The sequence below is a fragment of the Tachypleus tridentatus genome, chromosome 7, assembly GCF_004210375.1.
Source record: "Tachypleus tridentatus isolate NWPU-2018 chromosome 7, ASM421037v1, whole genome shotgun sequence".
NCBI lineage: Eukaryota > Metazoa > Arthropoda > Merostomata > Xiphosura > Limulidae > Tachypleus > Tachypleus tridentatus.
In genome coordinates, this window is record NC_134831.1 from 42314928 (window position 1) to 42369007 (window position 54080).

At 33.6% G+C, this 54080-nt stretch overlaps 1 protein-coding gene across 3 annotated transcripts; it reads left to right on the forward strand.

Moving 5' to 3' along the window:
• Positions 1-14909: 14909 nt before the first annotated feature.
• On the forward strand, positions 14910-52732 carry Nos (Nitric oxide synthase). 3 transcript variants are annotated; one of them, XM_076511325.1, is made up of 25 exons: positions 14910-14975; positions 19860-19986; positions 20786-20928; positions 21130-21292; positions 23568-23659; positions 24902-25043; positions 27393-27532; positions 30816-30990; positions 33317-33412; positions 34037-34231; positions 34715-34815; positions 37272-37416; positions 39040-39144; positions 40879-40946; positions 43591-43707; positions 44659-44978; positions 45359-45437; positions 45767-45963; positions 46727-46896; positions 47552-47762; positions 48577-48664; positions 48948-49078; positions 49740-49888; positions 50908-51099; positions 52317-52732. In XM_076511325.1, the coding sequence occupies exons 2-25, from the start codon at positions 19897-19899 to the stop codon at positions 52416-52418; spliced, it is 3411 nt and encodes a 1136-aa protein (XP_076367440.1). In that variant the 5' UTR covers positions 14910-14975; positions 19860-19896; the 3' UTR covers positions 52419-52732. The 3 variants fall into 3 exon arrangements, 2 of the variants coding, with proteins under 2 accessions (XP_076367440.1, XP_076367441.1); XM_076511326.1 differs by having other exon boundaries at positions 14916-14971; XR_013030687.1 differs by lacking the exon at positions 52317-52732 and having other exon boundaries at positions 48577-48636; positions 50908-51100.
• Positions 52733-54080: the final 1348 nt, after the last annotated feature.

Consider the following 54080-nt stretch of genomic DNA (forward strand, 5'->3'; position numbering starts at 1 on the left):
CTCTTTTACCAACGAATAGTGGGATTCACCGTCACATTATAACGCCGCCACGGCTGGGAGGGCGAGCATGTTTGGCGCGACCGGGATGTGAATCCGCGACCCTCAGATAGTCGCACGCCTTAACACGCTCGGCCATGCCGGGCCCGTTCTATAAGTTTTGGTATAGTTTTGTTGTGAAAGATGAAAGGATAAATTACACATCTTTCTGTGGGTGTTTCATAAAACTGTTTGCTGTTCTAATAAATCTTTCATTAATTCCACAGAACCTGTGCCATTATACAAATTACTTATGTAGATATTTAATATAACATGCATTTCCCAGTTCGACGGCACTGAGTGTATTTTATCTTAATAATAACGATCTTACTTATTACAAAATAAGCAAACATTTTGACCAAGACTTTATTAATATTTTATTTTCCAACAAAGATGACATCTTCAGTCCTAAAATTTATTTTATAGTTAAAACACACTAACAAGTATTTTAATTAGTATCTTTTAAGACTAATCTGATTCATATATGAAATTTTGGGATTTCTAACCCTTGTTTTGGTTCTGTTGTTTTCTCGAAGAACTCTAGAACACCTATCACGTTTTGTTAACAGCATCTTTGACTGTAAAATAAATTGACTTTGAAGCAACTTCCTTTAAAATGATTCCTCTTCATTTATTAGAACAAGAAAAATGCTTAGGAACTTTGAGAAACAGTCAAACTATTTTTCTTCTCATCTATATCTACAAAAGACTAAGAAAAGGATGATTAATATTAAAGCTAAAGTGAACAGAAGTCTCTGCATTATCTGTAAGACTCCTTTAGTGCATGTTTGGCAGTGTACATCAAACAGGCTGAATGAACGTGGTCTGTAAGACCCTTTGGAGCAACTGTCGAGCTTTAAAGGACATCATCTGCTAATATATTTATAAATTAAGGAAGCTGTATCCTTCCTATAAACTAGCTTTCTGTCATTTAGACTCTGATAAGTAGCGTGCTTACACTAAGACATTCCAAATTTTGTACTGATATAAAGTTATTTATGCTCTTCTGGGAAATCTCCATTTCGTTAAACTAGAATACTTTCAGTTTATCATTTTATGACTGCATTGGATTCACTTTTTCATGGACATGTTTAACTTGCATTATAATACAATTATTGTTTTAAATTATCTTTAATAAAGAATGCTGCCATTTTCTTTTATTGAAGATTAACAGTACATGCACCTAATGTTTGAAAAAAGATTTGTTTATATTTTAATACTGATTGGTTGAATTTTAATTAGTTAACCAATAAAAGGCAAGGTATATAACTTATTGGGTAAAACAACCAATAAAAAAACAAGGTAAAGTAACATATTGGGAAAACCAACCCAATAACAGGTGAGATAATGTAAAGTATTGGGAAATCCAAATCAATAACAGGCAAGGTAATATAACATATTGAACATGGTGCTTCTCAAGTAAAAACTTGCCAGAGTTTTACACAATGCTCTGATGCTTGAAAAAAATCTTATATAAAAAAAAAAACAAATGTTGGAACCACTTTTCTTCAGTCTTTGGGTGCCTTATAAACATCAATAAATAACATCGTTTGAAATCAATTATCTGGAATGTTAGCATACGTTAAAATACGGAACCATGTTATTTGATTTATGCAATATTTGATGATTATATCACAGTGTAGGACCATTTATAAGTCATCGTGGTAAAACAATTAAATTAAACCAGGTTATTTTAATTTTTGCGTGTATGTACGAAAACTTGACGAATCCTGATCTAAAACAGACAACCACTTTTCTTCAAAATCCAGATGTTTGATGAGATCTGATGCAGAAGTAGTCAAACATTTTCCCTCATAATCCAAATGTTTGATTCCTGATGTGGAAGTGGCCAAATGACTTTTCTTCATAATCCATATACTTGATGAGTCCTGACACGAAAGTAGTCAGTCATTTTTCTTCATAATCCAGATATTTCACAGAAAATAAATCTAAAAAAACGACCTTACACAGGAAGATATTAATTCTATAAACAACCTAAAACAGGACAATAACATCAAATTTTTAAAAGCAAATAAAGGCAATGCAGTAGACATAATGAATACAGATGAGTACATTAGAAAAATAACATTTTGTCAAATACAAACAAATTTAAGGCAATACACACAAATCTAGCAAAAACACATGGAAACAAACTAAACAAAATGCTGCTACAAATGAAAAAATCAACACAATCCTAGAAAAACCTTTATTCCAACTTTCGTAAGACTGGCGCATACAACAACTAAACGACACCCCCAAACCTTACAAAGCAGATTGCTCACAACGACCCATAATGTCAACCTATGAATCATTCAACTACCAACTTGGTAAGTACATAGCGTGGGCATTTTCTATATATGTGACATGAACAGCCTCCTTTTTCAAATACTCTTTTAACTTTACATCTATTCTTGATCAACCAAGCCATGAAGCTTTACTGGCCAATTTTGATGTAATCTCCCTCTTCATAGAAGTCCCAACTATTGAAGCTGCTAAGATACTTTAGAACTTTAAATTCAAGGCTTCAACCCATTGATATACATCTCCAGCAACCCTTATAGAATTCACTAGCACCAAAACTAACTTTATGTTCAATGACCAAACTACTTACAAGTAAATGGTTTAAGTATAGGCAATCCCGTATCAACGGTTCCATTCAACATTTTCATGATACAGATTAAATCTCAAGCGATCAAATCAGCCTTACACATACCACTATATCGGTGCAGATATGTTGACAATACAGTTGCTAGATTCACATCTACAGAACACACGCTTAATATTTTTCAGCCACGTTAACTCCACACATATCAATATTAAGTTCACTTGTGAACACGAGAAAACTAACCATATAACATTTCTCAACCTCAAGATCACAATTAAAGACAGAAATTCACAGAAGTATCACCCATATTGGATTATACGTTCCCTAGGACTCAGCACATGAAGCAAAACAAAAACTCAACATATTAAGAAACCAAATAAACACAGCCACAAAACTATGTTCAACCGATAAAATTAACGATGAAATCAACAAAATAAAACAACACTTCATCAACATCAACAAATTTTCTCCAAAAACCGTTAAAAATTATACACACACCTAGACCAACAACACAGTCAACAACAAACTACAAAACTTTACACTGCTGCATTCTATATATTCCCGACATCAGCAAAAAAATAACAAACATTTGGAAAAAAACTTATAATAAAACATAACATTTCGGTAAACATCAAATTTATTCAAAAACCTGGTACAAAACTAAAGTTCATGCCATGTAAAAATTACACTGACAAACACAACACCAACATTATTTATAAATTACAATGTCACGACTTTATATTGGAGAAGCAAGCAGAAATATTAAAAACAGATTGAAAGAACACAAAAAAACACTTTCACACCTGTTTGAAAATTGAAAGCCAAATAATCACAACATAACCGTAGAAATCACCCAGATACTAAGGAGGGAAATAAATATTAACAAACGCAAAATCAAAGAATCCCTTGAAGAACTCAAACAAAAATTAAATCAGTATAAAGGAACACATTCATACCTGTATTACATAACCTCACATTTAACTGCAACGCCCCTACAATCTTGCACCCGTTTATACTCTCGTCCCTAAGCCCAGCAACGATCAGTTGCAAACTCTCTTTGTTAACTTGAAGATGATCTAAGAAGGTCAAAACGTTATCCTGTATTTTATTTTAATTAAAGTTTTAATATCCATACCAGCCGTCTTTACTTCAAGGGAGTTTATCGTCATCATGATCCAGATATTTGGTGTTGATGTGGAAGTAGCTAAATGGCAGCTACTTTTTCTCATAATTCAGATGGCTGACGAGTCTTGATACAAAAGTAACTAACCACTTTCCTTATAACCAAGATATTGATTGGGTTCTGAAGAGAAATAAGCTAACCACTTTTCTTCATAATCTAGACGCTTGACAAGTTCTGGTTCAGAAGTAACCAAGTACTCTCCTACATAGTTCAGGTGCTTGATGAATCTTGGTTTGAAAGTGGCCAACCACTTTTCTTCAAGAAGTAGATGCCCTATTCGTCGAAACAAATGTAAAATAATTAAACATCTGAAGCCGGTATATAAATGATAAAGAGAAACTTGTACCAACTGGTGTCCCCCGCCAGTACGGCGAAAAGTCTACGGATTTACAACGCAAAAACAGGGGTTCGATTCTCCTCGGTGGGCTCAGCAGATAGCCCGATGTGGCTTTGATATAAGAAAAAGAAACACACACACACACACACACACACAAAATGGAAAATCCATCGCATTTATATCATTAAAAACCTTCACAAAAAGGCACTTAGAAATGATATTATCTACGCAGGTTGTAAATAAAACAACTCTATTCCAGACTCACAGCTTTGTTAGACACTTTTTTATTACAAAACTTACGAATGTTTAGGAGTGTTCTTTTAGTTTTGTTCGACCGAGGACGAGTATTAATCAGCGTTCAATGTTTTGACGAACTTAGAAACCGAATAGCAAGAGATATTATTTCCTGTTCCTTGCAACTCTTCTGTTGACTTGTTTTGCACTTGGTTACGATAAAAATATCTGTGAATTATTAATCTATCGAATATCGATTGTTGTATTTTTATAACAAAGCCACATTGGTCTATCTGCTGTGTCAGTCACGGGTAATCGAACCTAGAACTTTACTATTATACGGAGGGACTATCGAAAGTAGAACGATATCTTTCAAACCTTTATTCAACTTTAGCCTGGCCTAACGGTTACCGTTTTGTATGGTTCAAGGTTCAAAACTTTATGCCGAAGGAAACACTTCATACTTTCAGCTGTAAGTACTTTACAAAAGTGAACTAACAATTTTATTATTTGGTTCAAAGACCTGAACAAAACACTTTTGACTGTTCTCTTTCTGTTCTTTAAATTAAAGGTCTTTAACTTAGCCATTCAGCCCGAGAGAGCTAAAGTGCTATTAGGGTTGAAATAAGTTATTTCTATTATTCATTTCTCTTATAGAATTATTTTATTACAAGTTACAACTTTTGCAGTAAGTAAGCTTATTTTTTAGATGAACTACGGAGTTTCGTTCACTGGTGAGCATTATCAAGTACAAAAGTTTTATCCATAAAGAACATTGTAGTATTAAATCAACGTTCAATAATCTAGTAATGTATTTAAATTCCAGAATAGATAGGGGTTACTTATACATGTGCATATAAATCGTGTGGATTGACAGAATATTTATGTTTGAACAGCAAATACGAACAAAAAGTTAATAAATATAAAAACTATGAAACATGTAACACATTTGCGTAATATGAGGAGTGTAGGGAAAATTAAGATCGAAGACATATAGAGATGTGCCAGGTATTTGTTAGTTGTGGGATTGTTTGATTTTATTAATAAAACTTCTTTGATTTTACTTCTGTTAGTGTCAGACTTGTGTTTTAGTTCTGTGATATTATTTTCAGGAAAACTGTTTGTTTTTACTCATATGCTCATGGACTTGGAAAAGGAGGGTTTTGGATGTTCTTTTAATTTGATCTTCATTCACGTCCTGTATTACCTGTGCAAAAGGCTGGACAACTGTTGCATTGTATTTTGTAAATTTTTCCTGGTGGGGTTGGCCCATTATGTGAATTTCTTAAATAAGTTTATTTTTATTCCAGAGGTAAAAACTAATGCATTTGTTTTGTTAAGGTTCTATTTACGCGCTAGTTTTTTTATAAAATTTATGATTGAGGTATGCTAAAATTTCTATGTATGAGATAGTGCAAGTGATTAGGTATCCTTTATTTTAAGAATAAGATAGTCCAAGTGATCGGGTTTCCTTTATTTTAAGAATGAGATAGTCCAAGTGATCGAGTTTCCTTTGTTTTAAGGATGAGATAGTGCAAGTAACTGTTTTTTTTTTGTCTTAAGGATGAGATAGTGGAAGTGATTGGGTTTCCTTTGCTTTAAGGATGAGATAGTGCAAGTGATTGGGTTTCCTTTGTTTTAAGGATGAGGTAGTGCAATTGATTGGGTTTTCTTTGTTTTAAGGATGAGATAATGCAAGTGATCAGGTTTCCTTTGTTTTAAGGATGAGATAGTGCAAGTGATTGGGTTTCCTTTGTTTTAAGGATAAGATAATGGAAGTGATTGGGTTTTCTCTATTTTAAGGATGAGGTAGTGCAAGTGATCGGGCTTCCTTTGTTTTAAGGATGAGATGGTGGAAGTGACTGGGTTTCCTTTGTTTTAAGTATAAGATAGTGCAAGTGATTGGGTTTTCTTTATTTTAAGGATGAGGTAGTGCAAGTGATCGGGCTTTCTTTGTTTTAAGGATGAGATGGTGGAAGTGACTGGGTTTTCTTTATTTTAAGGATGCCACAGTGCAAGTGATCAGGTTTCCTTTGTTTTAAGGATGAGATATTGCAAGTGAACAGGTTTCCTTTGTTTTAAGGATGAGGTAGTGCAAGTGATTGGGTTTTCTCTGTTTTAAGGATGAGGTAGTGCAAGTGATCAGGTTTCCTTTGTTTTAAGGATGAGATGGTGCAAGTGACTCGATTTCCCTTGTTTCAAGGATGAGGTAGTTCAAGTGGCTGGGTTTTCTTTGTTTTAAGAACGATATGGTGGAAGTGACTGGGTTTTCATTGTTTTAAGGATGAGGTAGTGCAAGTGATTGGGTTTCCTTTGTTTTAAGGATGAAGTAGTGCAAGTGATTAAGTTTCCTTTGTTTTAAGAATGAGATAATGCAAGTGACTGGGTTGACTTTGTTTATAGGATGAGATAGTGCAAGTGATCAGTTTTCCTTTGCTTTAAATATGAGATAGTGCAAGTGACCAGTTTTCCTTTGTTTTAAGGAGAGTTTTTTGAATTTGTTTTATTGTTAGGTGCTCCTTGTCTGTTTTTTTTTTAATTCGTTAATAATCGGTGCTACTATTGTAGTATGAAACAGTTTTGTGTTAGTAAAGCATTGAACTAAGCTGGTTTCTGTGATGCATATAGTGTATGCTAAATCTGGGAGACTTTTTTTTATGGTGCCTAGCTTCTGGTGGATTACAAGATTACGAAACCACTTTACGTAGTTTCCGCTGTATGTGTTTTTTTCTATGGACTTTAGTAGTGCTTGGGAGGTTCGTGTTTTGTTAACGTTTGAAAAAACGTATCGTTTAGTTGTTTAAATTTGCGTATGTGTTTGTTACTGGAGATTCACACATGTAATTCAGAATACCTTTTTAAATAAAATTCACTCTTTCCGTTCGCAGGCCATATAGAAAATCGTATTACCGGAGTTATGTGCCCATTCGATTTTGTACTTTCATTAGTTTTTCTCTTTTTTATGCGACATTAAATAAAACAATTGTAAGTGAATCTTGTAATTGTAACATAACTATTAAACATAATACACAAAATTACCACACACGTGTTTTATTTTGAGGATTGACTTTACATGTACTAATACTGAAAAAGAAAGAAACAAACGGAAATAGACACCGTTCTGGAGCAGAAACTTCGTAAATATTCCCTGAAAATGTTATCCGTAGACCTTAACATGTGTAGTCATCGTTTATTGATTAGGTTACTGAACTCTTTCTTCTTATCTCTATGTCTCGGAGCAACGTTATTATATTTCGAGTTCTCGAATGATTTTCGTTACTGAAATACCTGAGTTGCAATATAATACAAGAAACATATGTTAAGATATGTCAAATTTCACTATTTAATTAAATTTTGAAGGAATGTTTACTATCTTCCAAGCTAGAACAATGTTGAGCTAGAAACAGATTCCAAGATTTTTGGAATCTCTACTGATCGAATAGTAATAATAAGATATATGTGAAAAAAAAGTTAAAGATTTTCAAAATTTGTATAATGCAGTCTGCACTCTTAGTACTTATTTTCAGACACCCCGAGTGTACTTTTGTATGCGATGTTTTAAAATTATATTTCAAAGAACTAAAGTGTTAGGTGCGCTATGTGGAAGGTTTGAATATGCTCATTTTTAACCTCCAGAGTTTGTTTTTGAGAAGCTATTGAGGGTAAATATATTTTGTTTGATTTTTTGCATAAAACTAGGCATTTATGCTATATGTTTTCTGCCACTGTGGGTATCAAAAACCGATTTTTTAGCGTTATAAGCCTTCAAACTCAGCACTGAAACACTGGGGCGTATCTGTTTGTTTGTTTGGAATTAAGCACAAAGCTAAACAGTAGGCTATCTATGTTCTGCCTACCACGGGTATCAAAACCTAGTGGTGTGAGTCCGCAAACATAGCGCTGTGCCACTGGGGGCGTAAAACATATTCCTGTTTTGAAGTCCACTTTAGAGTGCAATACAACAAAGTAGAGAGACATAAGTTCAAGTTAAGCTTTATATCAACAGATGAAGCTTTCACAATTTCAAATTTGCCCTTCAGCCAACCATGATCTGACTCTTTTCAGCTCTTGAATTACCCCAACTCAGTGGTGGCGCCAGTATAGATGGTAAATTATAATAATGTAAATACCAAGGTACATTTCAGAAAGGTGTGCTATTGTGAACTGCGTTTTCAATGCAGTTTTCATTGGAAACTCATACTCTGATTAATAATTAATTATTACAAATTAGAAATAATCTGTTTATGAAAGTATGCGTATATGTAAAAGAGGAAGCTCACCTAAATTCCACCCAAGGTAATACATAATAATAAAGAAAATCAAGATTAGCTTAGATTGAACATTTAGTACACATTAAGAGTAAAGCTACAAATCAAAAGAAATGTAACATAAAGACATAGTTTACATAGCAGAAACGAATTATCCCACGTGAAGTTAATACACTCTGAGGAAAAGTAAGGTCACCATCAGGCTAACTATCTTTCATCATGTTGTGTTTATAGTCAATATTACTTCAAAACAATGCGCCTGTTCTGGTGATTGGCAGCAAATGTGTCTATAACAGTATCAATATCGAGTTGTTTTGCCCTCCTGGAATTTACTGATATGACAGCAAGGTTGCTGGTGCAGGTGTTACAACTGCTGTTGTGCAAATATACTTGAGAAGCTTCAGACATGAGAAACTTCTCTTACAGGCAGCTGAAGTGAGAGGCAGGGTCACAGCGATGCATACAAGTTTGTGGAGATCCATGAAGACATCCTTATATGGCTCCAGCATGGTTACAAGCTCCAATGGTGAGGATACTTCCTGCCCCTTGACTTTCTTCCTGGCAATTAGCCAGTTCAACTGGTGGACCTCCATGCGAGGTCATCCTCTGCCACACCATAGTTTGCTGCCATTCCTAAGAGTGCTTGCTTGTCCAGAAATGTAAAGTGTTTGGGGTTCAATGCAGTTGCACCCATCAGAACACTGCAGGCATCAGAGGAGAATCTTCTATTCAGCTTGTTGAGCATCCTGTCTATGATGGCATAGAAGGTGTGTCTCCTGGCATCTGGTGTTGGTTCATCTCTTGGGCCAGTACCAGATGTGATTATGAATTCATTCAGGTGTCTGGGGCAGATCGCTGTCAACCTTGATGCACAGTCTCAGTGCGTATTTCAACTTTCTTACACATATCCTCAGCAGACTCTTCCAAGTCTTTCCATGCTGCTTCAGTTCTCATTTCTGAGAGACCAGAGATGACAGATTGTACTAGGTCCTCTGCAGAGGCATGCTGCAGTAGCTTTTCTATGGCCACTAAACTGGTTACAAACTGCATGCTATGTTTTACTTTTCAATAAAAGATAAATGAAATTAATGGGTAAATACCTGTGAAACCTTTGGTTTATCAAGTAAAATCCTTGATGATCTTTTGTAACTTGAAATCAACGTGGTTGTCTAATCTTCGTCAAAGCTCAAGATAGAATGGCATTACACAGGGAGCGGCAATACAGCGCATGAGTTTCAGTGCATTCAGTACGTTGCTATGGGACGCATGGCACATACTTCCGTCTTAATGAAGACGTTGAGTTCTACAGATCCATGTCTCTTTGATGTTAATTGTTAAGCAACAACGACAATTGTGTTTTCCATATTTTATAAATATATGTAGGTAACAATATTGGGGGGCTGAGGAGGGCTTGGCTCATTTTGGGGGGCTCGTCGATTTTTAAAGAGTACGCAACACTTTTCTTAAATTCTACCAACTGTTGCGTACTCTTTGAAATGACAATATTATATTGTCAAGGCTTATATTTAATGAAATATTCCTATTTAATTTTCAATAGCAGGATTTAAGTACTATTTGGTCAACGCTATTTCAGGAACATGCTGTCGTCAACTGATCGATTTTACTTTGTTCATGCTGTCTGTACTTTTCATAGCTTTGAACTTTATTGTTGTTTAAATTGACTGATAAGGTCAATTTAAACAATAAGGTCAATAAGGACTTCAGTGCCTTGAAATTTGATTTTAATTTGAGAAAACGTCATAAAAATTTAATTTTACATGTTTGGTGTTTCTTTCGACAGAATAAATTTAAAGTTTAAATGAATTACTTTTCAATATTTGTTAAAAATTATTATTAGTATCCCACTTTTGTCTGTGTGCATATGATAATTCGTTCAATATGATTAGATCAATATAGAGGGTGCTTACGGTTAGCTCTAGGTAGCTCTATCCAGGGTGTGGTCGTTTAATCGGTTAAAAAGTTATATACCTGAAGGTTAAAATATTAAAAAAATTGTAATCAACGTTAGTCTTTAGTTTTAAACCTAGGCTTGAAATACCACAGTTATACATTTTATCGAATTTCGACACATTGTACAAGCAGAATGATATAACGTTTTAAAATGGATGTCTGTTCATCCATTGCGTAATAAAGTAAAAAAGTTAAACTGAAATGCAGATACAAAATTATATGTTTAGGTTTGAGGCCAACTAAAAACGACTGTTATTGGTACATGAACGTTTATGTGTATGTGTGTGTTGTTAAAATTTAACACAAAGCCTTTCCCTACTGCAAAATTCTCAATTTATATTTTATGTAACGCTGTACTATCAAAACAGTTGTTAAAAGCCGATTTCCAGAGCACTGTTTATGTCGTTTCTATGCTAAAAACATGTTACATTTTTATATTTGGAATAAAATACATAAACATGTTTTGTTTTTATTTGAATTTTGAATAGTTTGATAGATAATTTTATAAAATTGTATGTACATTCAGTATTTTGTTAAGTTCTCAGAATTTTACCGAAAAGTGTAAAAACGTGGATGACTCATTGAAACTATTGAAAGAGAGTGTGTTATAATGTCATTCTACTGTTAACAAGTGCATAAACAGGAATGAATAATTGAAAATATTGAAAGTACTCACAATACAAACATTACTGGAGATGGTTTTTAGTTTTAAAATAACTTTTAGAAAGAGCGTATCATAACGGCTAAATATTTAATTTTGTGTGATTAGATAAAAGTGTGAAGTGAGTGAACTATTGCAACTTTATAAATTTTGTCGAATTTCGATACATTCTGCTAACATATATAGATTTCGAAGCAAACGAACTGGAAGCCGTTAATAAGTTATTACATTTTAATATTTCGAAATACGATGCTTACATGACTTTATTTACAAAGGATTTAAAGCAGTGAGATGAACTCGCCACCATGGGATCAAACTTACAGTATTTGTTTGACTTTTCAGCGAAACACTACACAAGGACCACATGTGTAACTTTCACACAGCGGTGACGTAAACAAGAAGAGGTACTGTAAGACTGTAATGACTTTCTGACGTTGGTCGAAACGAGGACATAAGTTTGACTTCAGTGCTGAAGTAAAAAGCAGAGGTATTTTATTACTCTCTGACAATCTATCAGCGTTGTTAAGTAAAATAAAAAAAAAAACAGTGCTAGCTAGCCTAAAAACCAAAACAGAACAGATATAGATGGTCGAATGTTGTTCATAGAACTCGTAACATTAGGGAAGGTGGAACACCAGGTACGTCGTAAGTAGAAACGGGATATCGGAGACCACACAGCTTCTGAGTGAAGTTAACTGAGTTAGTGATAATGTCATTGGTGGAGCACTTACTAAGCTCACTATACATGGATGTAAATGGTAATGTCATTGGCTGAGCAGCTCTTACTAGAATCACTAGATATGGATGAAAAAGCTGAGCGTAACAAAGAAAGGCAGAGTAAAGTGACCTAAGTGCCTGAATTTGTGAACGTTAGAACTTCCTCCTAAGATATATAATAATAATAAGATAAGAACTGCATTAGCTGCTTGCCCATAAGAAAAGGAGTACGCAAGTGACAGCAGAATGCAATATGTAAAATATTTTAGAGAGTTGTTATTCTTCTTTTTAACTTTAGAATGTGTTCTTAGAGCATTACGTGCCCCCAAATTACTGTTTCGTTAGTAGGAGTAAATTGATTCAGAATTAAACACATGGAGATAGGAGTGACTCATGACTTAGTGGTTTGGTTTGTTTTGAATTTCGCGCAAAGCTACACGAAGGCTATCTGCGCTAGTCGTCTTTAATTAAACAGTGTAAGACTAGAGGGAAGGCAGTTAGTCATCACTACTCACCGCCAACTCTTGGGCTACTCTTTTACCAACGTATAGTGGGGTTGATCGTAACATAATAACGCCCCCATGACTGAAAGGGCGAGCATATTTGGTGTGACGGGGAGATTTAGTGGTTAACTGTTCGAGCCGTGACGCCGGTAACACACTCCGCACTACTAGATATAGGCGTGTTATAAAAGTGACAGTCAATTACGTTATTCAAATAAACGAACCCAACAAAGCTTTTGTGCCGGCTAGCTTCCTTCATTTTGGTCAGTAGGTCAAAATTAGAGATTACTATATTTGATCTGGCAGTTAAGCCGACAGCACATAAGATGATGTTTAAGACGAAAACTCCAGTTCCATAAAGTTTGTGAAGTATTCTATACCAGTAATAGAGATAAAATAGTTTTCTACATCACAGAATACTTTAGATAGATCAAACTGATAATAGATAGAAACGTCGTCCTTCTTGTAGATTAAACGCTATCTCTTCTCTGGAGTTTACTTTCACATACGACATTAAAGACGTAAATTAAATTAACCACTGGAAACCAACATTTTACCACCTTGTAAGCGCTTGGAGAAATAAATTTATGCAACAATAAATAAATTATAAAGGTAATGAAAAAATATACGGCATTAACTTTTTGTATCAACTGGATATATATATATGTATCAAGAGTTAACTATATCATATTAAAACGATTTTAAATATGCAAACTAGCGGCCGATATAAAGTCAAAGTGGAATTGGTTATATCAAACTATCATTTGATATTGTGTGGCGTAAATAGATAGTGTGATGCTACGTAAAATTGATCGCTCTTAGGAAATGTATACAACAAAGTATTCATATACTCAAATAAAAAAGATGTTGCTTCAGATGATGTATATTTATAATTTTCTGGTAGGGATATTTTAAACATTTAATGACATTCAAAATCAAAATAATTATATGGATTTACTTTGGGTTGTAGGACCACCAATTAATAGACTTGCAATTACTTCACATAACTTTCCATTGGCATCACACATATAATATAATATAATATAATATAATATAATATAATATAATATAATATAATATAATATAATATAATATAATATAATATAATATAATATAATATAATATAATATAATATAATATAATATAATATAATATAATATAATAACTGTACAAAACTCTTCATCTTCCACCACACTTGGCACACTTTTAATAATAATATTATATAAATTTACATATTCTATCACACAGAGAACACCTTTAACAATAAATCTATTTAACTCTATATCTTCAATAATGCATGGTGCACTTTCAGTAATAACTATACATAACATTCCGTTTACTATCTCACGTGATGCACTTCAAATAATCACTAAAGTGTAAACAGTTCTCCATTATAAGTGTTTATATGTACATTGAATGTTTGTCTCCTGTAACTCTTTAATTTTATGTTTATACAACATATTTGGCTGTCTTACTACCAGCACAGTTATGTGTTTTTCTATTTATCTTTTATGTCTCTTTCTCCATCATTCCATTTCTCTATTTATACAACATTTGTAGCCGTCTTACAGTACATTGTCTGTCTGTATATCTTGTACATCTGTCTCTCTGTAACTCTGTCATTCTGTGTTTATACAACACATATGGCTATTTATCTATCAGCACAGTTATCTGTCTTCCTATCTATCTTGTATATACGTTTCTCCACCTGGTTCATCATTCTTTCTTCCATGTAGCAGAACTGCATGAGTTGAGTATTTATTTATTTTTAAATTCAGTGACATAGAAAAACTATAGTTCAAGTATAGTGAACATTAAATTTATTTAGAAAGTATATGACTATTCAGTTTGAACTATTTATTTTCAGTACTAAGTATAATATAAATACATAAAGGCAACAAATTATCCTTATCCAGTTTCTAGTGGTGGAAATCTAAACATACCATTGTTCCAAAGTCCAATCGAATACAAAAAATGTATAAATGCATCAACAAACACTTTTAGTGTTTCATAAAGTGAAAATTAAATTTATATAGAGTTTCAACAGTTTATTTTAAATATTAAAATAATGTAAGTATATAGATTTCTACAATGTATTATAATTGTTTTTTATTTTAATAAACGTTTTTAGTCTCTTTATCGTGAGTCAGATATTATTTTGCTTTCAGAAACGTTTTCTGATCTTGACGCATATAACCCAAAAAACAAAGTTTATTGAACTAGTCAATGACGTTGAATAACAAACACTTCCGACTGTGCTAAACTTGATTCATACAAACACTGGACCTTTCTCTCCTTTATATATCTTCCTTTTCTTTATCTACACTTCCAATGTAGCCACGTGACAAACCTTATCTTTTCTAACACTCAGAGCTTAGCTCGCTTGACATCAGTATTCAAACTGTTTGTTTTATAACACAGTCTCAATATTTCAGTAGAAATTGGAACAATAAACAGTAAGTAAGTCAATCATTTATTATCTTTAGTTGTAGCCAACGAATTAATAGATATATTAAATTATGATTGACCTAATAAGTTTTAAATTATTGCATGATATTTAAATAAGCGTCTTTTTTAGGATAACAAATTATTTACTCAACCTCATTTAATTAATATGTATACTGCAACGACTGTCTTGTTGAAATTAATGTTTTTAGATCACTTTTAAGGCAATAAATGCTAAAACTATATTTAAATATAGCAACTATAATCAGCAAATGTTGATTGTGTACTGAATCATACAAACGTGATTTCTTGTCTTATTCAATAATTATTGAAACATTAAGTATGGTAAAAAGAATTCAAAACTAACTTTAATGTATTAATAACATTATCATTCTATGGAAACACGGGTAAAAGAAAAATATGATTACACATGCGGAAACCTGTATGTTGTCCTATGAAAATATATAGAAATTGTCTGTACAACTTATCATTAAATGCACATTAAAATTTCTATACAGCTTTTAGTAACATTATGCATCTTCGTATAATACGTGTAACACAAATAAATATACACTGCTGGCCAAAATCTTAAGGCCAATGAACATAAAGAAAAAATATGCATTTTGCGTCGTTAGACTCAACCACTTATTTGAGTAGAACTTCGAAAGATGAAAATAAGAAAAGGGAAAATAAAAATAAAAACCTTTTTAGCATTTAATAGGGAAAATGTAAACACTATGAAATTAGCCTAAATACCAACTGGTCAAAAGTTTAAGACCATACTGAAACGAAGCGTTAATCGGTAAAGACGTAACCAAATTTAGTCATTTGTGTTCAAGCATTAGCGTTGTCAGCATCTCCGACTGACATCTCCTGTGTTACATTGGGAAAAACATGACAAAGGTTAAAAAGTTGACAGAGTTTGAACGTGGCAGAATTGTCGAGCTGCAAAAGCAAAGTCTCTCTCAACGTGCCGTCGCTGGTGAGATTTGGCGTAGTAAAACTGCTGTTGCAAATTTCTTAAAAGACCCTGATGGATACGGAACGAGAAGTTCAAGTGATCAGTCCAAGAAATTTCGCCGGCGTTGAGCAGGAGAATTCGACGGGTTATACGGCAATACACCAGCCGATCGTCGAACCAGATTAAGACCCGTACAGACGAGAATACAGCTCAAGAACAATAAGACAGCATCTACTAGAGAAAGGCTTTAAAAACCGTAAACGTTTTCAAAGGCCACGCCTACTTCCACATCACGAAACAGCTTGGTTGAACTTTGCTAAGAAGTACCAAACATGGGACGTAGGAAAGTGGACAAAGGTTTTGTTCTCTGATGGTCCAGATGGCTTCCAACATTACAGCCACGATAAGGATATCCCACCGGAGTCATTGTTTGTTTTTGAATTTCACACAAAGTTACACGACGACTATCTGTGCTAACCAGCCCTAAGTGTAAGATTAAAGGAAAGGCAGTTAGTAGTCATCATTACCCACTGCCAACTCTTAGGCTACTCTTTTACCAACGAATAGTGTGGTTGACAGTAACGTTATAACGCCCCTACGACTGAAAGGGCGAACACGTTTGGTGTGACGGGCATTCGAACCCGCGACTCTAAGATTATGAGTCGAGTACCTTAACTACCTGGTCATGCTGGGTCCATGTGTATATGAATTATTTTGTCAAATTATATGGATATCATAAAGAAAAACTAAAACAGTAAGTTTTGAGTCATTGCATGAAATTTACGTAAGTATCCTTTCAGGACAGTTTCCATAGGAAATACGATAATATGGAATTAATACATTAGTGTTTGTATATAGTTAAACACAAAGCTACACAATAGGCTATCTGTGCTCTGTCTGCCATGGGTATCAAAATCTGGTTTCTAGCATTGTAAGTTCATAGACATGCTACTGGGACCGAATTAGTGATTTATACTGTCTGTATTAAACCTAGCTATGTTGGCTCATTTCATAGAGGTCGTGTTTGCCTTTCATGGCAGCCTAGCAGCATATCCTTTGTGGTGATGTCATTGCATGATGGCAACACCTTCAAATAACACTTTCAGGTGACATTATTGTCTCTACCCTATTCTCTATTGCCTGAAGTCAATATACCTGTAACGCTCCCTGGCGGTGTGTCATGAAAAATCTGGGATAACCATTTTTGTATTACTTTTGTTAAGACTTATCAAGTATTTCTGTTTTCATTTAAACACATATCTGTCCATGAACAAATTTATATCAGAATTATAAATTTGCAAAACAGACTTCTGTGGACTTTCTATAACATTTATTTTGAAATGACTAAAACACTCGGTGGTATGGGGTAAAATAATATTTTTTAATCAGTCTAATCTTCAGATTCGTAGATTAACTTAAAAGTTAGCTCAACAACCTTTGTTGGAGTTTCTAGAAGCTCTCAAAATAAAAGAATATACTTTGATTCAATTTTATATTTCTTTGAAACGCCTCAGTTGTTCAAATTACTTAAATAATGAGCTTTTATGTTTGTGAAAATAAACAAAATTTCTATTCCTAATTTTATATCTCAATATAATTCGTTAAGATATTGTTTTTTAGCTACACTTTGGGATATTTGTACTTTTTTAATTTATTGTTATAAATCTGTAACCTTACTACTGACCCGTCGAGGGAAAAATCATTTTCTGGAAGCTTTTCTTTCACATCCTGGAAAGACTAATTTAAAATATAGGTCGGATCCTTTGTTTTCAAACACATAGGTTTCACTTTTACATTTTTGTCTAATCTCTAATTTTTTTATTTTTTGTGAAAAATTCTTTGAAACAAATATTCTATAAACTGATATTAAAATATCTAAATCTATTTCTTATTAAGTTCTATACACATCTTAAATAAAAAGCCTTTCAGGATTAGAAATTATTCGTTTGAAATTATTTCGTATTCCATCAAGAACGTTTTTTCATACTACAAGTCAAAAGTCAGTATACACATATGAAAAATATTACATAGATCGAGTTTGGCATTTATTAATTTGAATTACCTTGTAATATTCGTTTCACATGTGTTTCAGCTATGCCATTGTGTTTATTGTGTTTATAAGAAAGAATGGTAGAGTTTAGTTTATGAAGATGACATGCTAAACGTAAGCGTTTAGAAAGAAAGAGGCTACTAGTGAGGCCTACGGAAACTTAAAAATGGTTGAATATTCTTATCCAACGTTACATTTAGGTCAGAATGCGTATGGTCTCGTGCTAAAAAATTCCAATGCATTAAACTGTAATGCAGTGGATGGTAACTGTGTAAGTAATGCATTAATTGTTTTAACTAAAACGTAATGTAGAAAGCAATGGAAATTTGGAATTGTGTTAAGGAACTGGATATTAGTTGTTATCTAAGCCATGAACTAGAAAATGTAAATCCTTAAAAGTGCAGTTAGTAATTTTGATATTGCATACTAAACAAATATTATATATGTTGCTAGTTCATAAAGGCTTATACCACATTTCTTAGAGAGCTTGACTCGTAGTATGAGGATTGAGGGTTCGAATCCCGTTCTTCCAAATACGCTCGCTCTCACTAATCATTGGTAAAAGAATAGCCACAGTTTGCAGTGAAAGATGATGGCTAGCTGTCTTCTGGCTACTCTTTTATTGCTAAATTAGGAACGTCCAGTGCAGGTAGTCCTCGTGAGACTTTGCGCGAAATTCAATTCAAAGCCATTCATTGTTTTTCATGGAAATCTTCCTGAGTTGGTGGCTGTGTGAAAACGTCATGACTCCATTTTTGATACTTAGAGAATCACTATTTATAACAAGTAAATATTTCTGCTGTTATATACCGATTGTTGCATTTCTTCAAAACCGTATGATGATGTTCTTTTACATGTGATCTAGTCTAGTTTGTTTCTATAACAAACTTCTTGAAGCGGTTCGTCATTAAAATAGTTAGACAATCACTCCAGTGATATTTATTTCAGCCTTAAGTAACCGGCAAATAGAAGAAAACAAAGATTTAAAAGATATGAATTCGATTAATAATTTTCACATACTGATGAATAAAAAAACAAAGAACTAAAAATATATAATTTAAAATCAGAAAAAGTTTCATACTAGAAAACTAGATTTGAATAAAGATATTTATTTGCCCACACCATCACGTTGTTATGTGACTGTAAATTCCATTTTTCTTGGTAAAATACAGCCTATGAGTTTGCAGTGGGTGGTGTTGATTAGTTGCTCTTCCTCTATCTGTCACTACTAAATTAGGAAGGGCTAGGGCTAGTTGCCTTTGAGTAACTTTGTATGAAATGTAAAACAAACCAATCACTGAGTAATATCTTTAAACCCGATTCAGAAAGTCGGTGATAAACTCACTGGTTACTCAGAGATAGGTCTAAAGGGGTAGCTAGTATTGTCTGACCATTAGGTCTTTCGAATCGCAATATTTGAGGCTGAATCTCATCGTTGAACATGTTCACCCTTTTCAGCCTTGAGGACATTATAATTTGATGGTCAATCTCACTGTTCAATAGCAAAGAGTAGCCAAAGAGATGACAATGATTGGCGTTAACTAGCTACTTTTTCTCTGGTCTATCACTTCAATCTTAGGAACAGCGAGCATAGATAGTCCTTGAGTAGCTTTATAAAAAGTTCAACAAACAAAGAAAATTTACTATGCATTTGTGAGCGAAAAAGTTAAAAAATATTGTGGTAAAAAGACAATAATTACAAAAACATAGAGCCACTGTATATTAACTTCACACGTACGCGTATTGAAAATAAAGATCAGAGTGGTGTTACAAAATTTGTTGATAAATTTAGTTTCTTATCAATTAACGTATTAATTTTTTATCTCATATGTTCTCACAACATTCTTTATATTCGTAATTTTGTCACACACCCATTTTTTGTGTTTAGTTCAGTGGCCGAAGAACAGGGAAAGAGACCAAACAAGATGCATCCTTCAGGGGAGAAACCCGTGTGTCTGCGTAACATCTCGACAGGCCACGTGTCAGTTGACAGTATCCATTTATCAGCAACAGAGGTACATGTTATTTATAAAAATAAAGCTCTCTTTGTAATACCCATTTAAGTCTCTTGTCTTGTTTTTTATCCATCTAGATTAGTCAAACATTATGGATATTTGGGTATTCAAGGCAAAAAAAAGATACAACGAACATTAGATGGCCAACATTGCGTCAGTCTTTCAAGTCTTAGTATAAATTAAAGATTGTACGAGCAAGGAAATTAGACAACAGGGAGATATGGATAGTAGGAAACTCATAGCAACTGATAACTATTAGTGTCAGCATACAATTACCATGGTTACTGGGAATAGTTTAAATACAACGAATTATAGACACTATAATACTCAGAACTATTGGTACTCAAAATAACTAAAGGATGTTGGTAGTAGAACACTGTGAGTATCTAGAAACTGTGGTTACTAGGTACAAAGGTACTGAGAGAAACTAACAGTGATGGATACTAAAACATTGAGTGTGCTTAATAACTTTGGATGCTAGAATTATAATGGTAGTTACTATGTTTGGATATTATAACATTAAATACAAGCAATCTGTGTGTTTAAACTGTCCTTAGAAAATGTGAGAAGCGAAGATGCTTTGAGGTTCTAATAAATGCTAAAAGTCGCTGTGCTACAGTTTTAAACAGTAAATTCAGTAGAGATTTCCAGTTCTAAACGTTTTACAAATCTTTTCATTTAACTAGGAAATGTTCTGTATAAGTTAAAAGAAAATTATTATATCCATCAAATGTTATGGAGTGAGTTTTATAGGTAGAATGGACACAATTAGAACTTTTTTGTGTCTTTCTTTTCTCAGTCGATGCCTTGTAATACTTCTACGTGTATGGGATCATTGATGGCAACGCACTCTACCAAAGAGTCTGGCTCACCACGTTCAAAAGAAGAAATACTTAAACACGCAAAACAGTTTCTTGACCAGTATTATAGGAGTATTAAAAGGTATATTGATTGTTGAAGAATGGCGTACAACACCATGACTATCTACAGTAGAGCATTTTATGACAAGTTATACAGACTTTCCTAAAAATTATTAAGTCGTGTAAGTAGCAAATTAATATTTAGGTATTGAATAATACATTTATTCAAGACCTAAAACGATTCCGTTGTTTCGCTCGTTTCACCCTTTAATTCTTTTTTCAGGTTTAAGTCTCGTGTTCACGAAGAGCGATGGAGTGAAGTTTTAGTCGAAACTGAGGGGCGTGGCACGTATGAGCTTCGAGAAACAGAGTTGTTCTATGGAGCTAAATTAGCTTGGCGAAACGCTCCTCGTTGTATAGGACGAATTCAGTGGTCCAAGTTACAGGTTAAGAATGTTCACCAATATCAAAGTTTTTGTTGCGACAAAACTTTGGTGAAAACGACCTTTTTTATTTGTGTCAAATCATTCTTTTAATTGTGAAAACTTTGGAAATTTAAAATGTGAAGACAGCTGTAATTAGTTTTGTGTGTTGGATTTTTAAGGTTTTTGTTGAGAGTACTTGAGGCTTTGGATGTACGAGTGTCCATCCTCCATATAAGTCTGCAAGGACTCTTTCTCTCAAACCTCCTCGAACTGATTACCCAACACTATTTGAAATAATCGTATCTAAATATCGTGTTGGCAACAAATAAAAACTAATTTATAAATATCTGAATGTCATGTTGATTACAGATCAAAAATAACTTTTATCTATCTAAATGTCGTGACAGCTATGTAACAAAACTAACTTCTAAATGTCTAAATATCGTGTTAATTATAAGTCAAAACTAACTTTTATGTGTCTCAATGCCATGTTGGCTACAAATCAAAACTACTTTCTGTAGCTGTATTTAAATATCATGTTGATTGTAAAATAAAACTAACCTGTTTATCTAAATGGCTTGTTGATTATAAATCAAACTAATTTTTATATATCTAAATATTGCACTGATTATAAAAAACCCTATATTCTAAATGTTGTGATGGTTATAAATCAAAACTAATTTCTGTTTGCTTAAATATCGTGTTGGCTGTAATTCAAAACTGTTTTTTTTTATTAAAAGCTATATTATGTTAATATGGAACATTGGACAGTGAGAATACACTATAGCTGATTATGTTAATATATATATCATAGCATGACACTGAATGTTTTAAAAGATACAGAAGGATCGTACCCCATATTCAACACTGTTTAGTTGTGTTATAGCTAGGGAAAGTGAAATAGAACTACTGATAACCTAACTCCAACTACATCAGGTTTTCATTTCTTGTTTTCTCCCATAATTTCCTTTTCCCCTTTCCTTCAAAAAAAGGCTAAAAAAATTGTTTTCCATACCCTTTTCTTTATGGACACCACTAAAAACATGGTCATGACAACAGGGAAAAGTAGGGGATGTTTTCCTTTTTTGGGGGGGAGGGGAGGAAATCTTATCGTTTATCATTATTATAGAATTGTGAACATATCCATAAGAACATAAAGAAGTCATTTATATAGATAATACATCCTAAGCTCAGTTCTATTTGTCAAATAGAACCAGTTCAAAGCCTTAGTTAGGAAAAGGATCCCATACTAGATGCCGCCATCTTGACTGACGTTCTGTGTCAAATTCAATATCTATTTAAATGAAAATGAAACATCGTTCACAATCAGGATCTCAACTCAGGCCATTTATAAGCAAGAAAAATGTACTACCAACTGCGATAAAATTTATCCCACCAATAACTGTTAGTGAGGCTCTTTTGTAACAACTCAAATTATTACATTCTTTCCCTCTCATAAACAAGGCTCGTCCTTGAGGCTTATCTCAGTGTCCTGGGATGACCACTTGTCGGATGTTAATCTTTCTAGAGATAATTTTAAATTTGTTTATTAGTCCTTTGGTTTAGGTACGAACTTGAGACCTATTTCATGTTAGACGAGTGTTCTACCAAATGAAATAGAGACACTATTTCATTATATAGAGACAGAAGGGAGCCTATATTTTTTGAATAAATAAATATTTCCGAGTAACTTTGTATATGCCGTATTTTAAAAAAGTGTAACTAAATTTGTACTGCTACTGTATATAACTTATAGTCACCCTTGAAAGATACTTTTTTATTGCTTCTTTATATAACTTACAGCATCCCTTAAAGGAGACATATTTTGTACTGCTACTGTGTGTAGCTTGCAGTCACTCTTGAAGGAGACTTTTTTGTATTGTTACTGTATATAAATTACAGCCACCCTTGAAGGAGACATCTTTTTGTATATTAAATGTGACAACAAAACTGAACATTTTCTATCAAATAAAATACAGTAATGTTAGTAAGCTTTAGAGTATCTTAATTAGTAATTTCCGGACAACCTATGTTTTAGTTCACTAATACGAAGTTCCATAAAATATATATTTAAGTCTGTCTTACATTTTCTGTTTGAGAAAGTGGATTAGTGGCTGTGGGGTTCCTTGAAACAATGCCAGAAAGACGGAATTAAGCTTTACTATGTTTTCACAGATAAATATTATGCAAAAATTATATCTTGAGAGGGCAAATTTCTTTCTTCGTATCATAATCTTAAGTACACAAACAAACCTTCTTTGAGAGATTCATAAGCAGTTTTATTTCTCGTTTACAGGTGTTTGACGCCCGATATGTTACAACAGCAGAAGAAATGTTTGAGGCTCTCTGTAATCACATCAAATATGGAACCAACAAAGGCAACATCAGGTAAACCTTTACAAAGCGTTAACGTATGAAACTGGAATTCTAAAATAGATTAAAAGGACAAGGTTCAAATAGTTGTTTGTGTGAAGGACAATGTAATGAAACAATAAGTACATAACGCACGTATGACTTTCTGCGGTAATTATGGTGTAACGGTCTAAAAAAAACTCTCCGCTAAAATTTCTTAAACTGTAACAACACATGTAAAATAGTTTAGCACTTATTAAAAACACAATTAATAAACATTTGTCTGGCCAGTATTTAATTCTAATGTTAATGAACAATAAAACATAAATAAAAATATTATTTTAAATAATAGAATCAGGAGAGGGCCCGACATGGCCAAGCGTGTTAAGGCGTGCGACTCGTAATCTGAGGGTCGCGGGTTCGCATCCCCGTCGCGCCAAACATATTCAATCTTTCAGCCGTGGGGGCGTTATAATGTGACGGTCAATCCCATTATTCGTTGGTAAAAGAGTAGCCCAAGAGTTGGCGGTGGGTGGTGATGACTAGCTGCCTTCCCTCTAGTCTTACACAACTAAATTAGGGACGGCTAGCACAGATAGCCCTCGAGTAGGTTTGTGCGAAATTCAAAAACAAACAAACAAGAATCAGGGGAAAGAGCCAGAAAAAAAGAATAAAACATAATCCTTCTTTCCCCATAAAGAAGAAAACATAAATAATATAATATTCCTAAATCACTTTTATTTATTAATAAAAATATCGAGTGAAAAACAACAATAATTCTCTAACTATATCGTTCACTGTCTCATGACTCAGTTTATGAAGCTTATGGGGAGAGTACAGATAGCCCACTGTGTAGCTTTTTACTTGATTACAAACAAACAAACTTTTTGCTAGATTGATAATATCTATACGTTACCGCTAGGGGTGTGGTGTCAGTTTCATAATGCATACATGTATACTCAAAACAAACGTGGTCGACTAGAAGATGAGTTACCGTTTTAGTGTGACTAAAAATTCATAAATAAAGTAAACCATAACCACAAAAATAATTTGCTATCTCACAAGGATTTTCCCGCTTTTCTTTGCATGATATTTTAAAATCTTCAGTCATTAAGTAGGAACATTGTGCTAATTCACTAAGATTTTACTACTAAAGTGATATAACGAGAAAACAATAGGAGGGTGGCGAGTTTTCACCATTTTTAAACCCTTTAATTTAGAATCTTTGTTATTTCTGTCAACTATACCTTCTGTCATCTTCCTTGCAATGACCTCCAGATCTGCGATAACAATATTTCCACAACGGAAAGACAGTCAACATGATTTCCGGATATGGAACAAGCAGCTGATTCAGTACGCAGGCTACAGAAAACCATATAACTCCATCGTAGGGGATCCGGCAAATGTGGACTTTACTGAGGTGGGTGGGAAAGTGGCGTTAACCTTCATAACTTTTGCGGACAAAAACTCAATTACGGGTCAATAACAAACTTATTTCAGTATATAGAAATGACTTTATTACACTTTTTAAAGTATTGGACGAATTTGTTTCATTGGTCTTCCAAGCATAATAGATGTCGTTTTAGATTCCCTACTCACAAGCTCGTGTCGAAAAGCGTTAAAACTTTATACTGATGAAAGAATTTTATGAAGCAGGAAGGATATCTGGCGGCATGGTGGTGATTCCTGTCAAACTGGTAAAGCGAAGAGACTCAAACACTAGAATCCCATTATTATTTTGTTTTTAAACAAATCTATACTCCCTAATTTTATGTTAGAAACATCAATTCTGTAGCTGCTTTACATCAAAAGAAATAAATATTAAGATAATTTTTAGTCTTTTTTTTTCTCCTTTATAAGAAGACAAAACATATATTAGACCAAGGATAATTGAAAACAAACAAGATTTGGCTGGTAAGTATCGATCTAACTGTAGCATATAAATGAATAGTTTTTCGCCATTGTTTTTTTATAATTCTAACTGTGTATTGCTTTTCCCCATCACTTGGTTAAAAGTAAATCATAATATAAATGAATCGTCTGAACTTAGTGGTGGTATATCGGCATAGAGCCCCAAGTATGTATCAATAATTTTCTATAACAGTTAGAGTTCAAATTCCACTTTTACTAAAGCCTTACTTTCTGGATAATTTTGAAATAATATACACTATTAAAACGTATTTTATCTGTTATGGATTATACACATAATCATTGATAGAGTGGTAAAAGTGAGGACTAATTTTATCTTCCTTTTTGCATTATCAAAGTCAAATTTCTTAGATAGACTTACGAAGTGTGTTTAGGTTTAACCATTGTGAAAGATAAAGATAATTTATTTTATAAAATAGTTTTATTGTACTATTTGATACATGTAATGAAAAACATCTGACCATTTTAGTTTAAACATATATTAACATTTTTAAGCATAGAATATAATTGATAATCCTCAATAGCCGCTGCTGTTGAAGTTTTTTAGGCAGAATTAAAGTAAATTAATCTATAAGACCTTCCCTTCCTTTTCAGTAATTATATTTTTGTGCGCCAGCAATACCAAGCTTGGAGCGTGCGTATACTCGATTCGGTTTTATTACTCATTAGGATTTCTGCCAGCCTACCCTTAAATTGAAATTATTTTAGCCAGGATTAGAGTAAAGTAACCTATGAGACTTTGGGCAAGTATATAAATCAAAAGAATTTGAAATATTGAACCCAAAACTGTAATCAGGTCTGAAATTGGTCGAGAGATGACGGAGCAACGAGCTAAAAGTTTGTACCAGAAAAACTCAGAGCCATTCTATGAGCTGTTATGCAGTGTCTAAAAATATTACAAGTCACCTTGTAGGATATGTGGACAATTACTTTACATGTACAAAATATTTAGTTGTATAAGCTACTCTCTCAAACAGTTGCAAAGTCAAAGAAGTGTGAAACTGCTCGTCAGAACATAGAGTATTGTCATTTGATCTAAAATATATTGCATGTAAAAAATAGGTAAGTTAGAATGAAAGTATAAGCCATATAAAGGGTGGATTCAGAAAAAAAAGAGTCAAATTTATATGAAAGGCAAGCAAATACTATATCACTCCATCACATACACACACAAGGTAAAAGTGTCCCTCTATATTATCCTGCCGTATACAAACCTGAGGCAAAGTGTTCTTTGTAATCATTCTGTGATATAAAAAACTGTAGACATAAGTGTTCATGTATATTATTTTATTAAAGTGCCCTTGGTGATATAAAAATCAAAGATATAAGTGTCGCCTATATCATTCTGTCGTATACAAACATGAGATAAAAGTATCACTTGGTGTGATTCTGCGATGTAATATTCTAAAACAAAGTGTCCGTCCTTATAATTCTGTGGTAAAGAAACCTGAGAAAAAGTGTCCATTTATATCATTCTGTGGTAAACAATCCTGAGAAAAAGTGTTCTTTTGTGCCATTCTGCGGTAAACAAGTCTAATACAAAGTGTCACTCTGTAGCGTTCTGCAATAAACAAATCTAATACAAAGTTTCCCAACAGCATTCTGCAGTAAAAAAACCTGAGAAAAAGTGTTCTTCCATACCACTCTGCAGTAAGCAAACCTAATACAAAAAGTGTCCCTGTATAACATTCTAAGGTAAACAAACCTTATGCAGAGTGTTCTTCTATATCACTCTGCAGTAAACAAACCTTATACAAAGTGTTCTTTCTATCTTTCTGTCCTAAAAAACAAAGTGTTTGATAGATGAGTTCATAATCATAACTTCACGTTTCCATTACAGCTTTGTCAGAAGCTGGGATGGACAGGAAAAGGCGGGAAGTGGGACGTTCTACCACTAGTTCTGTCTGCAAACGGACGAGATCCTAAGTTTTTTGAGATTCCTGAAGAACTGATTCTTCGGGTACCATTATCTCATCCAAGGTATAAATTATCTTCTGTAACAATCATTACAGAAGAATGTTCAGTGTATAGTCTCATTAAAAATAATAACAATACGAATTAATGGATCAATAAAGATAAGACCTAGTGTAAACTAATGAATCGTTAAAATCTGTACGATTTTCTTATAGCAAAGCCCAATCTCGGGGTATCTGCTGTGTCTACCGCGGGAAAACGAACCCCTTATTTTAGGCTTGTAAATCCGTAGACCTACTGCTATATCAACGGGGTACGACTCGCTAACCATAATAACTATTGTAGTTTGTCGAGTCGATAAAGATAAAACCTTATCTAAACCAATGACTTGCTAAAGATAATAACTATTGTAAATTAACGAGTCAATAAAGATAAAACTTAGTGTAAACCAGTGACTCATTAAAGTAATAACTATTGTAAATTAACAAGTTGATAAAAATAAAACTAATCTAAACCAGCGACTCACTAAATATAATAACTAGTATGAATCACTGAAACAATAAAGGGATGACAACTAGGGTCATAGTACTAACGGAGCACATTGGAGCATTGCTTTGACACAAACATTTCAAAACTAAAAGTATTTATTTTTAGATATACATGGCTGTTTCCGTTTAAATTTAATATGATAATTATTATTTATGTCGTGCGAGTGTTAAATTTAGTTACTTTCAGAAGCAACGACTCATCGCATGTTTCTTTATATAACTGTTTACGAATTATATTTTGTGTACATTAACAGTTATGAATTTATGATCATTATATTATTGTTTCATGTTACTAAAGCCTTCGTCTTGGCACAGCCAGGTGGATATGGCGATCCACTCGTAATTCGAGGGTCGCGGGTTTGAAATCCCGTTACATCAAACATACTCGCCCTTTCACCCGTGGGGCCGTTATATGTAACGGTCAATCCCATTATTCGTTAGTAAAAGAGTAGTCCAAGAGTTGGCAACGGGTAATGATAACTAGCTGCCTTCCCTCTAGTTTTACACCACTAAATTAGGGATGACTAGCGCAGATTGCCCTCGTGTAGCTTTGCGCGAAAATTCGAAATAAAAAAAAAAAACTTCTGAGTTTTAATGGTTGTTTGAATGATTTTTATCGTATCATAATATATAGTAGTGTGTGGAACGTTCTAGGCTACTGTCGAAGATTAAATACGAGTCGAAACTTTAGCTTGATAGATCTAGGCTACAGATTAAGCGATAAAGAGAGTATAGTGGCGATTTTCCTAGTGAAATTATCTCAGTTTCTATAGCAATAACAGACCAGAAAATAATAATTTTTTTATTAAATTGTGTTTTAAAGTAACTAAACCTGTCTGTGTAGAATTTGACAATAAAAAGACGAATATTTAAAGCTCTGAATACAATTGTGATAATCAACAGTGTAACGAACATTTGTTTTTGAATTTGACTTGTTTTAATATATTCAACACAAGTGAATTGTATGATGTTTGTTTATTATAGAAATTAAGTTGTTAAGTTAAGGAACTTCAGCTTTTACTGCAAGGGATACATTAGCGAACAATGACTTTTAGGAAACTAGAAACAGTACTATTAGAACTAAAAGTAGTGGATTAAATTGTAATAAGCATGTTTTATTGAGCAACATATTTTATTCCTTGGCTTATGTAGCTGAGGGACTATTGAGGGAAGGAAAACAAAAGGGAGAGTGAAGGATGTGAATGATAAATTTGAGAATATTACTGCTATAGATGATTCCTCGACAAAACGTAGGATAGGATAATCTCTGGGGTAAATAGGGAGAAAAAAATAAGATTGTGTTACCCACGGACACGGGTGGAAGATATAACTGACAGAGCAGGAGATATAATAAAGAGTCTAGCAATGGTGCTGTATTTGTTGTGCACGTAGGAGCTAATGACGTAGAAAAATGCATGTCAAAAGAGCTAAATGACAAGTGCAATGGGTTGATGAAAATATTCACAGAAAAAGGCTATAACTTAATTGTGCCAGAGATACTACTTAGAATTAATTGTTAGGACGAAATTTTAAGTAGGTCACTATGAATGAATGCTAGGTTTAGGTTAATGTGTAAGGATGATCAGATTGGCTAGAAGGATCAGTTCAATTAATAAAGGGAGCTTTTTGGAATGGGTAGTTTACTCTTAAATAGGACAGGGGCTGCTAGTTTCTTTGAAAATACTATTATTTCAACTGTAAGGGAAGCTTTAAAATAGATCTAAATAATGGTGAAGGCCAGGATAAACTAAATGCAGAAAAAAAGATCTAGAGAAACATTTATTATAAAATATGAGAATAGAAATAGTTCTGAGTGTAGGACTAATTGTTAGTATTGAAATACTAGAAGCATAAGAAATAAAAAAGATTACTACAGAGTTATCGGTTATTTGATAGTGATAGCGTACTTAAAAGAAGGGAGGAGTGGTTTTATATGTGAAATCTAAGTTACATCCTATTAAAGTTAACGATATCAAAGATAACAGCGAGGAAATTGAATCTATTTGGTTTCTGTTAGCAGATATAAAGTGAACAGGCTTTCAGTAGGAAATTATTACCAGATTAAACTGGTGAAATTAGTGAGAAACTTTACAGTGACGTTAAGATTTTAACTGTTAATGAAGTCATAATTATGGATGATTCTAATTTCAGGCATATATCATAGATTGATAGACTGGGAGATATTAGAGTCCAACCATGAGGGAGAAAGACTTTTGGAAACTGTTCGCCAGTTTGTCAAGGAACGTATCTAAAATAATTGTATTTTAGACTCATTAACGTCTAACATAGAAATGTTCGAGATTATGGAAATTGGGGAAGGAACATTTGGGCGCAAGTGATCATTGTATCATTAGGTTCGATGTTTTACTGCGTGTGGTTACGAATTTCAAAACATCAGATTTTAAAGGGATGTGACAAGAATTATTTGTTGTGAATTGGATAGCTGAGTTATTTGGAGACACTGATCAGATGTAGAAAATTTCTAAAGATAATTGTTTAAATATTTGAAATGAACATATTTCTTATAGAAAGAAAGGAGTAGCTGTAAGTAAAAAACAAACAAACAGATCGCATCACAAATAATTTAAGATATAAAAGTAAAAAAAAAAAAAACGTTTAAGAAATTTAAATTGACTGACATGACTGGAAAGTTATAATATTATAGTAGAAGGTTAGGACTGTCTGTTATGAACTAGGCTTACTTCAGATACAGTATGCTCATAACCAGGTATGGTGTGTCATTAATTAAGCATATGTCTGATACGATGTGTCAAAGGCTTATTTACTTTTTGCTTTCCAAGTTACGAATGGTTTGAAGAGTTGGAGTTACAATGGTACGCCTTACCTGCTGTTTCTAGCATGTTATTCGATGTTGGGGGATTGGAATTTCCAGCTGCCCCCTTTAACGGCTGGTACATGGTAACCGAGATAGCAGCTCGTAATCTCTGTGACCCTCATCGCTACAACATCCTCGAGGTAAGAAACGACAAATAAATGGACAAGTCTCGAAGAGAGATATTAATTCCATTTATTGTAATATGTAGAAGTTTTTAAAGTTTATTTCTAATCAAAAGACAGCAAAACTCAAAAGTTGAGACATTTTTAAATTTTTACATGATGACACTATGGTTGCATAAATAATATCAAAAATAAGTTTTCTAGCGTATTTCTAACTAACTTTAGACCTGCTTTAACGAAGGTTATCCATTTCGTACTTCGAAACAGATTATTTCATATTATTGGTTGTAGAGATTGTGGGACGGGGTTTGTCGTAGCTAAAGTTATTTCAAGAACTGACAGTAGTGTCCAGTTGAACTTAGGTTTAGTTAATTGGAATTTTCAACTTGAGCAGTACTTTATGCGTAGGTGAACTAAACGGTCAGGTCAGATACCTCAGAGACCATAATTTTTAACTAATGACCACCGAGAATGCAGCTAGCCAGCATCACTTATCGTCACAATGCGAAAAACAAAACTATCTATCACTTTTCGAACAATCTCACAACTGAAGGTATGAAACAATTTCAGTAACACACGACTCAAACCAAGGACCTATCAAACTACAGGCCACCATATACATATATGAAAGCTTTCAATTAATTATAAATTATACAAATATTTAATACAGTTTCTACCAAATATGGTCGCAGTTCAACAAAATAAGTGACAATTTCTGTTAGAGAAGCAAGTTGAAAGAAAGCTAATATTAATACTACCATTAGAAAACAATCGAAAAATACCTAAAAGTGATATTTAACTAAGCCTTTTTATTTAATAAAGCTAAATCTTTCAACCTGAATTAAAGACCCTGTCAAGATTTGTGCATGACTATTCCTAATTTAGAACACCTAATCAGTGAATAAATAATTAGCAGCACCCATTTTAAATGTGTAACCTTCACCCAAATTACAAGAATAATGAGAGTAGCTGTAATATTTCCACAGCTGAATGTGCGAGGCGTATTAACACTAAATCTTCAAATTTCTCACCAATAGCCTGGTACTTTAATCACTAATCTACGATTAGTCTTCCAATGCAACAAAGTTTCTCCAAGTAAGTCTTTAAAAACCGATTGCTGTTTAGAAAGTATCGGCGTACAGATTGTGGGCATATTCGGCATTAACTCACGTTGTTGTTTGATTGTTCTCGAACTCCTTTAAAAGGTTTTTTTAAGCAGGTAGGACTAAAATTGGTAGATGAGCTCAAAGTGGTTCGGAAATGTTCGTATTTACATAGTGTAGAGGGATTAAACGTCACTCACGCATGATGTGGGCCAGGAATAGGTTTTCTGGATCGCTAAACCCTACTCTGCCTTCAGATCCCACCTCCACTCCACGATAATTCAGAGAGTTCCATGTTTGAGATTATTCACACACTCGCACACCCAAGCAGGCAGGACATGCTCAGGTACCATGAACGGCTGTCTTAACGTTTGTGTTCTGATATACCCCACCCCTCATGAAGTAGCCAAAGAAGTAATTGGGGATGACCTAGAAGATTGACTAATACAGTGGGTTTTCTATGAATTATGAAGGACCTTGAACCCCATGTATTTTACGCTAGTTTTAATAATGTATCATAATGTTTCCGACTGAAACAGCTACTTGGAAGGCACCATTTTTATTCAGTAATGGATGTCCCAAACAAAACAACAGTTAAGAGAAAAATGGGAGATATTTATTGAGGCTTTACGAAATATCCATCTATTTAGTATACACGTGTAACTGAAATCCCTCTTCTGGACAAGGTTTATAATTGTTTAATCAAATTTAAAGAGTATTTTTTTTTTGTTTTGCGTCTTAAGTACATATTTGTCATTTCATAGATTTATCTATTTTTAGCTTATAATAAACAGTTCTGAGATTTCTCGATATTACAGAGTTTGAAATACTGTGATTTGACAACTTACATTTACACCTTCTCATGATGATACATCATTAAACGCAAACACTGCGTACGAAAGGAGTTACGTCAGATCAAACACTACCGTTCTAAATGGAGTCAAGTTCAAAATCAGAACAGAATTCAGTTTCGTCAGATTGAACACAAGTATACCAATGGAGTCATACTCGAACTTAGAATAGAATACAGTCATATCAGATCAAATATTTGTACACCAATGGAGTCAGACTCAAACTTAGAATAGAATGCAGTCACATCAGATCAAACACTAGTATACCAATGAAGTCAGACTCAGAACACAATGTAATCATATCAGATCAAGCAGAAAGAAAGGCTGTTGTTTTCAGGTCTTACTGAAATGTATTTTGAATTATTTCCGTCACACATTTTTTTCTTTTAGGATGTGATTTCTCGAATGAATCTCGATCCATCCTCCTCTTTTTGGAAAGATCGTGCCCTACTGGAAGTGCATGTAGCAGTATTGCATAGTTTTCAGGTGAGATTAAATATGTAGAAAAATTCAAAACGTTTTTATTAAATCTTTATTCGTTCTCATAATTGTATGTTCATGAATAATTCACCTGAAGCAGTTCATAAAAAACTTTCATTGTGAAACAATTTAACTTAATTCAAACTCTTTAAAGCAAGCTCGGGCCCGCCTTGGCCGGGTGGTTAAGGCATTCGACCCCTAATCTGAGGGTCGCGGGTTCGAATCCCCGTCCCACCAAACATGCTCGCCCATATCAGCTGTGGAAGCGTTATAATGTTCGGTCAATCCAACTATTTGTTGGTAAAAGAGTAGCCCAAGAATTGGCGGTGGATTGTGATGATTAGCTGCCTTTTCTCTAGTCTTACACTGCTAAATTAAGAACTGCTAGGGCAAAGCTACATGAGGGCTAACCGGACTTGATCGTGTGAATGATCCACGTGCAAAAAGGTACAGAAAAGGATTAGCTTGCTTTGTTTGTTTGTTTTGTATATATTTATCACTAAATAGTTTGCATTAAATAACTGAAGGATGGTAAATAATACTTACGACAACAATTAATTACAGTCTTTAGTTTTACCGACAACGAATGCTTTGTATTTGCTTTTAATAGAGGCATTTTGTTTTTTCCAGAAAGCCAATGTAACTATTGTCGACCATCACACAGCCTGTACGTCCTTTATGAAACACTGGGAGAATGAACACCGATTGAGGGGTGGCTGCCCTGGTGACTGGATATGGTTGGTGCCGCCCTTAAGTGGGAGTTTGACGCCCGTTTTCCACCAGGAAATGCTGCATTTTAATCTCAAACCCAGCTACGAACATCAGGTTCAAAACTGATTTTTGAATATTTAACAATTTAGCGATGAGTTCTATTTCAAGGACTAGCTACATAGTTTTGATGTATTTGGATGCGCTGTGTGCATGTGAATGTAAGCTCGCATTAATTTATTTGAAAATTATACATTGTAGGTAGGAAGTAATATTTGAAGTGTTTTGATGCTTAAAACGAGTATTAAAACTATGAGAAATTAATAGCTGAACACGTCATGCGAATTAAACTTATGAAAATATAAATATCAAGAATTTCAGATTTATGCCACTAAGAAAACAAATAAATATTAAAGCTATAGAAAGACATCTTGAAAGGTGTGGTATGGGAATTGAAAAATTAATAACACAATAAATGATAATTTCTTTGCAGTTTATGGTAATGACATAATTTGAATCAGACCTTTTTACGTTTTTGTAATTCTTCAATTCGTTACTTCGAGAACTCTACTCTTAGTCATCTGTTTAATTTACTTTCAGGAACCATCTTGGAAGTCTCACATTTGGGAGAAAGATGGTGGAACAAATGGAACATCTGAAAGATTTACTCTACGTAAATTACGTTTCAAGGAGGTTGCAAAGTAAAATATTATCTATTCGACTGTTCAGTGAAAAGTTATCTAATGAACTACCAGTGATTTGTTCATCGTGTGAATTGAACCGTCGTTATAAGCCCTCGAGTTTACTGTTGAGACATCTGTGGGGAAGCAATGTTGAGATAATTTCCTCACTGACCAATTTCTCTCGTATAACATACATGAGAGTATAATAACATACAGAATGCCATCTGCTTGTTTTTTATTTGTTTGAAGAATAGGTAACATTTGTGTAACTAATGTATTCTTCCAAACTATTTAAAAAAATCTATCACATATCTTTCTCATCATCTAATGTATCTAAGTGGGAAGTCTTTGGAGTTGCAGCTTTACATTTAGGTGTTCGATTCCCATTGGTAAATAGGGCAAATAGTCCGATGTGGCTATAACAAAACATACACGCACACATACACACTCATCATCTAAATATGGAATTTTTATTTAAAAAAAGAAAAGAGAAATGCAGTTTGTTATATTTACCATATTTTATTAAATTTGACCACTTTTAGGTATGGTGTAATAAATAAATATTATTGATTATACGATTATTGAAACATATATATAAATAAGTTATTTTTGGCGAGTATAGGACAGTAAAACACTATATACATACACTAGAGTTCAACATTACAAAAAAGAAATCTGGGTAACCCTTAGGGATTACACTTCCCCAAACCAATTTAATTATCTCTGTTTCTTACTTCGTTTTCGAAAAAAGATTCAGAAAAATGATCATGATAAAAGCTACACTAGTGCCACCTGTTGTTACTTTGCTGTTAGGTATATGTGAAAGGTTGGACATGTTTAGACCAAAATACGTTATTGTCTTAAGCACAAGACTGCAGAATTTGGTACTTGCACTGTGTCCCTCGCATGGATCGAACCAAAAATTTAGAGTTATAAGTGCTCAAGCTTATAACAAAAAATCATGATTATAAAACAGAGTTTATGACTACTTCACAAAAATTTTTTACAGAAATTCTAAATTTTTGTTAGTAATTGTCAATCCTACGTTAGGATTTATTTTGTATTTTGATTATAAACTATTTTGATTGCATACTATATCAGTCACTCCTAATTATTGTTAAAAGAGTAAGATGATATATGTGTCCTTTAGAAGTTTATTTGAATGTTAATCTCTGTAGTAAATTAATGGAGTCGAACGTGTTTCCATATAGTTTCGCAATATCTCTTTATCATAAAACACGTGTTTACAAAAGATATTCAACAACTGGAATTCTCAAATAATTTTTTTAAAGTTTTCAGTGTATTATAGACAATGGGGCCCAAAGTAATTTGTAGCCTTTACGGCATGTAAAACACATGTGAGTTAAACGGCAAGGTCATTGACCTGTAGAGTTTCTTATTTTAAAATACTAATATTCACCACGAGGGCTTTATCTGGATCTTTGAACCGAATGAGTGGACTGATAGAAACTTTTATACTATGAGTCTATATTTGAATTGCGAAGAGTGCTCAACAGAAAATACACGCCTAGCCTTGCACTTTACGCTCTGCAGTCTGACACGCTAATCATTACATCATGGTTGATCCAAGACTTAGACTTAGATGAACATCGAGAATTAGGGTTGGAAATCTAGGTCAACATTCCTCAGTAGAAATTAAATCCCTCACTGATCAAACCCTTGATTCTGAGAGTAGGAGAACTGTGTCATTACAAACAGGCACAATGGTTAATGTACTTATTGATACTTGTCTCGCTGGACTATTTTAAACAGGAATAAACATTGAATATTTTTTTTTTAGTTAAGGTACTAAAACCGAATGTTTATCGAACCCATTTAATCCATTCAGTTTTCACTACCAAATTGCATCGAAATTAAGTTATCCAGTTCCTAATAAAAACTTATAACAAATGTGTGTTTGTTTGCAACCCAATTTCTCCTTGGCTATTAGGCCAAAGTCATCCAAAATTTGTGTGTAAATAATATGAATTGTGTGGAATGTCCTAAGGTTAAGGGGTCAAAATTGAACTTAACCCTATTTGTATTTTGTAAAACCTGCTGGTTAATCACTCCAAGCCAATTGAATCAATCGTAAGTGATATTAGCAGGTTGACGCTTTAGACAATGTTGAATATTCTAAAGGGATTCAAAAGTCAAAAAATGAAAGTTGCTGGATTATTTCTCAAACAACTATGCTTTTTTCATGGTTGATAAGATGTAGGGTGTTCAAGAGTGGGATCACATCAAAATATATATCTGTTGTTAGATGGAAAGTCAACTGCAAATATTGTTTATGAAGAAACTTTGTTATAATTTTAAAATTTTGAGATAAAGTTTATGTTCAAGTTATTACTTATAAACATGTGGTTGCTATTAAACTTACATTATTTAAGTTTGAACATATCCAATCAGTTTATATATAAGAAAATGTTAAATAGTTACAATGTTTATCTTTTAATTATTCATTATTTCAGAGCTGTGAAATTCACATCCAATTTGTTCGGAAGAGCTTTGTCTCGTCGTGCGAAATCCACCATTTTGTTTGCTACAGAAACTGGAAAGTCAGAAACCTACGCGAAGACCCTTAGACGAATTTTCTCTCAGGCTTTCAACGTCTCTGTATGTAAACTCTGTATACACATATCAAAACGTATTTCTAAAAGTAAAGGTCCTTCGGTCCAAAATAACTCATCTAATATAGCGGCGATGGAAATAATCAAGAGTAAATATTATCTGATTAACCCTCAAACAGCGGGTATGTTGTAGTTAGTAGCATAAATTGATGATGGCCGCCATTTTAGGGTTAACGTTGCTGAATAACTCTGTGTGTAGTAGATATATTGAATTCACGCACAGTAACTGTGTGTCAGCTCTCATTATCACACGTAATCCGTCAGTGCAGAAGAGATTTATTTGAATTTCTATTTCCTGTAGTGCTGTTTATATAGTTATATACTAGTGTGAGGTTCGTTAAAAACTGTTACAATGAACCAAGTATTGAGAAACGTCAAGAACCGTTTATCACGAAAAACTACGAAAAAGGGAGTCTAAATAAAGGAGTGAATACACATTATTTCTTATTGTTGTTTGTAATTAAGTACAAAGTTACATAAAAGACTATCGGTTCTCTGCCCATCACGGGTATCGAAACCCGGTTTTTAGCGGGGGCGAGTCCGCAGATATACCGTTGTACTACTGGGGGACAATTAATTCTTATCAAGGAAATTAAGTGTTTAACCAAGCAAATTGAGATACCTGTCTCTCATACAGTGGTTTGTGACCACCTGTCTCTCACACATTGGTTTGTGACCACCTGTCTCTCACACATTGGTTTGTGACCACCTGTTTTTCATACAGTGGTTTGTGACCACCTGTTTCTCATACAGTGGTTTGTGACCACCTGTCTCTCACACATTGGTTTGTGACCACCTGTCTTTCATACAGTGGTTTGTGACCACCTGTCTCTCACACAGTGGTTTGTGACGAATTGTGATGCTTTTCAATATTTTTCGTGTTTCGTGTTCATTGCTTGTGTTGTTTACCATAAGGTCTCTGTATTTGTTGTTTGTTTTTTACTTGTGACCTTTATATTGGTTACTTGTGATATTCATCACACGCTCCTTATGGCGACTACTCATGTTGTTTATTAAGTCTTTGTATTGATAGTTTGTGTTAATTATTTGTGCCAGTGGTCATCATGCTCTTGTGACAAATGTTTACATTGTTTATCAAGTTCTGGTATTGGTTACTTGTGCTATTTAAGTCCTTGTGACGTTTGCGTTATTTATCAGACCATTATATTGGTTGCTTATGGTCTTTTTATCGATTGCTTGTATTACTAATAATCAGATCATTGTGACAAACTTATATGTTATTTATCGAGTTATTGTATTGATTTTTTGAGGTCAACATAAAAAGGAGCTTTGAACTTACCGACATCTGCTGTTTACAGGAAACATTTTGAAAACCTGCAAAATTATAAAAATATAACCACATAACTGATTGAGAAACAATAGTTATTTAGTGTATTAGAGGTTATAGTAACATACTTGTAGAATAGAAGAGTATGCGTGTTAATCTTCCATGTTTACTGAAATATTTACTAATAAATCAACAAGTGGTCAATTAAGCGTGTACACATTTTTTAAATCTTAAAATAATAAGTCTTGCATAACTACATACGATGTTTAATATGTGTACTTTTCTTTACATAAATATACTAATACTATTTCTTTCCACCAGGTGATATGCATGGATGACTATGACATTATACAACTCCAACATGAAACGCTGTTACTCGTTGTTACGAGTACTTTCGGCAATGGCTATTCTCCTGAAAACGGCCAGGTAAATGAAACCAAAACCATTGTGTAGCGTACATATTAGTACAGTGGTAATTAGATGAACGATACACCAACCAAATAATGGTAAAGTACATTGTTCCCCTCTTAGGGTAAAAGATAAATGACACAACGATCAAATAATGGTAAAAGTGCATTGTTATTCTCCGAGTGTTAAAGCTGAGTGACATGTCGATCAAATAGCTCTAAAATCTAATGTTGACCTCAGTGTTAAAGCTGAGTGACACGTCGACCAAATAGCCCTAAAGCCTATTGTTGTCTTCCTAGTGTTAAAGCTGAATGACATATGGATCAAATAGTGCTAACAGTTCATTGATGCCATCTTCGAGTTAAAGATGAATGATACACCAGTCAAATAGCGTTGGAAAAATTCGAATTAAAGTTACCAATCTCGCACAAACTTTGGTAAGAGGTATTAAACTGGAATCAGTTAAATCTACTTGAGTACAATTTTTATATTTCTACACAATACATTATGATTATCGATCTAAATTTTTGTATTGTTTTAATTAAAAAAGGACAACAAAGGTACAAATAATAATATTTCTTTAAAAACAAGTTGAACACTTTTCAATAGTTGATCCCTTAAGACTGTTAATTTGACTGACAAAATTAAAAAAAATGGATGAAAAATAATATTAGTTGTAAATATTCTGTTTATACTGGTAACCTTTTTGTGCGGTGATTTCTAGAAAGGGTATAATGGGATTAATATATAAAATTAAAAGTTAATATTGTTCATTCAAGTTATAAATTGTTGACCTATAAAAATAGTTAACAAAGGAATATGAAGAGACGGAGATAATCGTTATCAGAAATACACGTAGCCTGATGATAACACATGCACAGTTTTAGTATTGCGAAATAATGATGAGTGACCATAAGAAATGCTTCCTTGTCAGTTAAAAGTATAACCCTTCTTAAACAACGTGTTATATTTAGCCAAGCTGTTTACAGTGACCTTTGCAAATACTTTGTGGTGTGTAAGGTATCAAGGGTTATATTTATTATTTGGGTCTGGCATGGACAGATAATTAGGGTGCTCGACTCATAATCTGAGTGTCGTTGGTTCGAATCCTCATCCCATCAAATGTACTCACTCTTCCAGCCGTGGGTGGGTTGGGGCGTTATAATGTGACGGTCTATCCCATTATTCGTTGGTAAAAGAGTTGGCGGTGAATAATGATAACTAGCTGCCTTTCCTTTAGTCTATCCATGCTAAATTAGGGATGGCTGGCGCAGATAGCCATAGCCTTCGTGCAGTTTTGCACGAAATTTAAAACCAAACCTTTATTATTTAATGTAGAAAACACCAAAGATTAGCTAAAACGATCTCAACGACCTTTAAAAAACATCAAATTCAGTTAGTTATCAATGTATATTCCTTCTTTCTCATGTTGCAACACCTACAAAGCCTCTATGGTTATTCAGGTGCTATGTTTTGCCCTGAACATCAAGAGAAAAAACAACCATTGTTTTCAGTTCTTCTCAACGTTTTCTGAGATAGCTTCAATTAAACGGCGGATACTTTAGCCTTGAAGTTAAAATTTGCACCTTATTTGAATTACTAATTTTATTTTAAGAGTTCTACTGCAATATTAAGTGTCTTTATATAAACTCATTCTCAGGGATGCACGTACTTTTCAGTGAAGTTGTAAGACATTAGAATAAAGAAAATTGAAAGACATGTCCTCGATTATTTTTTTCTAACTGTTTTCAGACTTTTGCTCGTGGACTTCAGGCAATCAAAGTCACTGGAGATGTAACTCCGGATTTAGGTTGTATAAGGTAAGACAGAAACAATTTCTAATCAAAGTCACTGGAGACGTTACTGCAGAAGCAGATGTAGGTTGTGTAAGGTGTGACCGATTTGATATATAATATTTATCAACATATATTTAAAGATGCTTGTAAATTATACTGTTAAATCTGTATTACGAAATACACTTCCCTAACGTTTATAAAAGCCAACCAACGCAGCGTGCCAACAAACACTGTATATTGTTGGTTTGCTACAGTCGGTATACTATAAACATCGAAAGCCATAACTGTCATTAACGCTTATTAATCGGGAACTTGAGATATTTCACCAGAAACGTTTATAAATTTCAAACATTACAAACCATTTAATTAAGTGGATTAACATTAGACGTTAGTATTTTTACAAAGACATTATACAACTTCAGCTGTGAAAAACTCAGTTCGCTCATCTTGAGCTCTCGATAAGATATCAAGGAAGTTCCGGATTAGATAGAAGACTCAATATTGTTTGTAAGTTCGTAAGACTTTTGTATATAAATAACTATTTATAATAATCGTTATTATAAATTGTGATATTGTTTGTGGATTAAAATATATTTGTATAAAGAAAGAAAACTGTGTGTATCAATCTTGTTGGCAAATATCATAAACCGGATACACATCAACATTTATTTACCTACTAAGTTTAAATTACGATTTAACTGAGTTTCAGGCTGTTTCAAATAGTAATGTGTAACATAACAAATTGGGGACTCGTCTGGCATAAACCGTAATACGTAACATAAAAACTATATACACTGCTGGCCAAAATCTTAAGGCTAATGAACATAAAGAAAAATATACATATAAACGTTTGCAGAAGGCTGGCTGGAATGTTATTCCAAATTAGTGTAGATAGCTTCACGAAGATCATACACTGTTTGGAACTGATATCCATTTCTATAGACTTCCCTTGCCATCCACCCCAAACATTTTCAATAAGGATCAGTTCGGGCGAACACGCTGAATGGTCCAAAAGAATCTCGTTATTCGCCATCAAAAAGTCCTTTGTCCTGCGGGCATTGTGGATTGCAGCGTTGTCCTGCTGAAAGATCCAGTCATTTTCACACAAGCGAGGGCCTACAGTCAATAAGGATGCTCTCTCCAACATTCCAATGTAGCCAGCTGCTGTTTGAGGCTCCAGTATAACCTGAAGCTCCATTGTTCCATGGAAGGAGAAAGCACACCAGATCATGATGGAACCTCCTCCACTGTGTAGTGTAGAAAATGTCTCAGGTGGAATATTCTTATCGTGCCAATAACGTTGGAAGCCATTTGGAACATCCAGGTTAAATTTTTTTCTCATCAGAGAACAGAACCTTCATCCACTTTTCTACCTCCCATGTTTGGTGCTTCTCAGCAAAATTTAACCGAGCTGTTTCGTGGTGTGAAAGGAGGCGTGGTCTTTGAATACCTTTACGGTTTTTAAAGCATTTCTCTCGTAGATGCTGTCTTATTGTTCTTGAGCTGCATTCTGTGTCCGTACGGGTCTTAATCTAGTTCGACGATCGGCTGGTGTCTTGCCGGGCAACCCGTCGAACCCTCCTACTCAACGCCGGCGAAATTTTCTTAGGCTAACCACTTGAAATTCTCGTTCCGTATCTCTCAGGGTCTTTCAAGAAATTTGCAACAGCAGTTTTACTACGCCCAATCTCACCAGCGATGGCACGTTGAGAGAGACTTTGCTTTTGCAGCTCGACAATTCTGATACGTTCAAACTCTGTCAACGTTTTAGCCTTTGCCATGTTTTTATCCAATGTAATACAGGAGATGTTGACAACGCTAATGCTTGAACACAAATGACTAAATTTCTTTACGTGTTTACTGATTAACGCTTCGTTTCAGTATGGTCTTAAACTTTTGACCAGCTAGTATTTAGGCTAATTTCATAGTATTCACATTTTCCCTATTCAATGCTAAAAAGTTTTTTATTTTTATTTTCCCTTTTCTTATTTTCATTTTTCGAAGCTTTACTCAAATAAGTGGTTGAGTCTAACAACGTAAAATTCACATTTTTTCTTTATGTTCATTGGCCTTAAGATTTTGGCCATCAGTGTATAATCAACGTCAGTAGAAGGATGATTTGAAGTTCTGATTCTTCATGGTTAGTGAATACTGTCATAAGTACCTAGTTTCACACTTACAAGGATTCACACTTCAACAAGAGTTGAAGTTTAGATTTTTTATGGTTAGTGAATATAGTCATAAGTACCTAATTTCACACACATAAGAAAAATGTTGAAGTTCAGATTCTTCACGGTTAGTAAATGCAGTCATGAGTACCTAGTTTCACACACATATGAAAAATGTTGAAGTTCAGATTCTTCATGATGGTTGGAAGTGAGCAAGTATAAGAGCTTAAAGTAATGTGAATTACAACATCTGGAAGACACACATTTAATGAGGAGGTATTTGTGTATACCAAGGTTTGGGTTCCGTATCATTCATGGTGTTGGTGTCAAAAAAATAATAGGTATTAGGTTTTGCTTACTTTTTTGTAAATGTAAGGACTTTTTAATATGTTTATGCACGATTGTAAAATGTATTTAATTTATTTGAAAAGCGAGACCTAATGAGAATATACTTGGAAGGGCTTATTTTGTCTGTATCTCTCTTTCTTTCTCTCGTGTAGAACAACATCCTTACCTTTTATAAAAACGAACAACAGGATGACAAATCTAGAAGACACTAGTGCTTCACAGAGTAAAAACCCAGCAGGGGAAGACATTGGGCCACTTAGCAATATCAGGTTAATTAATATTCAGTCTTGTCCAGGTAATTTACCATGTAAGCAAGTCGCTCACAGAACGACTGTAAGATATTATTTAAGTTGCAGGGTTCAGATTTGAAATGGTTACTCCTGGTCTGGTTGGTTTTAATATTATAATGTGTAAAATTATATGGTTATTTTCCCGTCTGACCAGATATTAATGTGTACAATTACACATTTTCTCTAATATATAGAACCATATGGTAATTTTTTCGTCTGAACAGGTATTGGTGTGTACAACCATAAGTCTTCTCTTTATATCTGACGAGATTCTGATGTGCAGGACAATATGATATTTTCCCCGACTGACGAGATTCTAATGTTTAGAACCATATAATTATTTCTCCGCATGACGAAGTTATAATGTGTAGCATCATAAGTTTTTTTTTATCTTTGACCAGACTATACAGCAGAACTATGTGGTTTATTTCCTCATATGACCAGGGTTTAATGTGTAGAACCATATGAGCAGCTCTAAGTATGACAGGATTCTAATGTATAAAACCATGTGAATTTTTTTACTCATTAGAACCTGTTCAAACCGTATCTCCGTGTAACGAAATTCTTATATGTCAAACCATATGATTATCTCCCAATTTGAGTAGCTTCTCTGTATAAACTATATCTTGTTTTGTTTTCATACTATAAGGTTATTTGTGTAAAATACTTTCCTTACATTTTCAGTGTAATACTCTGTGCCTTGTCATCCTATCGAATTAGGTTCTAGTGTGTAAGACCATCTTTTTATATTTCAATCTGACTACATTCTAATAGCAAAAAGTGTTTTATTTTCCTATCAAACCACAATTAAATGCATAAAATTGTACGTATTATCTTTTTTCGTGTGACTGCATTTTCATTGTAAAACAATGTTTTCCTCTCTATTTAACCAGGTTTTCTACTAATGTTTATTCCTCCCCACTTAACCAGGTTCTCTGTATTTGCCCTTGGATCCAGTGCTTACCCAAACTTTTGCTCCTTCGGCTATTTTTTGGATAACCTCCTGGGAGAACTTGGGGGAGAACGAATCCTTAAAATAGGAACAGGAGATGAGCTGTGTGGCCAGGAACAGTCTTTTTGGCGATGGGCACAGAAGGTTTTCCAAACAGCGTGTGATATATTCTGTGTTGGAGACGAAATAAGAATTAATGACGTGAAAACAGCCGTTCATTTAGATTCCTCGTGGTCGGCAGAGGGTGTTCGTCTCAAAGAGTTGCATAACGTTGAGATGTCTACTGATATTTGTAAAGGTTTGTTTATTTATTTGTTTTTGAATTTTGCCCTAAGCTACTTGAGGGCTATCTGCGCTAGCCGTCCCTAATTTAGCGGTGTAAGACTAGAGGGAAATCAGCTAGTCATCACCATCCACTGCCAACTCTTGGGCTACTCTTTTATCTACGAATAGTGGGATTAACCGTCATATTAAACGCCCCCACGGCTGAAAAGGCGAGCACGTTTAGTGTGACGGGGATTCGAACCTGCAACCCATTTGTAAAGGTATCACAGACGAAACTAACTTTTTCTTCTAAATTTTAACTTGCATGTTCGGGAAAAAGTAACAAAACTAAATAAATGAATTTCATGATTTCTGTAAAATATCAGATTTTCCAATAACATCTTTCTTTTTCAGGAATTATTAAAATTTCCACCAAGAAAGTATTTCCTTGTATCCTGAAGAGCCGACAACGATTACATCCTGTAAGTGACAGGTAAGTATGTGCAGCAAGAAATTCCTAAAATATTTAATGCAATTATAGCCTCACGTATATCCGTGATGGATCATTAAAATATATTTTATAAATGTATCACTGATACAGAGGATCGACATATTTTTATTTAAACAGATCCAATTGATAAAGGATAAAACGTGTTAATACGTAATAAAAATCTTATCGGTATGTAGCGTTGAGAATGTTATAAATTAACAGCTGTTTACATGAGAAACGTGTAAAGAGTTTTCTGATTAGGGATTATTGTATGTAATCATTTAGCACGTGTTATTTGTTCAACTTTATTCATTAATTTGTAAATTTATCAGGAGAGAAACAGTTTTAATAAAGATTAACACAAGAAACCAAGACGGACTCACGTTTCTGCCAGGCGACCATATTGGAATCTACCCCGCTAACAGAGAAGAACTTGTTGAAGGTATTCTGGACCGTATTCGCCCTGTTTGCCCCGATCCAGATAAGATAGTACAATTGGAGGTCCTAAAGGTGGTGCCATCTCTTGAAGGTAAGGGTAGCGGTGACATGGAGGGCGTCATCAATATAAAATTGCTTAGTATAAACCATTTCTTAATTATGAATTTAATTCTAAAACAGCTAAGCCTAAAATACAAACCATTTTATAATGCTTAAACTGCTAAGCCTGAATATCGTACGTAAACTGTATGATAGATGATTTGAACGTGTCACGTACCTAGTATATATGAAATAATATTTTATTAGCAAACCACATGGTTACTTTTTAACGATCAGTTTATTTTCTCTTTAAATTAAGATTTTAACCAAGACTTCTCATTTCACTCCAATTGTATGTTCCAGAGAACAACTGTCATTCCAAGACATTCCAACAAAAACAAAATGTCTGCTTCATAAACATCAATAACTTAGAAGTAGAGTACGTTGTATTATTTATTTGTAAATTCCGAAGAAAATAAAAGCAATAATACAATTTACTTTTGAACTATAAAAAACTTAAAATTTATCTTATTTGTACAGTTGATTTTTAATCATTGTTACCGTTTTAAGTATACGGCACCTTAAATTTTGTGTAATTATTATCAGGTTTAAGTGAGAAAAACGTGCAGTAATGTTAAACATACAGTGTATATGTTACAGAATACAAACATGTACTTTGGTTAATACACTGAAAAACCAAAAACAGATGACTATACAACACCTCAAAAATTATCTATAACATGTAATAACTATTTCGTATTCTTTATTAATTTATTTGAATTTAAGTTTTCTTCTCTTTCTTCTTGTCAATATAGGCCCCAGAGAGTGTTGGTTACCGCATAAGCGATTACTACCATGTTCTGTTCGCACTGCCTTCTTTAGGTACTTTGACATAACAACGCCACCTACACAAACATTTCTAGGACTTCTTAATTCGTTTGCTACGTCGGAAACTGACTGTAAAACACTGCAGTTGCTTACCTCGGTAAGTCTATTTAATCAATAAAATTTTATATGACTAATTTTTTTATTTTACTAACATTAATTATGTACTTAATAATATTTTTTTAAAAAATGAAACACGGCAATAATATATTAATGGATTTCGAATACAATTAAATTTTTTTCTTAAGCGGTAAAAAACAAGTACTACCTCATAAAATATTTGTTTAGTATCTCGAGGTTTGCTTTTGTTTCAGAAAAACGTTTCAGTGGAAGGGAGACTGAGTTCTTTTCACAATATAAGTGATAGAGTTCAATCTTAGTAACCTATAACTGCCTTCCCTCTAGCTTTACACTGCAGAATTAGGGACGGCTAGCGCAGAGAGCCCTTGTGTAGCTTTACGCGAAATTCAAAAAACAAACAAGCAATCTTCACAAAATGGGGCTGCTAATATAAGCATACTGTCTGATAACGTTAATAGTTTGGGTATGTTTTGATTGATGCATTTTGAGAATCGATCTATTTAATATATATATATATATGTCCAATGCTTCTGAATTTGTCACATAAGTTAATCTCTTGTCGAGATATCGTTATATCCTCTTACAGGGTTTGAATAAACAGTTGCTAACGTTTCAAAGCTGAATGTAAAGCATTAGTAAAAATCACGATGTATCAGGTGATATTCTTTTTACAGGACACCACAAAATACGAGGAGTGGAAGGATTATTGTTACCCTACTCTACTGGAGGTTCTCCAGCTCTTCCCATCAGTTGTCCCGTCTCTTGAGTTTCTTATGACCCAACTTCCTTTCCTACAGCCACGCTTCTATAGTATCAGTTCTTCTCCAAACTATTACCCTGGCGAAATCCATATTACAGCTGCTGTAATTAAGTATCGAACACAATGTTAGTACTTGTTTGTCTGTTAGTTATGCATGAATATACAATATTTACCCTGGCGAAATCCACATTACAGTTGCTGTAATTAAGTATCGAACACAATGTTAGTACTTGTTAGTCTGTTAGTTATGTATGAATATACATATTTACCCTGGCGAAATCCATATTACAGTTGCTGTAATTAAGTATCGAACACAATGTTAGTTTTTGTTTGTCTGTTAGTTATGTATTAATATACAATATTTACCCTGGCGAACTCCATATTACAGTTGCTGTAATTAAGTATCGAACACAATGTTAGTTCTTGTTTGTCTGTTAGTTATGTATGAATTTACTATTAACCCTGGCGAAATCCATATTACAGTTGCTGTAATTAAGTATGGAACACAATGTTAGTTCTTGTTTGTCTTTTAGTTATGCATGAATATACATATTTACCCTGGCGAAATCCATATTACAGTTGCTGTAATTAAGTATCGAACACAATGTTAGTTCTTGTTTGTCTGTTAGTTATGTATAAATATACAATATTTACCCTGGCTAAATACATATTACAGTTGCAGTAATTAAGCATTGAACACAATGTTTGTACTTGTTTGTCTGTTAGTTATATATAAATATACATTTTTTAAAGAACTTACTCGTATGAATTTTACGAGTCGAGGTGATAAGCCCAGTACTAAAACGGTTAAATAAATAATTACTTAAATATTTTAATTCAGTGCTCACATTTTATAATTTGAAGAGACAGGGAATCAAACTCGGTGTTCTGTGTGAGAAAGTAGGTAGTTATTAATTTATTTATTACGGTTTTACCAAGGTGGGACCGGATCCTGGCACTACGGAGTTTGTTCCACATATCTAGCAGCTTTGTCAAAAGGTGAAGAAATAGTTTGCTTCATTCGAAGGTGCGATAATATTACGTGTTATAATACTATAAAACTTTCCTTCTATAGAAATACGGTTAAAACATTCTACCTGTAAACTAATAAATATTTAGATATTATTATTTTTGTCTTCCTAAATCAGCATTAAAATTATTTAATTTGAAGTTACTTTTGTAATATAGTTTGTTTTTTTTCTTTTCGGCTCGATATTATCAAGTAACTGTTAAAAGAAACACCTAAACTATAGTGAAATATTTTCATTAAACAGCCAGGAAGTTAAATATCTATCTTTGTTTAAAAACAGTGCGCCATACTTTCACCTACCGGACGATATACGACTACCAATTGTCATGGTGGGACCAGGGACAGGTATCGCCCCCTTTAGAAGTTTTTGGCAACAACGCTTATTTGATGTACAGAAAATGGCTCCTGATGGCAAGTTTCAATGTTTTACTTTGAATTTATTTGAATAAAATAACGTGTTTATGTTACTATCATCTATGCATGAACAAATACAATTGTTTTTATTTAGTATTGAAAAAAGATATAAAACATCGACCTATTGCTTATACCTATTTGTCATTTTTTCTTAGTTTCTTTTACTTGTTAAACTTTTATCAAGAGAAGTTTATTTCCTTTTCTCTAGTAAAAGCTGTTTTGTTAGTTTTGTATAACATAGTAAAATTCATACTTAACTTACTGTTTTTGTAACTTAACATCATTTGTTTGGGGGGGAGAGTGGCCAGAATGACGCAATTCAACATATATATTTTTTAATTTATTGAATGCTTAAAACAAAATTATGACCCAGTATGGCCAGATGGTTTGGGTGCTGGACTCGCAATCTGAGGGTCACGGGCTCGAATCCCATTCCCAGCTGTGGGGGAGCTATTATATAGCGGTCAATCTAACTATTTGTTGGTAAAAGCCCAAGAGTTGGCGGTGTGTGGTGATGAATTGCTGCCTTCTCTTTAGTCTTACGCTGCTAAATTGGGGACGGCTAGCGCAAATAGCTTCGTTTAGCTTTGTGCGAAATTCACAACAAACAAGTAATAAAAGAAAATATTGTATACGCAGTTTGTTGCTTCTTTTTTAGATCGTAAGAATACTGGAGAAATGACGTTGTTCTTTGGTTGTCGCCATCGGGATTTTGAACTTTTTCGGGAAGAAAAGGAAGAGGTGTTAAAAGAACATGTTTTGACCACAGTTTATACAGTATTCTCGCGCCTTCCGCAAAAACCTAAAGTATGTTCTTACAGTTTAGTTTGCAGAGGTTCAAGAATTTGATTTAAGTATTTTATTTTCCTTTGACTCACGAGCTTGAAATATCGATAATATGTTTTCAAACAGTTTTTCGGACATGAGTGGAAATCTGTGTTTTAAAAACTGACGTTAACAACCAGTAATCAACCAGTGTATCTAACGAAGATATATAAATATAGTTTTCATTTCAAAACGACTTTATCTCTGTATCTTTGTAAAAATTGTTTAGTTTCCTGCATTTGTTTCTATTTTTTGTTTATAACGCACTTAAGGATTTTTGGTATTAAAATTGCACCTGCCAACATAACGTGCGTGCCACAGTTTCTCCTAAGCCTATTTTAGAAAATACGTATCATACGTTTGATCGCACAAAAGAAAATTACATGAGCAAGTTAAATGTACGAAACCTAGAGTTACTGTAAGATCAACCGACACATAATATCAGTAAAAATATATTAAAAAAACAAAGAAAATTGAAATATTACAAGACCCTGTCTAGTTAGACGTTGGTTTACATTAGGAAGTTTTGTACAGTTTCTTGTCTATGCAAAACTGTTCTTTTTTTTTACCATGCAACTTAGTAAGTAGTGAATACAGTTGGTGTCGTACAGCTTCCTGTCTAATTAATACATTTAGTATAATCTATTTTCCTATATAGTAAATGTAGTGAATACAGTTTATATTATCATCATTCTTACGAGTTATTGCTCTTACTACTTTAAAATGTCTGTTCTAGTTAATTCGTTTGATATCACGTAGTGTCCTGCCTATACATTTACTGGCGAGTTTATTTAATTGAGAGAAAAAAAGTATGTCCCCCACTGGCTCACCAGTAAGTCTGAAGGTTTGAAACGCCAAAATTTGGGGTTCTGTTCCTATACTGGCCAAAGCTTATGTTGTTTACTGCGTAACTCAGTTTAAAGTCAAAGATCTACAATAATAAATTATTAATCATTTTTAAAAGCGAATATAAAATTCTAATACACTAAACATCTACATAGAGATACGTTCAAGACAAACTTCGAGAAGTTGGATCAACCATTTTTAAGAAGATTATGCAAGAGAGATGCCATTTTTATGTTTGTGGCGATGTGAGCATGGCAGAAGAAGTAAGTCAGACCCTCAAAACCATCATCCAAGATTTTGGCGTCCTCTCTCCGCAACAAGCAGAAACATTAATGATGAATCTTCGAGTAAGTTTAAATTCCACATTAGTTTCAACTTACGTTTTTGTCTGCATATCACTTATGTTATTAATTATTTTTCACTGCTCTTTAACTGGCTTTTCCACCTCAGTGAATAGAAATTATTGAAATGTAAGATGATGTCTCTAAAATCCTGTTTCAAATATTGGAAAAAAAAAAGCACTTTTGCTGTCAGAATATTGTGCCTAATTTAGCTTCTATTTTACAAGTTAAATCCTGTAATATTGTGGCAATTCTGGAGTCTTTATGCAATTACTGGCTTTAAAAAACCTTCGGCCTAAAAGAATGTCTCATTTAGTAAGTAATAGAAATTATTGAAATGTAAGATGATGTCTCTAAAATCCTGTTTCAAATATTGGAAAAAAAAAAGCACTTTTGCTGTCAGAATATTGTGCCTAATTTAATAAGTAATAGAAATTATTGAAATGTAAGATGATGTCTCTAAAATCCTGTTTCAAATATTGGAAAAAAAAAAAAGCACTAAAAGAATGTCTCATTTAGTAAGTAATAGAAATTATTGAAATGTAAGATGATGTCTCTAAAATCCTGTTTCAAATATTGGAAAAAAAAAGCACTTTTGCTGTCAGAATATTGTGCCTCATTTAGTAAGTAATAGAAATTATTGAAATGTGAGATGATGTCTCTAAAATCCTGTTTCAAATATTGGAAAAAAAAAGCACTTTTGCTGTCAGAATATTGTGCCTAATTTAGCTTCTATTTTACAAGTTAAATCCTGTAATATTGTGGCAATTCTGGAGTCTTTATGCAATTACTGGCTTTAAAAAACCTTCGGCCTAAAAGAATGTCTCATTTAGTAAGTAATATTAGAAGGAAAACTTTTAAAAAAGATATCTGAAAGCTGACTCAAACCTAAAAAAGTAATTTTTATCATACATCTGTCTATTTCTTTCGTCTTTCTACTTTTGTCTTTATCTGTCTTTCTTCTAACATTATGTGTTACCTACTTGTCTTACTCTTTGTGTCTCTCTCTTCTCCCACTCGTTTATCTGACGAAGCTCTTAGTCAACTTGTATCAACGTATTCTTTCTGTTGATATTTTAGTATGTCTTTCAGTATTTTTTCTGTCTTTTTTTTATAGAAATTGGCTCTTTTGTCCTTTTAATAACCCTAAGAATTTATATTTACTTATTTTTTGGTTACTTTGAAACTTCCATAACACTTGATTTCCACCATCACTTTGTTAGGAAGAAAACCGTTATCATGAAGATATATTTGGAATCACCTTAAGAACAGCCGAAGTCACCGACAGAGTGCGCCACGAAGCGAGAACCAAGAAAACTACATAATCGTAACAGGAGAAGCCAGTCAGTTTTTTCCGATTGTTAACAACGTATCGATATATCGATTGGTGAAAATATTTGCAAATTGTCTGTTCCTACTCGCTTTCCGCATTTCATTACTTTCTACAAAGCTTGTTACATTGATTTAATGTGTTATGCGAAGCTTCTCACAGACACAGTATCGCGGCTTTAACATTAATTTGTTAGCGTTCTGCGTTAATTTGAATCTTCAGATTATATTTTTCCTTTTTAACTCTGCATTTATGTAATCTACGTAATTCTTTCTATGTTATTAAAATCACCTTCATTTGTTTAAACTATATTTTTGTATCTGTCATTGTGTGAAGTTCGAACCCGGATGCCGAGGCCCAACCCTGTTTGTGTGTGTATTGTATTTCACAGTAGCTGAGTCACGTGCTCAATATTCAAGCTAAGAACAGCTGCATGCATATAACAGCAATGTTTCTTTTTTTTTTCGCTTTCCAGATATGACAACTAGAACCTGTTTAGGATTTTTATTTAATTATGGAAGCGGAAACACTGTCGTCAGTGTTAAGCCTGTTTTAGTTAAATAATAACAGAACGCTGAAGTAATCTACTCCATTGTATCTCAGGGCAACTGGTATGGGTATTAACATTTCTACCAAAATAAAGAAGTGAACAAGGTTTCGACCTTCTGAGGTCGTCTTTAGGTTAACAAAGAAAGAGTTTGCAACTGACCGTTGCCGGACACATGTCTTAGGCACGAGAGTGTAAATGAGTAGGGGGCGTTGCAGTTAGATGTTAGGTTATTATTTAATACAGGTATAAAGGTGTTCCTTTATATTGGTTTTAGTTGCTGTATAAGTAGGGCTTCTCTGATTTTGCGTTTGTTGATATTTGTTTCCCTACCTAGTATCTGGGTGTGCCCGGCAATGGTCAGTTGCAAACTCTTTCTTTGTTAACCTGAAGATGACCTAAGAAAGTCGAAACGTTGTTCTCTGCTTTATTTTGGTAAAAGTGTTAATACTTATATCAGCCGTCCTGAGATACATTTTCACTTCAAGTAGGTTTCTTGTCATCACGAAGCAACTCCATTATTCCATTCCAAACTCACCTCTAATGACAGACTATATAACGTTTAAATTAATTTACTTAAAAACCAAACATTCCCCACTTTCACCCGTCACTAGGAATGTGTTTGTAAGATATTCAACTATGTAAAACTGCCTTACGAAATATCGATTTTAACTTTGGTACACTCTAGCTGTTAAAACGTTTGTGTGTTTTCTTTTCTATCTAACTACATATGTAGAACAAAACGGAATATGTAGCGTCTGAGCTTTTCTTACTTTCTTTATAACTGCTTTTCAATTTTATTTACTAAAGAAATTAAAAACTGATATAGAATTCAAGAAACGTAGAACCGTGTTAACTGTGTAAAGTGTCTTATCAAATTATCTGTTTTGCAGAGTTCTGTTGTCTACTACTTATAATTGTGAAATACTGTGAAGTTTTTCATTTAACGACTCTTTTAGTGAATCTAACTGGTGTTAAAAACAAATTCAATAACATTATAAACTTGTTACAGGATAGCTACAAAAACAAGTATAAACTTGGGGAACTGTGAAAAGAACACTCGAAATGATGTTGGATTTAATCCACATTCATATCGCTCATGAAGAAACG

Bases quoted from the DNA above. Each gene is read 5' to 3' on its own strand.
- Nos (XM_076511325.1), top strand. From the start codon at position 19,897: ATGCATCCTTCAGGGGAGAAACCCGTGTGTCTGCGTAACATCTCGACA. The intron at 43,708-44,658 runs GTTAATTAATAT...CCACTTAACCAG, and splicing joins GGGCCACTTAGCAATATCAG to GTTCTCTGTATTTGCCCTTG. The intron at 47,763-48,576 runs GTTAGTACTTGT...GGTTTTACCAAG, and splicing joins AATTAAGTATCGAACACAAT to GTGGGACCGGATCCTGGCAC.